Below are 72,089 nucleotides of genomic sequence, written 5' to 3'. Positions count from 1 at the left end.
AGGTTCGGCGGCACCTTCGGCGGCCGAACCCTCTCTCTAGAGACGAAACTCGGGCACTTTCGGCGGCACCTTCGGCGGCCGAAAGTCCCACTCCAGAGACGAAAGTCAGACACTTTCGGCGGCCGAATCCTTCCTTCGGCGGCCGAAAGTCTGCTTTCAAGCCAAAACTCAGCTTTCGGGGGCAAGGTTAGGCGGCCAAACCATGCATCCAAAGGCAGGTTCGGCGGCCGAAACCACCTTCGACGGCCGAACCTGAGTTCTTCCCAGAAGGGCAGAACTCAGCTTCTCATGCATTCAAGCCTCCCAAACCTTCCAAACACCCCAAAACAAGCACCCAACTTATCTAAAACATGCATAAGCCCTTAACCATGCCCAAAGGAGCTTAATAGCTTGATTAAACTCCAAAAACAACATCAAAACATACCTAGATAGTTTATGACCCACATAGGCCAAAACCATCAAAACAACCAAATCCTCACACACTCTTTCCCAATCATGCATACTCACTCCCACAAACATAAAGGAGCATAAACTAACATAAACTCCTCAACACAAACATCACATAACATACATTGGGCATAAAACCCACATAAATCCTAACATGCATACCTACCCATACTCTACCATTAAAACCTTCATAAAACTTCAAAAGACACTAGGAAAGCAAAGATCTACACTTACCTCTTGAAGATCGAGGGTTGCGTGATCTCTAACTCGGAGGTGTGGAGAATCCAAGCTCCAAAAGCTCCAAGTTCCCAAAACTTCGATCTAAGCTTTAAAACTCTTCAAAATAACCATGGAACTCATGAAAACATGAAGAAGATGAAGAAAAACATGAAAACGGCCAAGGGAGGACAAAACTCACCTGAGCTCGAGAATGGGGTGAAAACTCACCCATTTCCGATCTGAGGGCTCTTTATAGGTGGCCTGGTCAGAGACCTTCGGCAGCCTAACGTGCCCCCTAAACTCATGCATGTTCGGCGGCTGAACTTGACTTTCGGCGGCCGAACCTTGGCTCGTTCAAACAAGACTTTCGGAGGCCAAAGGCGCTCCCGAAGCCTTTCCATGTTCGGCGGCCGAACTTCACTTTCGGCGGCCGAACCTGCCAAATGCCTCCTTGGTCATTTCCTTTTCAAAACTCAATTCATTTCATTTAAAACCATGAAATCAGTAAAAACCTTTTAGAAAACACATTTTACCCCTCTAGAAACCTCTGGCATCTTCAAAAACTCCAGATTCCAACGAAGATTCCGCCGGAAGGTAGAGATTCCGATGCCGGAATCTAGCCGGGTATTACATCCAATCAAGCATCCAACTCTCTCAAATCATGCATAGACACTTGCATCAACACATAGGGGTCTCAAACTATCCTAAACCCCAACTCAAACACATCAAACATGCATATCCAACACACATTGTCCATATAATCACATAAAACCTAACAAAGTTCAACTAACCTAACCATGCATTTCTACCCCATAGATCAACTTAAAACTTGTTTAAAACATACAATGAGCTCAAGATCGGCTCTTACCTCTTGAAGATCGAGAGAGAGACGACCTAAACTTGGAAACCAAAGGAAAAGAGCTCCTGAGTCTTCCAAGCCTCAAAACTTGCTCTTTGCTCAAAAATCTTCAAAACAAAGTAAAAACTCATGAAAATCATGAAAAATTTGAAGAAAATGACTCAAAATCGGCGAGGGACGGCGGAGAACTCACCTTGGCCGAAAATGGGGAGAAAAGCTCGCCCATTTAGACAAGGGGACCCTTTTATAGGTGGCTGGCCAGGCCACTTTCGGGGGCCTAACGTGCCTCCGCATGCATGCCATGTTCGGCGGCCGAACATAAGGTTCGGCGGCCGAACCTGGACTTCCCTCACTTATGCCTTCGGGGGCCTAAAGCACTTCTGAAGTGCATGCATGTTCGGCGGGCCGAACCTGAGTCTTCCTCTCAAGACTATTTTCATTCAAAACTTAATTTCTTTCTTGTTTAAACCTATGAAATACATTAAAACATTTTATAAAAATATGATTTTACCCTTTTAGAGGTTTTCGACATCCGAGATTCCACCGAACGGTAGGAATTTCGATACCGGAGTCTAGCCGAGTATTACAGCCTTGATCCGAGGTCACGCATCGAGCTTCACCTGGAAGCCTTTGGACATGCCTGGAATCGACCCTAAGGTGATGACGCACAAGCTGAATGTTCTCCCCGAGGCCAGATCGGTAAAGCAGAAGAAGAGGGTAGTTGGAAGAGAGAAGCAACAGGCCACCAGGGAGGAGGTCCAAAAGCTAGAAGAGGCCAGATTTATTAGGGAAGTGATATACCCACAGTGGCTAGCAAATCCTGTATTAGTCAAAAAAGCCAATGGCAAATATAGGATGTGTATAGACTTCACTGATCTCAATCAAGCATGCCCTAAAGATTGTTATCCCCTCCCTGATATTAATAAAATGGTCGACTCTACGGCCGGTTTTGATTATATGTCATCTTTGGATGCTATGTCTGGTTATCACCAAATCCCAATGGATAGGTCGGATGAAGAAAAGACCTCGTTCGTAACAGAAGATGGGACCTACTGCTATAAGGCCATGCCCTTCAGGCTGAAGAATGCCAGGGCAACATACCAGAGACTGATGAACAAAATCTTCAAAAATCAGATCGGCAGGAACGTAGAAGTCTATGTGGATGATATGGTGGTCAAAAGTCCAACTTTCCAGCAGCACATGGTAGATCTGAGAGAGGTATTCGAGGTGCTAGAACAGTACAGAATGAGGCTGAACCCAGCAAAATGTGCCTTCTTTATCAGGGGAGGAAAATTTCTGGGGTATATGGTGAGTGGGAAAGGCATTGAGCCCAATCCTGAGAAAGTGGAAGCTATCTTAAGCATGCCTGAACTGACATGTGTAAGGGATGTCCAGAGATTAACTGGAAGAGTGGTGGCGCTCAATCGTTTCATGTCGAGGTCAGCAGAGAGATGTTTACCGTTTTTTAAGAAATTGAGGAAAGTGTCGAACTTCGAATGGACCGAGGATTGCCGAGAAGCTTTCAAAGAGCTCAAAAGCTATCTCAGCTCGCCTCATGTGGTTAGCAGCCCATTAGAGGGAGAAGAGCTCCTGATTTATTTATCAGCCTCAGAACAGGCCGTCAGTGTTGTGTTGGTAAGGGTAGAAGGAGGAGAGCAGAAGCATGTTTTCTATGTCAGCAAGGTGCTTAAAGACGCCGAGATCAGATATTTGAACATTGAGAAGATGGCATACGCTCTACTGCTAGCAGTCCGGAAGTTCAGAGTCTATTTGAAAAGCCACCAGGGAGTGGTGATGACAGACTAGCCCCTGAAGAAGATTCTGCACAGGCCGGAAACCTCAGGTCGGATGCTGGCTTGGTCTATTGAAATTAGCCCTTATTGTCTGGAGTACCGACCTCGGACAGCTATAAAATCTCAGGCCCTGGCTGACTTCATAGTAGAATGCTCATTTAATGAAGAAGGAGAGGAATAGGGCAAACTAGCTTCTGAAGCGCAGGGGAATGAGACGGAGGGGGAGTTCTCTCAAGAATTCAGCTGGAAGTTGTATGTGGACGGGGCATCAGGCGCCGAAGGCAGTGGTGCGGGAATAATGCTGAAGGGACCTGGAGAATTTAAGGTTTGCTATGCCTTGCGCCTAGAATTCAAGGCCTCCAATAATGTGGCCGAGTATGAAGCCCTAATAAATGGGATGCTGGTAGCAATGGAGGTGGGGGCAACTGACCTCGAAGTGAATAGTGACTCCCAACTGGTGATTAATCAGATAACTGGGGCATATCAGGCCAGAGACCCAACCATGCAGAATTACCTAGCAAAGGTAAAAGCCATAGAAGCCGAGCTCAAGGGTTGGGGAGTCGCAGTCAAATACCAGAAAATACCTCGGGAAGAGAATGAAGAGGCAGACCTACTCAGTCGATTGACTAAAGAGGAGCTGGAACAACTCCCTGATGAAGTGTACATACAACATGTTAACACGCCTGCTTTTAATAAGACAGCCACCGTGTTACAGATAGAACAAAGCCAGACGTGGATGACCCCGTACCTAGAATATCTGGAAAAATGAAAGCTCCCTGAAGACAAGGATGAAGCAAGAAAGATAGCAGCTCGTGCTGCTAATTACCAAGCAGTAAGGGGGACCTTGTACAGAAGGGGGAAATCCAGCCCGTGGCTCTGCTGTGTGAGCCCGGAGGAGGCAATAAAGGTGATAGAAGAGATATATAGGGGAATGTGCGGAGCTCACGAAGGAGCAGGAATGCTCGCGAACAAGATATTCAGGCAGGAATACTACTGGCCCACTGTTAAAAAAGAGGCAGAAGAGTTCGTCCGGAGATGCGATGTATGCCAGAGGTTTACCAACTCCATCAATGTCCCAACCACTCCTCAGTCCAGCATATCCAGCCCGTGGCCGTTCTCTCAATGGGGAATAGACATCCTGGGACCCTTACCCAAAACCATGGGGCAGAAAAAGTTTGTAGTGGTGGCTGTGGAGTACTTCTCAAAATGGCCAGAGGCAAAGGCAATCCCCACAATCATAGCCCGTAAGATGATAGACTTTGTATGGGGGAACATCATCAGCAAGTTTGGCATACCGAGGGTGCTCATCTCAGACAACGGCAGGCAATTTGACTGCAGCACCTTCAGAGCATTTACGGCAAACATGGGCATATGGCATAAATTCTCCTCAGTGGCCCATCCTCAGACCAATGGTCAAACAGAGGTCACTAACAGAGCTATCCTCCAAGGATTGAAAACACGGCTGGATGGGACAAAGGCGAACTGGGCGGAAGAACTCAATAGCATCCTGTGGGCACTCCGAACTACCCTCAGGACATCCACTAAAGAAACGCCTTTTGCACTCGCATTCGGCACTGAAGCAGTAGTCCCAGTCGAGCTACAAGTCCCCACACACCGAGTCCAGTTTAATAGCGAAAGCACCAACGAAGACAAATTAAGAAGCAATCTGGACGCCCTGGAGGAAGTCAGGGAGGAAGCTCAAGTCCGTACTGCCGCTTATCAACAAAGAGCAGCGCGTTATTATAATCAAAGGGTCAGGGAAAGAAGCCTGAAGGTAGGAGACCTGGCCCTGAGAAACCTGGAAGCTACAGGAAAAAGAGCGGTAGTAGGCAAGTTGGCACCGACTTGGGAGGGCCCATTAAGAATAGCCAAAGTGGTCAAGCCGGGGGTATACTGAATTGAAGATATGCAGGGAAACCCTAAGCCCCATGCCTGGAATATTCAGCACCTAAAGAGGTACTTTCCCTGAAAAATTTGTAAAGAAAATTCTTGTACTCTGAAAACATGAATGAATGAAATAACACCATTTTTTGCAAAGCAACGTTATCTTTATTACTGTGAGTATTAATTCTCTTTGAAAAAGAAAGAACAGATCTCAGAAGACCTCACTGAGACATAGAGACCTCAGGGAGGTAGAAGACCGGGATCCCCAAGATCTCCCGGAGCTACAAGTCCAGGATCCCCAAGATCTCCTGGCACAAAATGGCTGCGATCCCTAAGATCTCCCGGAGCTACAAGTCTAGGATCCCCAAGATCTCCTGGCACCATGAAGTCCAGGATCCCCAAGATCTCCTGGCACCATGAAGACCAGGATCCCCAAGATCTCCTGGAACAAGAAGACCAGGATCCCCAAGATCTCCTGGCATCAGAAGACCTCACTGAGACATAGAGACCTCAGGGAGGTAGAAGACCGGGATCCCCAAGATCTCCCGGAGCTACAAGTCCATGATCCCCAAGATCTCCTGGCACCATGAAGTCCAGGATCCCCAAGATCTCCTAGCACCATGAAGACCAGGATCCCCAAGATCTCTTGGAACAAGAAGACCGGGATCCCCAAGATCTCCCGGAGCTACAAGTCCAGGATCCCCAAGATCTCCTGACACCAAACGGTCGAGATCCCCAAGATCTCCCAGTGTTATGCGTAAAAAGAACTCGCAGAAACACAGCTCCGATCTCACATGAAAGATGGGATCCTGAATCACCCATGAAAAACTAAAATCTGACTTCCCCAAGGAGCTCAGGCCCTAAGGGGAAGAGACTCTGATCTCACACGATAGTCAGAGGAGGTAAAACACTGTGCCGACCTCAAGAAGATGCTAAAACAAAAACAGAAAGTCCAAATCCTAGCTCGGATTACAGGCTGGTAAGACTCCGACCTCAAAAATTGACGGCTGGCGCTAAACCAGTTCGACTAGCCTTGATGAAGGTCCAAGCAGCAAAGGACCCGGCCGGGACATACCCGAAAACTAAAATCAAGAAGACAAAGACAACAATGCCGACCTAAGACACGTAAATACAAGCTCGAAAAACCAAGCAAAGAGAGAATCGAGCTCAGAAAGCCCAAACACAAACTGAAGACAACAAACTTCCTATGAATTGAGAGGAAGTCCCGTGGCGTGAGCAGATAAGGCCCCTGCCTCAAGTCCTGTCAGAACAGAGCCAAAAATAAGAAGGCCAGCCATGCTCATCGCTTTAAAGAGGTACATAATCCTTTTTACTCTGATTAAGTAGAGATTATACACCTAAGCTCATATTAGTGAAGTAACGAGCATAAAATTGAGGATGTTTAGTCAGCTGTTTAAAACCGAGCTTAGAACGAGGACTGGACGTGGTTGAACTTTGTGAGAGATTAAGTGAATACATAGCTTAAAGACTTTTATCCCTAAGGCAGATCCAGATTAGAGAAGGCCAGCAGATAATAATGTCTTTGTAAAATGGGAAAGATTTATAGGTCAAAACAGCATGGTTAACTTTGAGAGAAGACTATAGGGAATAGCTTAAGTATTTTGTTCTTAAATTCTTTAACAGATTAAACCAGTTAGGTTTTTAAGAGGCTAAATAGCCCGATGAAGCATAAAACAGAAAATAGCTCAAGTATAAGCATGAAGCAGTGAATAGAAGTTAAGTTTCATTAAAGAAAAATAAAGATTACAGCCTATTCTAGTTGTCTACACGGGTTGGGGGAAAAACAGTCCTTAAGGGACTTATACTCCTAGGTACATCATCACCTACACTATCTACATTTGCACTATTTACATTGTCATCTAGGAGAGATCTGGCACCCTCCTGCACAGACCCCTCAGCCCCAGTAAAGAGCACAATCTCCTGCCCCGAAGGCCCAGCGTCTTCATCCCCTGACTCGGAGCCCGCCTCAGAAGGTCCAGTGGCAATACGAGGAGCCCCTTTGGGCAAAGGCCTGTCGTCCTCCCCGTAAAGCACCTCCTCACCATCAGAGTCTTCCTCTGCAGCTCGAAGTTCAGCCAACGGCGTAGAGGGGGCATATCTGGCTGTTCTTAGGCCCCGGTTGTATCCAGAGACAAACATGCGAAAGCTCTTGTTCCATATGGCTGTCTTCATCTCATTAGAAGCTTTAAACTCCGCTTGTCGCTTCTCGCAGGCCTCAGCAACCTCGGCTTTAAAATCAGAAGAACTCTTGAAATTCTGGAGTCTCTTTCTTAAACTCGGGAGAATCCTTATATTCCATCAAACGCCTCTCACACTCCAGTTGGACCCTGTCTTCAGTGAGTCTGGCATCCTCGAGCAGGGCTGAGCATCTATGCTCCAAAGTCCTGACCTCATGGCAGAGCTTTTGATTGTGAAGCTTAAACTCCTCTGCCGCTGAAGCCAGGTCTCTGATACGATCAGAACACTTACTCAGCTCCTGCTCGAGAACCTCCACCCGAGCTAGTGCCCCCTCTTTTTGAATCTTCACCTTATCAAGGTGAGCCTGAGCTCCTTCAAAATCAGCCTTCAGGGCCTCGTACTGACGCCGGACGTCATCCCTCTAGCTCACAGCCTCATCCCTTTCATGAAGGGTCTCCACCATAGAGGACAGCTGCTTCAAGACTTCTTCACAGCGGACCTCAGCTGCAGCTGCCCTCTCATCAGATTCCTTAAGAACCCTTCGGGTATGAGACAACTCCGCTTCCAGGGACTTGACATGCTCCTGTGCCTCAGCAGTCTTCCTGTCAGCCCTTTTTAAGGCCTCCAGTGCTGTGTTCAGCTCTATCTGGAGGGACCTAGAATGCTCTCGAGCTGCTGCAAGGTTGCTCCTGGCATCACTGGTGGCAGACAAGTTCTCCTCCAGACGCGCCTCCTCAATCCGACGATCAATAGATTCTCGGAGAGAGAGGTCATGAGCATCCACCTTCATAGAGAGGCCCATCACCTAGTACAAGAAAGAAAACAACCGTAAGGATAAAGAAATCAAGGAAATCAAAATGAAAACAAAAGGGATAACTTACCATCAGGAGCATCTCCCTGATCCTATCTCCGAACTCCCCTCGAGGTAGAGACCGGAATGCTGCCTGCTCTCGTGTGAAGCCAGCCAAATGGCTGGTCAAAGCAAGCAGACGAGAGTCTGAAGCCTCCGTGATTCCCCCGAACATCTGGTCCTGCAAGATCTCCGCTACAATGCTCGCTGGAGTTTGATGAGTGATGTCCTCCATGTTCAAAATTTCGTTGTCAGGAGCAGACAACAGCGGTATCACAGGGACATCCTTCTTCTTTTCAAGAGGAGGGAGAGCTGGAGCTAATCCTTTGGAAGCTTCCTTTTTCTTTCCAATAGGAGGGAGAGCTGGAGTTGATCCCTTGGAAGCCCTAGATTTTTTCCGAGCAGGAGCTGGGGTGGGCATTTCAAGGGGGGCAGGACGCTTGTCTCCAGCCTTCTCTGTGACATCTCCATCATTAGCAGGGCCGGATCCAACCTCCTCAAGAGCAGGGGCATCTCCAGCAGGGGCCTCCTGGACCCCTTCGTCCACGAGGATGACCTCTATTCTTTTCCCGAGAGCTTCCTCTTCAGTAATGGGGGCCTCGAGCCTCACTTCGGGGACCTCCTCCTCAGCAATAGGGGCCCTGAGCCTCACTTCAGGTAATTCCTCAGAAGGAAAGGTAGGACCCGACCTCGCCAGCCCGGTGTCTTCGGCCAGCTTTGGGACCCCTTTCCATCCCCTCGTTAGAAGCACGTTGAGGCCGGAGGGCTTGCGAAGACCGAGGGGTCGAGCTCGGTCTGCTGCGGCTAAAAGGTCAGGATGAATAGCTGCGCTGAGAGCTCGATCTAAGGGCCTTAGAGGAGGTCGGATGAGGAGGAGGTCAGACAGTCGTTCTGGAGGAAATGACCTCAGCTACACTTTGAGTAGCTTCCCCCATGGATCGCCCAGCCAGGAGGGCATCTAGAGCAGCGTCCATGCTCTCCCGAGACAGCAAAAGATTCTTGGGAGGCTTGATCTTATCCATCTTCACCCCGGAGGTTGCAAAAACCCAAAAATCAAAACAAGTCAGAGCCCTTCCCAGCAAGCGTCACAAAGAGAAAATTAAAAGCAAATAGATAAAATAAGGTACCCGCGTCCTTAATATCCCGAAGGTTGGACGCATACAAGCACTTTTCGACATCATACTTTTTCTCCACAGAAGTCAGTCGAAGGAATCCGACCTGGTCGGAAAGGGTCAGCTGGGGCAGGTCGTTGCAACCCAAAGAGACACCCTCCCAAGGGAGAGTGAGCTCCCAGGCCAACCCCATATTCTTCTTCAGTTCTACCACCAGAAACCCCTCTACCCATCCCTTGATAGAGTCTTTATAATCCGTGAAAATGGACAACCCTCTACGAGAGGCAAAGTAGTAAAACTTTTGGACCGCCTTAACCAACCTGAAGAAGCTGACGAACAGATGAACTGTGGGTGTGAACCCCCAGCTCAGACACACAGATTCGAAGGAAGACATGAAAAGAATGGAATTGGGGGTTAGCATTCGAGGGGTAATCTCGAAATACCGGAAGGCCTCCTTAAAGAACGGAGAGAAGGGGAAAGACAAACCATACTCCCTCTACTTAAGGAAGAAAACCAGACTAATGTCTTATTGAAGGTCGATCAGGCCAGGGGGAGGAAGATTAGTAAGAACGATCCTCTCATTCCGGTAGGGAGCTCGGATGTAAAAAAGAGGGGTATCCAGGTATTTCCTGGAGATAAAACTCCTAATGTTGGATGGGGTGATGCTAGACTCTAGGTTGAAAATATCGGGAAGACTAGAGCTATCCATGGCAGAAAAGGAGGCGTACCTGGAAAACGGTTAGGGCGGAGGAGCAGAAGAAATCGAAGGAGAACAGAAAACAGGAGAGAGCAAGCGTTCCGAGAAGACAGAGAGAATTCAAAATGTGAAACAATAATGAGACGAAAAGTTATTCTGAACAGTTTTATCCTGGGGCGGCGCGGTCATTATTACTCTTGATATTTACCCCCTCATCAGTCGGGCAATAACTGACGAGAAGGTAAAGGGGCAATTGATGACCGCTAGATTTCTCCACCCTAGTCTGGGTCCAGGCCCACGGTATCAGCCCATTACTTGGAGGCCTGTAAGCCTCCCGCATGAGCCAGGTCCAGTCCACTCAGCTTTAGGACAGGTCTTCAGCTAGTTTCCTCCATCAGGCCGGCCCGGCTCTTTCGGTCCAACAGATAGGTCCTCTATGGGCTCAGCTTTTATCTTATCTTCCGGCTCAGCCCGGAACCAGTAAGGAAACCAACCCATCTGTCCGGTGGGCCCATCCGCATGCGCATTCAGGGAGAATCAGAGGCCGTTACGCATGGGGCAGGGATCTGATTTCCTCGTACGTTCATATCAACATAGCAGGGACAGGTAGTCCAATGGTAGATAGTCTGTTATACGTCACTAGTAGACAAAGGAAACAGATAAAAGGGGAAATACCCCCACTCTAGAGCTAAGTTTTTCTCCAAAATTACAGAACCCTTGTAAAACTCTATTTCTCTGGATCTTAGATCATCAATATGTAAAGAGAAAATGATAAAAAAGATATAGATAGAAAGAAAATGATAAAAGAAAATAATATTAGAAAAATAATATGAATGAAAATTATGGATAAAAAGGAAGAAAATGAGAGGAAATGAAGGAAAAGAAAATGCAGAAAATAAAAAGAAAATTATGAAGAATAAAAAAAAATAATAGAAGATGAGATAGAATGAAGAGAGAAAAAAAGATAAGGGATAGAAAGGAAAATAATAAAAAAAATTATGAGATATAAAAGTGAAAGGAAATAAAATAATAAAAAAATAAAAAAATAAAGGAAAAGAAAATGAAAAAAAATAATAAAATAAATGAATGATAAAAGCTGAAAAAATTTGGTGTTATATTTATAAACATAAATTATTAATAGATTTGCAATTCATTATTAAATTAAAAAAAAATGTTTTTTTTTTCCTTCAAGAATTATTAAAAAATTTAAAATTTGTTAATAATTAAAAAATATGAATTATAAAAAAAATACAAAAATTTTATAAGATATTTTATTTTAAATTTTACCAACAAATTTATTAGCGGATAGCATTTTTTAATAAATTCAATAATTTTTTTACTTATTAATTTGATGATAAAGTTTAATGACGAATTTTTAAATCCATTACTAATTTTTTAGATAAATTACCAACAAATTTAGAATTTTTTAGTAATTTCAAAACTTTATAAAATTTACTAATAAATTGAAATTTATTAGTCATTTTCTTTAGCAGATCTATTTTTCTCGTCCAAAAGAGAGTAAGCAGGTAAAGATGAAGGAAAGTCTTGCTCTTTAGAGATTCAATCCCGCTATAGGCCATAGGTTTTCAAAAAGACTCAGACTCGACGGAAACTGCTACTTATCATCATAGTCTAACTATGAGCTTGACAAACGAAAAATCTAGTTTCATACATACTTCCAATTGAAAGAATTTCATTTCCTTAAGGCGCCAAAAAAGTATCCCAACTCCTTGCTCAGCTAAACCTACTATAGTCTAAGTCTTGACTTGATCCAAAAAAGTGGTTATTGACTAATTTCTCAATCAGAAGGCAAAGATTGGAGATAGCATGATCAGATCTCTCTCTACTGCTGGTCTGGCAGACAATCAGGCTTCGCCTCCAGAAAAGAGTAAAAAAATGAATAGAAAAATCCCTTCCCGACCGACGGAACTCTACATCTAAGTCTTATTCCATCTCAAACTCGAATTAGGAAGAGTGTCTTTTTCTACATATCAATCATAATAAACAATACAAGAAAAGAAATGAATTATCCTGCGGGCGAGAAAGGAAAGAAAAAAAAGGGAGAGATAGGAAAGAAGAGATTAAGGATAGATAGTCGGTCCATTCCATAGATAGTGTACACATATTTTTGTTTTATTTTCAATTTCTTTCGGATAAAAAATGCGGACTGTTAGTGGGGCTGTGCTCATTCTCTCTCTTATTCAGCTTTGCAACCAGAACAAGGAATTACCAATAGATTTATTAATGGACTTTAAGTCTGTTAAATAAATTTCAACACTAAATATCTTATAAATTTTTAATAAATTTTAAAATTCGTATGTATTATCAATCGATTTTAAATTTATTGATCAATTTTTATATATTTTTTTATATTAAAAGATATTGATGAATTTTTAAATTTATTAAAATTATTAATAAATTAAAATATGTTGATAAAATCTATTGGTCATCTAAAATTTTCATGTAATGTATAGTGAAAATAAATAAAAAGAATTTGAAGATGAAAATAGATAAAAAAGAATTTGAAATGGATATGAATTAGAGTCTTATTTGATTAGGATAATTTAATTAAATAATTTAAAATTTTTAAAAATATAAAAATTGCATCATTTAGTTGATAAATTTTAAAGAATTTTCTAAAATGTCAAAATTTTTTTAGTGAAAGGAAAAATAATTTACTTTCTCTAAAGTGATAAATAAATTTCCTACAAGTGAGCAATTTTGAACTAAATAAAGGACAGATGTAATAAATAAACATGTTCAAAAAGCTGTCATTGACTCAGCTTCTGCTCCTGCTCAACCAAAAAGCACATTGGCAATTCCAAAGCAAATGCATGCCTGTGCACGCCAAGTCCAAACAAAAAACTTTCTAAACCAACGTGTCCTAAGAAAAAAAAAATCATCCTGAGTTGGAGCAATCATAAGGCAACTCCACACTTTGGCTCCTAGCAGCGAAAGCATGTTTGCTTGTCTCCCCTATCATCTGCCTTCTCATTAGTCATCAGTCACGTCCTCTCATCATCACAGCCAAAACAAAAATCCCACTACAAGCCATAAAGTAAAAATTCAATAAATATAAATATGCTCCTTAGATGTCTTCCCTCTTCATTCTTCTCATTGTTACAGAAAAATACACTCAATGGATCAGATGGAAGAGAATGAGAGTCCAGATTCAAGAGTGCATGAAGATGATTATACTCAGAAATTTGTCTTCGCAGTGGTAGCAACTGTAGCAATGACATGCTTGAAAAGCATTTTGGTGATGCTTTTCGTCAAGCAATGGCGTGCCCTCTTAATCCTCAATATTGTTCTCTTAGCCATTTTCTTCACTTCCATTCGTTCAAGCTCAAGTGAAAACCAAGAAACTAGAGGTAATGCAGAGGTGAATATTCAAGAACAGAAGAGAAGAAAACACTGTGGCTGGTCTGCCAAAGCTAAAGCACACAAAGAATGTAATCAGGAGATGAGTAAGAGGAAAAGGGATGCAGAAGAGGTAAAGCAAACAAATAGAGTTGATAGTGAACATCAGAAATTGTCAAAGGAAGAGTTAAATGAGAGAGTGGAAGCTTTCATTGCAATGTTTAGACAGCATTTGGTTTCTGATGCAAGAAATTGTAGAAACCAGTTCCTCTCTAGGCCTGCCTAAAGAAAGCTAGCTAACCTTCCCTTTCACCCTTTCAAGGGAAGATTTGAAAGAGTAGAGGCAAGTGTGAGCATATAGTGCTATATTCAGCGGAATTTTGTGCAATTCTTTCGCATTTAATTTTTACGTGAAAAGTCCATTAATATTATAATATTTTTTGTGATTAATATTTAACATTTAATTATTATAAATATATAACACTTAAACCCTATACATAAATAAGAATTATACATGCTATCACCTTATGATATTTAATAGCTATTCTCTATAAAATTCAGCACTTTATGAAGTTTAAATTCAATACTTATAGTTTTATAAAAATCAGGTATTGAATATTTTACCAATTTACTATTTATAACTCAAATTCTTAATATACTAGAAATTCATTTGGTATTTATTTTACTTTGTCCTCTTTCTTTCCATTTTTCTAAATGAATTTACGAAAATTATCCATGAAAATGGATAAAATTTTAATTTTTTAGAAAATTTTAATTTAAATATAAAAAATAATAATATTAATTGTCATTTCAGCACACATATATATATAATTAATAAAATTAAATATATAGACAAATGTTACATGTATTATTGGATGATAACAAACGGAGGGAGAAGAAGAGAGAAGGTATCATTGATATGGTGGGAAGAAATAGAGAGAGATGAGTGGAAAAATGGAATGAGGCATAAGAGAAGGTGAGTGGAAAGAGAAGGAAATAGGAAGTGTTTCTCAATCCATCTCTCTCTCCTAGAGCACTATTCGGTTTAAATCGAAATAACCGACCGAACCGAACCGAATTAAAAATTTGGTTCGGTTTTATTTTTAATTCGGTTCGGTTCGGGTTCAATTTTTTGAAAAATCGGTGATTTCGGTTCGGTTCGGTTTTAGATTCAAAAATTTCGATTAAATCGAACCGAACCGAAATTACCTAAATTACGTCGTTTTGAAGTGTACCCTTATATTTACCCTAAATCTAAAAGCTGAGAGTTCACGCTATGACGCTATCTCCATTCCACGCCGCCTCTCACCCCTATCACACCTGCCTGTGCTGTGCCTCTTCTCTGAGCATTGAGCTCCACCGGTCCACTGTCATCGATCGGTCCACTATCACACCGTCCACTGTCCACCGGTCCACTGTCGCTCTCTAGTCTCTCTCCACACAATCGTCGGCGTCGATCGTCGCTCTCCACGCAATCGTCGGCCATCGCTCTCCAACTGTCCACCGGTCCACTGTCGCTCTCTAGTCTCTCTCTCTCCACACAATCGTCGGCGTCGATCGTCGCTCTCCACGCAATCGTCGGCGTCGATCGTCGCTCTCCACGCAATCGTCGGCCATCGCTCTCCAGTATATCGGCTCTCCGCACCGTCAGCAACTTGGTTGCCCTCGGTCCTCTCCTCTGTCTTCCTCAGTTCTCAATCCTCAGTCCTCGTCCTCAGCCCTCGTCGGTTGCCCTCAGTCCTCTGATTTTTTATTGATTTATTGATTTATTATTTTATTGATTTTTTATTTGTAAAATTTTATATTTTATTGATTTTTTTTTGTAAAAGTTAAAATTAAAATATTTTAACTGTATTTTAGAATGAATGTGAAAAAAAAAAAAGATAAGTTTAAAAATCGGTTCGAACCGATCAAACCGACTGAACCGAACCGAACCAAATCGGTTCGGTTCGATTCGGTTATTCCTCTTATTCGGTTCGGTTCGGTTTGTATAAAATTATGCAATTCGATTTTCGGTTATTTCGGTTCGGTTCGGTTTTGAACCGAACCGACTGTTTGCTCACCCCTACTCTCTCCCCCTCTCCCTCTCCCTCTCCCTCACCATCCCTTTCTCTTGTCTACTTCCTTCATCCACTGTAATAAATAAAATAATTGTTATTATATTATTACTATTTTTATATGAATTTCTAATTTAAAAAGTTGAAATTTTATTATTTTTACGAGTAATTTTTATACATACATTTTAAAAAGATATGTATAGAAAAAAGATGAGAAATTTTAATATTCTTATACTAAATAAAATAAATATTATATTGAAAATAAAATATTTTTGTTGACTATAATAAGTTAAAAGTAATTATTTATCTATAATAAAAAAAAATCGTTTAAATTGGGGAAAAACTAAAAATTTAAAAAGTTTGGATATTTAGATTATTATATTTTTGCCATGGTAAAGGTCCTAATTATTAATTTTCACCACATCATATAATGATTACAAATTTTAATATTAAAATAAAATTAACAATAAAAAAATTGGCGAAAATTGAAAAAGAAAGGTAAGGTTTTTTTTTTTTTGCTTTTTTAACTATTTGGCCATGTATGTGTCTGTGTTAATGGCACCATCAGTATTAAAATTGTTCTATTTCACCCATAAAATTGCATAATTTAAAACATTTAAGAAATTTTAGAATATTGAGTACATAAATATTGATTTTTTAGTTTATTTTCAGGAAAATTACATGATAAATCTAAGCAAGATCATAATTTACTAATATATATACTTAAACTATAGTAGCTATATATTAATAAAAACAATTAAAAAAAATTTGTTATATTTGTCTTTATATATGGTATAGGGAGGTAGTACACCTATTCTAATCGATAAAATTTGCTGCTAAAACTATAAATTTATAAAACGATAATCTATTTAATAAGATGTATATTTTGCTTATACAATGTATATTTTTCAACAAAAATTAGAGTTAATTATGCTGAATTATGGGTATTTTTTTTTTTTGTAATATTGACAGATTATGTACTCTTTGAGAAAAAATCTTTTAATTGAAAGATTTAAATAAAAATCAGAGGTGAAATCGCAGAACAAATTTAGTGCAAAGCCAACCTCTTATAGGGTAGACCTCTTGCAAGGTCGATCTCTCGCAAAGCAGGCCTTGTCAAATCTCTTACAAAGCAGGCCTCTTGCAAGATCTACCTCTCGTACAGCAGACCTCGTCAGACCTCTTGCAAAGCAGACCTCATCAGAGCTCACGCAAAACCGATCTCGAATAAGGCAGACCTCATATACAAGACCACTGGCATGATTTATGAAATATCACAGGATTTTCGAGCATGATTGAAGAAGATCAATTTGGAAAGGAACGATTCTAGAAAGACCGGAATTTTAGAAATTGTCTCTTCCTCTTTTAAAGGGATATTTTATTTTCTTCACTTTTAATTTAGGTTTACCCCTTTAAAAAGGGGAGGCTTCTTTGTATTAGGCATTCAGAGTTTATTCAGAGTTTCAGAGTTTTATCATGAGTTTCAGTAGCTAAACTCCTTTATCTATCTAGGGAATTTTCAAGGTGTAATTCACACAGATTGTGAGACCAAATCGAGCTTAATCACTCCTTCTCATTTCAGATTTCTATACTATTCCTTTTATCTTTGAGATTATTATTTATTTAATGGATGCAGTCTGATCAATTGTTTAGTTGAATAAATAGTATACAATCATTCATATTCATTAAATCTGTAATCACTTGTGAGTTTGATATTTGTGACAAATAATATTTTATTGTGGAATAACATATTCTGATTTCACAGTCACGCTCAAATCTTCTCCAAATCCCTCCCCCCTTTTATATTTACAGTTTAATTTGGTTTGTTTTGAAGGCAGGCATAAGGTAGGATAGCCGGACAATCAGACGCTCGATAGGTTGACAGGCGGATCTTTAACACATGTATTTAATAGGTCGGATGTTAGGTCTTCCAGTTGTTAACTTGCACGCTCAACAGGTCATTATGTCAAGGAAGACACCAAGAGGTCAGTAGGTCGACTATAAGAAAGACAGGTTGGTCAAGCAGGTCGACAGATCATTTAGTTACAAGACTGGTCATTAGGTTACAAGTCGGTTGTCGGACAGGTCGATAGATAAGTTGACATGTCATCAAATTGATAAGTTGGACATATTGGTTAAGTTGGACAGGTAAGTCATCAAGCAGGTTGTGAGAGTACTATTCACCTTCTTCTACATCTGCTCTCACAAAATAAAAATACAAGTAGTTATCCCGTTATCCATGGATTGACGCTACTCACTATATATACAGTTTGTAATTATTAGAAAGAGCAGGATTTATTCTTGGCGAAATTTGACACCCACCAAATTTTAGCGCCATTATCAACGATGGTATTTAACTCATTTTATTTTTGTAATGACCAGGTCTGATCAAGCAGAAAAGCTTTTGTTCGAGAATAAAGTATTGGTTTGACTCACATTGAGATCACTACATGGTTTATTATCATAAATGAATTTTAAGATAGTTATGTTTTAATCATTTGACTTGAAATTGTCATAGTTTCTAATATAAGGATTGTTATGTTTTGACATAACAAAATATTGTCTTTAATCAGATAATCATAAAGGTTATAATTGAACATAATAGAAATTATGTAAATAATATTGAACAATCAAGATACAATTTGTCCATCTCTTTGAGATATATATTTTCTGGACCTCTCGATAAGTGAGATTAAGAAATGCATGGACATGCTCAAATGAATTGATAATGTGATCAATATCATTTGGTTTTATCAGTCTACTTAGAGATCGAGAAATCATAAGTTTGAACATTATAAGTTTGACATTGACCATAATTTATATTCGAACTAGATATCGTATGACAAAAGAATTAATACATGTTCTGTTTATTAGACTTTATCAGACTATCAATCCTCATATTAATTAGATAGTCATAACTTCTTGCTAGAGACAGCTTATAATTTATAGGTCTTGTCAGACTGTACTTATTGCCAATTAATATGAATTTATTGGGTCACACACAAAAGAACATCATTGATGTGCTATGTCATATTAATGGACTAAGAACCTATTAGTATAATTAATAATAATAAAAATATTATTATTAATATTAATTATTTATTATTATAATATAATAATATTTAAAAGATCTGTCGTCTATTTGTAACTGTTACAGATAAAGAATTTTTCATTTTCTTTTGAAAAGGACTTATCACATAGATATATTATACTAAGTAGGAGTGTAAACGAAGTTGAACCAAACTTTAACGAGCTCAAGTTTCATTAAAATTTTTTTGAGTTTGAATCGAACTTGAGTTTTACTTATTTCAAACTCGAGCAGAGTATTAATAAATTCAAGTTTGTCTCGTTTAGTCTAAGAACTCGAGTTTTATTCATTTCGAACTCGAGCCGAATATTGATAAATTCAAGTTTGACTCATTTAGCAAACGAGTTTAAACAAGTTGAGTTTTTATTGAATTTAATATCGAATTGTTCACGAATAGTTCAATTTATTTATAAATGTAGAGTTTAGTTTATTTCTATTATAAGATTAATTTCAGCACATTTAACGAAATTATTCATAAATTTATTTGCGAGTCTGCTCATAAATTTAAAAATGAATTGAGTTCACGAGTCGAATATTATAGAATTTCAAGTTTAATTCGTTTACTAAATAAATTTAAAAATTAAGTTCAAACTTAACTCATTTAGAAATCGAATTGAGTTCAATTAAATTTTTATTAAGTTGAATCTCGAATAATTCATGGATAATTTGATTTATTTACACTTTTAATACCAATACCAATGAAAATAGTTTTTAAATATTTTGAAAATTTTAAAATCCAGTTGGTGGTCAGATTGGTCAGTTTCGTAGCAGATTTAAATCCTAAAAAGGCTACAAAAGAAGCAACATAATTATTATATTCTCCTTGATGGTGATGGTGAAATATCATGGGACATGTAGGGTGATATTATCGAGCAAGTTGTGTGCACTGGATCAAAAGAATTTCATTTCACTGCCTTCTTATTGTCCACAAAAAAATTTGTGCTTAGTGTGAAAAGCGAAATTTTTCCATTCAAATTTTGATTAAATTTGAGCTTGCTTCCAAGAGATAAAATGGTTAGAAAATGAGATATTGTGTGAGGTAAAAATATCATATTTTGTCAGTTATTTAGATGTTGTATGTTATTATTACTATTCAAATATAAAAAATAATTACACACTTATACAAAATGAAATAATTCATACATAAAAGACTGAATCAACATATATTTACATTATATATTAGAGAGATTGATAAGACATATATAAAAATTTTGTTAGAGTTCCATCTCTCCCTTTAAATAGTTATTTACACAAAAAAATTAACTAATTTAAACATTTAAATTAACATTATAATCTATTTAATATTTAAATTTATAAAAATTATATTAATCAATAGAAATTAATTATATTATCGATAATTTATGTAATACCCGGCTAGACTCCGGTAACGGAATTCCTACCGTCCGGTGGAATCTCGGATGTCGGAAGCCTCTAGTAGGGTAGAAACATGTTTTCATAAAATGTTTTAATGTGTTTTATGGTTTTAAACATGAAAGGAAATGAGTTTTTGCATGAAAACAACCTTGGAGGAAAACCAAGGTTTGGCCGCCGAACCTCAAGTTCGGCGGCCGAACATGCATGCATTTCGGGTGTGCCTTAGGCCCCCGAAGGCATAAGTGAGGGAAGTCCAGGTTCGGCCGCCGAACCTCAAGTTCGGCCGCTGAACATGGCATGCATGCGGAGGCACGTTCGGCCCCCGAACGTGGCCTGGCCAGCCACTATAAAAGGGTCCCTTAGCCGAAAACGGGCGAGCTTTTTCCCCATTTTCGGCCAAGGTGAGCTCTCCGCCGCCCCTCACCGATCTTGAGTTCTTTCCTTCAAATCTTTTACGATTTTCATGAGTTTTTACTTTGTTTTGAAGATTTTCAAGTTTTGAGCAAAGTTTTGGAGCTGTGAGGTTCAAGGAAACTCAACCCCTCCCATCTCCGAGTTTAGGTCGTCTCTCTCCCGATCTCCACGAGGTAAGAGCCGATCTTAAGCTCATTGCATGTTTTAAGTAAGTTTTAAGTCGATCTATGGGGTAGAATGCATGTTTAGCTCATGGTTAGGTTTATGGGTTTAATATGTGTTTATGAACAATGTGAGTTGTTTGATGTGTTGTAGTTAGGGTTTTTGATGGTTTGAAGCCCCTAGGAGCTTGTATGCTTGTTTGTGTATAATTGGGAATGTTGTAGAATAGGTTTGTGCATGATTGGAAAGTTTTGGAGGCAAATGTGCATAGAAGAGCTGAGTTTCTGCCACTACGGGAGAAACCAGGTTCGGCAGCCGAAGGAACTTTCGGCCGCCGAACATGCTTGTGGAGGCAGCCTTCGGCTGCCGAAGCTTGCCCCCGAAAGGAGACTGTCGTCTCTGTCTGGGAGTTTCGGCCGCCGAAAGTGCCGCCGAACATGCATGAGTTTCGCCTCTGTTTGGGAGTTTCGGCCGCCGAAGGTGCCGCCGAACCTGCCTGACTTTCGGCTCTGGAGGGACTTTCAGCTGCCGAACCTGCCGCCGAAAGTGCCCTGTCCAGCCCTCTCTCGCATGTTTTTCTATGATTGTTTCATGATGTTTTAGGGGGTTTTTGGGGAGTAGTTTAGAGTTATGTTCTAGTTGTTTGGTCCCTCATTTGAGTCCACCTGTGTAGGTTCAGACCCGAGGAACCGAGGACCCCAGCAGTGAGTCAGCTGCTCCGGTGTCTGGTCAGAGCTATCCAGAGGTGAGTAGAATAAACCTTTACGTTTTAAAGTAAATCAAATTGTAAAGTTTTGAGCATGTTCATGCATCATGAATGTCATGTGATGATTTAGGTTGTTTGCATTAGAATTCACGAATATGTTGCATTGCATATTTTAATGTTGATGTGGATGAATGTTGGATGATCCATAGCCCTCGATCTATGATGTGACGATGTGATATGTACGGTACGGAATGTAAGACCAGTGGGACCCATTCTACGTTCGCTGGCACTATGTAAGAGAAAGACCAGGACCCATTCTACGTTCTGGCACAGTTGGACTGTTATGTTATGCTATGTAAGGGAAAGACCAGGACCCATTCTACGTTCTGGCACAGTTGGACTATGTAGAGGGCTATTGGTGACAAGTTCATCCTTGATGTGATTAGCTGTGATGTGATGCATTCCATGTTACCATATGATTTAAATGTTTTTATTATTCTGCTCACTGGACTCTAGTAGCTCACCCCTCTCTCAAATTCCCCAGGATTGCAGGTACGGGATAGACCAGGAGGTCCGCAAGAGTAATGAAGTCATGTGTATGTAATAGATAGTGTGGACATGATAAATGTATTAATGTTATGTAAAAGTACAGTTTTAGTCATGTAATGATATTGAGGATTAGAGATTGTGCTTGACTTTATGTATGAGGTATCCCTTTTAATACATGATCTTAGATGTTTTATGATGTTTATGTAAACCAACTCAACGTTTGATGTATCGCCCATTGGGGCATTGATGAGATCCCACAGAGGGGTCAAGTTTATGATTATGTTCAGTGCATGCACAGGTTGAGTTTGGTGTATGATAGAAAGTATGAAAGAAAAGTTTTAATTTTTATGTATGTTGTTGATCATGTATGGGATTAAGCAGGTTTACAGGATGGATGTTAGGCTTGCAACGGGTCCCGGCAGCCTTAAGCCGACCTGGATTCTAGCGCCGATAGCGGTCCGATTTTTGGGTCGTTACAGAATGGTATTAGAGCCCTAGGTTCATAGGATCGGACCTAGAGTGTCGGGCTCATAGATGTTCTAGAAGGTCAAGCACAATAGGAAGATCATGTCCACTAGGATAGGATGTTGAGTCCTGTCTTGTATGATGATGTGAAATACCATGATTATATGCATGTGCATTGATGTATATGTGATGCGGGTTCATGTATTTCCACATGAACCATATGATGCTAATGTTTGTATGATGTGTACTGTTTTTCAGAAAACAGGATGAGAGGAACCTGTCGATCTGCAAGATTGACTGGAGTACCACCTGAGGATGAGGGCACGAGCGCCCGTCCTCCTGTATTGCCTAGGGCAATGTCATGTAGATCAAACAGAGAAAGAGTGTCAAGGGACCCTAGAAGGTCTTTTGATGCTAGCAGAAGGGGGACTGATAGCGGAGGAAGTTCTTCAGATGTGAGGGAGGTTATGGAAGAGGATCAGAGGAGGGATGGGAATCTGGATGTGAGCATGGAGGAAGAGGGGACAGGGGAGTCACAGGGAGGCGTTCAGGCCTCGGGGTATGGTTTTCCACCCCATTATCCACCCTTCCCACAGGGTTCAGGGTATCCGATGGGAGGCACATCGGATTTCTCCAGCTTTAACCCCTACCCTACCTACATGCCTTATCCACCTTTCTATCCACCTTACACACAGTACCCAGCTTATCCACCCTCACCTTTCTATCCTAACCCGGCAAACCCCACCTCGGGGAATGCTGCACCCCCACCTCCACCACCTACAGAACCAGCAGCCCCAGTTACTCAACCTTCTAGACCTAGCTCAGCCGGTGGGAGAAAAGCAAAGATGACAGATTACCTTAAGTTGGATGCTCCCAAATACAAGTCAGGGGATGATCCCTTTGAGTACCTGAGAGTAGTGAAGACGATAACTGATGAGCTAGGGGCAGATGACAGCAGGGCCATTCAGATGGCAGGGTTCACTTTAAAGTGCAAGAAGGCACGTGAATGGTTCAAGTGTTATGTGGACCCAAGACTAGACGGCATGACATGGGAAGAATTTGCGAATGAGTTCGCTGGATGGGCTTTTCCAGACAGTTCCAGAGAACTGAAGATGATTGAGTTTGAGCAGCTGAGGCAGACAGAGCACATGAGTGTAGAGGAGTTCACAGATAAATTCCTAGAGCTATTGCCTTTTTCAGGGCAAGCTCTAGATACAGATACGAAGAAAGCCAAGAGATATGTTATGAAGTTGCATTCTAGGTACTCCTCTTTGATTCAGTCAGTCGAAAGGGAAAGTTTCTACACTGTGGTGGATATGGCTCGAAGGATGGAGGCGAGTGCTATAGTTGAGGGGTCAGTGAAGCAGTCAGTCACCCAGTCTTCAGGGGTTAAGAACCCAGGCAGAGGAGGGCCAAGTCCTTCTTCTCAGAGCTCAGGTAGCAAGAGGTGGAATAACACCACCAAGAAGCTGAAGAAGAACAAGTTTTGGAGTAAGTTGAAATCTGGTCTGGGATTAGGCGGTGGCTCGAGCTCAGGCTCAGATGGTACAGAATGCCAAAGATGTGGAAGACCGCACAAGGGAGTGTGTCGAGCTGGGACTAATACATGTTTCAGATGTGGACAGGAGGGACACATGGCTCGGGAGTGTTCTAGAGCACCTTTTATGGGCCAGCCCCAGCAGACAGCTTCTGGTAGTGTGGCACAGCCAACAGCTCCAGCCACAACTCAGGGCAGTGGCAGAGGTAGAGGGAGAGGGGCAGCCTCTTCTTCTGGTTCCCGAGGTGAAGGTCCATCAGCTCCAGCCAGGATCTTCACCATGACTCAGCAGGAGGCTAACACATCCAACACCGTGGTATCAGGTAATCTCATCATCGGGTGTTCTGATGTGTATGCATTAATGGACCCGGGTGCATCTCATTCTTTTATTGCTCCGAGAGCCGTTGAGAGGTTGGGTCTGATAGTCTCTGGGTTAGAGTGTCCCCTATGGATCAGTGGACCCAAGTGTGACCCGTCAGTGGCAGAGTCAGTCTGCCAGTACAGTCCAGTTTTTGTTGAGGGAATATGCCTCTCCGCCGACCTTGTGGTTCTAGATTTGACAGACTTTAACGTCATTCTAGGGATGGATTGGCTATCTACCCATGGTGCTACCTTGGACTGCAGAGACAAGGTAGTCAGGTTCAGAGATCAGAACGGGTCAGAGGTCGTCTTCAGAGGAGACAAGAGGGGTACACCTAGAGGTTTGATATCAGCTCTTCAGGCTCGTAGGTTGCTTAGGAAGGGATGTCAGGGGTATTTGGCTCATGTGAGAGAACTAGATAGTCAGGTCAGGGAGCCAGCCTCGGTGCCAGTTGTCAGAGAATTTCAGGATGTTTTTCCAGACGAGCTTCCAGGTTTACCACCTGCTAGGGAGATAGAGTTCGAGATAGAGTTGATGCCTAGAACTAGACCGATCTCTATCCCTCCCTACAGGATGGCCCCAGCCGAGTTGAAGGAATTGAAAGAACAGTTGCAAGAACTGGTAGAAAAGGGCTTCATAACTGGTAGAAAAGGGCTTCATCCGACAGAGTACCTCACCTTGGGGTGCTCCGGTCTTGTTTGTGAGAAAGAAGGATGGATCCCTTAGACTTTGTATCGACTACAGGCAGTTGAACAAAGTCACTACCAAGAATAGGTACCCTCTGCCAAGGATCGACGATCTATTCGACCAGCTAGCAGGAGCGGGTTGTTTCTCCAAAATAGATCTGAGATCTGGGTACCATCAGCTAAGGATAAGGGAGGAAGACGTGCCGAAGACAGCTTTCAGGACTAGATATGGGCATTTTGAGTTCCTTGTAATGCCGTTCGGGTTAACCAACGCCCCTGCAGCATTCATGGATCTCATGAACAGAGTGTTTATCCAATACCTGGATCACTTTGTTATTGTCTTCATAGATGATATCTTAGTGTATTCTAGGAATGCAGAGGAGCATGCCCATCATCTGAGGTTAGTTCTGCAGACCTTGAGGGAACATGGCTTGTATGCCAAGTTCTCTAAGTGTGAGTTCTAGCTGAGGAGTATTTCATTCTTGGGGCATGTAGTGTCAAGAAATGGGATAGAGGTGGACCCCAAGAAGATAGAAGCTGTGGCTAACTGGCCTAGATCTACTTCAGTGACAGAGATTAGAAGTTTCTTGGGTTTGGCAGGTTACTACAGGAGGTTCGTTCAGGACTTCTCAAAGATTGCAGCTCCTCTGACCAGATTAACCAGGAAGAACCAGAGGTTTGTGTGGACTGACCAGTGCGAAGAGAGTTTTGAAGAGCTTAAGAAGAGGTTAACGTCAGCACCAGTGTTAGCTTTGCCAGGTAGCAATGAGGATTTCACAATTTTCTGTGATGCGTCCCGTGTGGGACTAGGTTGTGTGTTAATGCAAAATGAAAGGGTGATTGCTTATGCTTCTAGACAGCTGAAGAAGCATGAGCTGAATTACCCCACACATGACTTGGAGATGGCAGCAGTAATCTTTGCACTCAAGATGTGGAGGCACTACCTCTATGGGGTTAAATGTGAGATCTTCACGGATCATAAGAGCCTACAGTACATCCTGAGTCAAAGAGATTTGAACTTGAGACAGAGAAGATGGGTGGAGCTGCTGAGTGACTATGATTGCAAGATTCAGTACCATCTGGGTAAGGCGAATGTTGTGGCAGACGCCTTAAGCCGGAAATCACTCGGCAGTTTATCCCACATATCGACAGAGAGGAGGCCAATAGTGAAAGAGTTTTACAAGCTCGTTGAGGAAGGTCTACAGTTGGAGTTGTCTGGTACAGGTGCTTTGGTAGCCCAGATGAGAGTGGCACCCGTGTTTCTGGAGTAGGTGGCTCAGAAACAGCATGAGGACCCAGAGTTAGTGAAGATTGCCAGGACTGTTCAGTCAGGCAAAGATAGTGAGTTCAAATTCAACAGCAAAGGGATCCTCTGCTATGGGAGCAGACTATGTGTACCAGATGACATAGGGCTAAAAGGAGACATTATGAGAGAGGCTCATAATGCAAGATACAGCGTTCACCCTGGAGCCACCAAGATGTATCAAGATCTGAAGAAGGTTTATTGGTGGCCAACTATGAAGAAAGAAGTGGCAAAGTTTGTGTCAGCCTGCGAAGTGTGTCAGAGGGTGAAGCTGGAACATCAGAAGCCGGCTGGAATGCTTAACCCGCTACCTATTCCAGAGTGGAAATGGGAAAATATAGCTATGGACTTCGTAGTGGGGTTACCGGTAGCGTCCAACAGATTGGACTCCATATGGGTGATTGTGGACAGACTCACCAAATCTGCTCACTTCATCCCTGTCAGGAGTGGCTATTCTGTGGACAAGTTGGTGCAGGTGTATGTCGATGAGATCGTCAGACTGCATGGGGTTCCTGTTTTGATAGTGTCAGATAGAGGGCCCCAGTTCACCTCCAGATTTTGGCGGAGTCTGCAGAACGCCATGGGTACCAGGTTGGATTTTAGCACTGCTTTCCATCCACAGACGGACGGACAATCAGAAAGGACCATCCAGACCATATAGGATATGCTTAGAATGTGTGTGCTGGACTTTGGCGGTTCTTGGAGGCAGCATCTACCCTTGGTGGAGTTTGCCTACAATAACAGCCATCATGCTAGCATCGGGATGGCTCCATATGAAGCTTTGTATGGGAGGAAGTGCAGATCACCTGTTTGCTGGGAAGAAGTTGGAGAAAAGGCCTTGGCAGGGCCTGAGCTAGTAGAGATTACCAGCAGGGTAGTACCCATAATCAGAGAAAGGATTAAGACTACTGCAAGCAGGCAGAAGAGTTATGCAGACATCCGCAGAAGACAGGTAGAGTTTCAGGAGGGGGATCTGGTATTGCTCAAGGTGTCTCCTATGAAAGGAGTGGTTCGCTTTGGGAAGAAAGGTAAACTAGCCCCACGATACATCGGACCCTTTGAAATTTTGCAAAAGATTGAGAATGTGTCGTACAAGCTGGATTTACCTGCTTCAATGGAAAGAATCCATCCGGTTTTCCATGTTTCAATGTTGAGGAAGTTTGTGTCAGATCCGAGCAAGGTTCTCAGTGAGCCTGATGTGGAGGTCCAAGAGAATCTCACCTATGTTGAACAGCCAGTACGGATCATAGACACCCAGATCAGAAAGCTAAGAAACAAGGAAATTCCGATGGTGAAGGTCCTGTGGAACCACCACAATTTGGAAGAATGCACTTGGGAGACACGGGAGTCCATGCTCCAGCAGTACCCTTATCTTTTCTAAGGTTAGTTTCTTATATGTTTTATGTGTTTCATGTGTATGATATGTTATATGCCTTGCATGTGTTAGTTGAGGAACATTCGGGGACGAATGTTCTTAAGGGGGGGAGAATGTAATACCCGGCTAGACTCCGATAACGGAATTCCTACCGTCCGGTGGAATCTCGGATTTCGGAAGCCTCTAGTAGGGTAGAAACATGTTTTCATAAAATGTTTTAATGTGTTTTATGGTTTTAAACATGAAAGGAAATGAGTTTTTGCATGAAAACAACCTTGGAGGAAAACCCAGGTTCGGCCGCCGAACCTCAAGTTCGGCGGCCGAACATGCATGCATTTCGGGTGTGCCTTAGGCCCTCGAAGGCATAAGTGAGGGAAGTCCAGGTTCGGCCGCCGAACCTCAAGTTCGGCCGCCGAACATGGCATGCATGCGGAGGCACGTTCGGCCCCCGAACGTGGCCTGGCCAGCCACTATAAAAGGGTCCCTTAGTCGAAAACGGGCGAGCTTTTTCCCCATTTTCGGCCAAGGTGAGCTCTCCGCAGCCCCTCACCGATCTTGAGTTCTTTCCTTCAAATCTTTCACGATTTTCATGAGTTTTTTACTTTGTTTTGAAGATTTTCAAGTTTTGAGCAAAGTTTTGGAGCTGTGAGGTTCAAGGAAACTCAACCCCTCCCATCTCCGAGTTTAGGTCGTCTCTCTCTCGATCTCCACGAGGTAAGAGCCGATCTTAAGCTCATTGCATGTTTTAAGTAAGTTTTAAGTCGATCTATGGGGTAGAATGCATGTTTAGCTCATGGTTAGGTTTATGGGTTTAATATGTGTTTATGAACAATGTGAGTTGTTTGATGTGTTGTAGTTGGGGTTTTTGATGGTTTGAAGCCCCTAGGAGCTTGTATGCTTGTTTGTGTATGATTGGGAATGTTGTAGAATAGGTTTGTGCATGATTGGAAAGTTTTGGAGGCAAATGTGCATAGAAGAGCTGAGTTTCTGCCACTACGGGAGAAACCAGGTTCGGCAGCCGAAGGAACTTTCGGCCGCCGAACATGCTTGTGGAGGCAGCCTTCGGCTGCCGAAGCTTGCCCCCGAAAGGAGACTTTCGTCTCTGTCTGGGAGTTTCGGCCGCCGAAAGTGCCGCCGAACATGCATGAGTTTCGCCTCTGTCTGGGAGTTTCGGCCGCCGAAGGTGCCGCTGAACCTGCCTGACTTTCGGCTCTGGAGGGACTTTCGGCCGCCGAACCTGCCGCTGAAAGTGCCCTGTCCAGCCCTCTCTCGCATGTTTTTCTATGATTGTTTCATGATGTTTTAGGAGGTTTTTGGGGAGTAGTTTAGAGTTATGTTCTAGTTGTTTGGTCCCTCATTTGAGTCCACCTGTGTAGGTTCGGACCCGAGGAACCGAGGACCCCAGCAGTGAGTCAGCTGCTCCGGTGTCTGGTCAGAGCTATCCAGAGGTGAGTAGAATAAATCTTTACGTTTTAAAGTAAATCAAATTGTAAAGTTTTGAGCATGTTCATGCATCATGAATGTCATGTGATGATTTAGGTTGTTTGCATTAGAATTCACGAATATGTTGCATTGCATATTTTAATGTTGATGTGGATGAATGTTGGATGATCCATAGCCCTCGATTTATGATGTGACGATGTGATATGTACGGTACGGAATGTAAGACCAGTGGGACCCATTCTACGTTCGCTAGCACTATGTAAGAGAAACACCAGGACCCATTCTACGTTCTGGCACAGTTGGACTATGTAGAGGGCTATTGGTGACAAGTTCATCCTTGATGTGATTAGCTGTGATGTGATGCATTCCATGTTACCACATGATTTAAATGTTTTTATTATTCTGCTCACTGGACTCTAGTAGCTCACCCCTCTCCTAAATTCCCCAGGATTGCAGGTACGGGGTAGACCAGGAGGTCCACAAGAGTAATGAAGTCATGTGTATGTAATAGATAGTGTGGACATGATAAATGTATTAATGTTATGTAAAAGTACAGTTTTAGTCATGTAATGATATTGAGGATTAGAGATTGTGCTTGACTTTATGTATGAGGTATCCCTTTTAATACATGATCTTAGATGTTTTATGATGTTTATGTAAACCAACTCAACGTTTGATGTATCGCCTATTGGGGCATTGATGAGATCCCACAGAGGGGTCAAGTTTATGATTATATTCAGTGCATGCACAGATTGAGTTTGGTGTATGATAGAAAGTATGAAAGAAAAGTTTTAATTTTTATGTATGTTGTTGATCATGTATGGGATTAAGCAGGTTTACAGGATGGATGTTAGGCTTGCTACGGGTCCCGGCGGTCTTAAGCCGACCTGGATTCTAGCGCCGATAGCGGTCCAATTTTGGATCGTTACAATTTATTAAAAAAAATAAAAATTGATCACGTATGTATTGATTATATTTTAAATTTTGCTAACTGTCTTTGAACTTTTATATATTAATAAAATTAGATGAGTATAATTTTAAAATTTTATGAAAATTTAAAGTTTAATTCACCAAAATTTGAATACAATTAGTAATAAATTGAATTATTTCTGATTTCTTTTTATAAAATAATCAAAGATATGGTTAATTTACATTTAATCCTTATGATTTTTATAATTTTATAATTTTAAGTGTTTAATAAATTATAATTTTAGTTCAAATATTCTATAATTTAATATAAAATAATATAAGTGTATAAATATATGTTGAGAGTATGTAAAAATTTAACATAATATGATGAATATTCCGTAATAACCAGTAAATAAAGTATAGGATTTAGCATATTTGATTAAGAACAAAACATGTAGACACTTTTATTTCATTCAAGTTAATAATAATAAGGAAAAATTACTTTTTTATTATTGAAATATAATTAATAAATTTATCATTATAATTTTAAATTTTATTATTGATCTTTAATTTTATTTAAATTTAAAATCCTTCCATTCAAAAATTTTATTACGATAATAATTTAAACCTAGTTCAAAAAACATATATTAAAATTCTTCTTTTCTCATTCTTTTATTATTTATGTCTAATCCATCGTCTAAAGTCATAAAATTTGTATTCGAAAAATTCATTTTACAATAATTGATGGAGGTGACAGAGGACCTGTTGGCAACATAAACAACAAGTGTCATTGGTGGAGACGCAACGAATAATAGGCTAGGACCACTGATGCGAGCGGGAGCAACAACGCCAGCGGGAGGCCAGTAAACGGCAGGCGACGACAAGCAGCAGCATCAAGATCAACAAAAGGGTGTTGATTTTTTGTTTTTCATTTTTGATAATTTAGAATTTATTTATTTTAATTTTTATTAAATATGTTGAGTTTAAATTTTAAAATTTGTCATAATTTTTATTTAATTTTGGAGATTGAGTTTATAATTTCTATTATTATTTTTATTTATAAATAAATGTTTGTTGTTTTAATTCTTTACTAATGAGAAATTTTTAATTTTAATAAAATTAAATTTTAAAAATTAAATGTTAAATTTTAAAGAATTTAGTTAAGACATTTTTTCTTTCATCAATGATTTTTTACAGAAATATTTTTCATTTTGACGTCATTAAATTTTAGATATTCAAGTATTAAATTTTAAAAATATAACTATATGCATTAATTTATAAAAAATTAAAATAAAAATGGAGAAAAAAAATCACCTAATAAAAATTAGGCGATCAAATTACCAATATGATTTGTTTGCTCCAATATGCATGAAATGACCTCAAGTTTACCATTTATTATTAGATTTACCTTGCTGCAATAATGAGGAAAAAATTCACCCAATTGAAAACGTTGTGAAAAACAGCTGCCTTAATTTTTTTTTTTTTTTTTTTTTAATTTTTGGTTTAGAATAGACAAACACCCTTTTTGTCTTGACCAGTCTCCAGTGGAAACATGTCATTGCTTCTGCTTCTGTTCCAGCAAAAAAGCAGTAGTAATTCCAAAGCACTGACATTTCTGTGCACGCCGCCAAGCCCAAACAAAATATTAGAAACCAACATAGCTTCAAAAAAAAATCCTGAGTTGAAGCAATCATAAGGTAACTCCACTCTTTGGCTCCTTGCAGCTAAAGCATGTTTGCTTGTCCCCCCTTTCAGCTGCCTTCTCATTAGTCATCAGTCACGTCCTCTCATCATCACAGCCAAAAGAAAGATTCCACCACAAGCCATAAAGAAAAAAATTCAAATATAAATCTTCTACTTATGTGACTTCCGTCTTCATTCTTCTCAATGGATCATGTGGAAGAGAACGAGAGTCCATCAAATGGAAGAGCGCATGAAGATGATTCTACGTGTCTTTGCAGTTGGAGCAACTCTAGCACTGGCATGCTTAAAAAGCATTTTGGTGATGTTCTTTGTCAAGCAATGGCCTGCCAGGGTCTTCTTAATCCTCAATATTGTTCTCTTAGCCATTTTCTTCACTTCCATTCGTTCAAGCTCAAGTGAAAACCAGGAAACTAGATGTAATGCAGAGTTGAATATTCACGAAAGGAAGAGAAGAAAACAATGTGGCTGGTCTGCAACAGCCAAAGCTGTAGTATAGAGGGACCTCTCTATTGCTTTACTTTTCTGCTATTATTCACCTAGTAATAAGCTGCAGATGGACCTCTCTTTAGCTTTACTTTTCTGCTATTATTCACCGAGTAATAAGCTGTAGAGGGACCTCTCTATAGCTTTACTTTTCTGCTATTATTCACCTAGTAATAAGCTGCAGATGGACCTCTCTATAGCTTTACTTTTCTGCTATTATTCACCTAGTAATAAGCTGCAGATGGACCTCTCTATAGCTTTACTTTTCTGCTATTATTCACCTAGTAATAAGCTGGCCACCTGCTACCAAACAATTATTACTATTTGAAATCAGACCCGCTTAATTATATAATTATAATTAATGCTCCATAATTTTTTTAATTTTAAAATATAAATTATATCCATCTCAAAAATAATAATAAATTATATTTTAATTTTTAAATTTTAAAATAATTAATAAATCAATCATCATATTTTTAAAACAAAATACTTAAATAATTTTTAAAAATCCTTTAATTCATAAAATTTATTAGTCAAATATTTGAACATGCTCAAAAAAAAAATAAAAAATTTTAATATCAATAATACCCCTCACTCTTCATCTCATGCAATCTAATATTTAATTGGAAAAGCCCCATTATCTTCAATAACTCCCACACTTATCCAACAACAGCTATAAGAGAGATCTTCCCTTATTTCTTTCAATAATACCCCTTTCTTTCCTCTTCTCGTGCATATAAATCCCTTCTTGACGAGCATTTTTTTCATATTATATATAATTAAAAAAGTAATTATCATTTCATAAAGAATTCAAAAATATTTTTAAATTATTTTAGCGTATTTTAGCAGGTCGCCGAACTGCTAAATTGGTGATGGAATTGACATATTCGGCACTCAAAGTGCCGAATATGTCCGCATGACCAAATGAGCACATCCATATCTCATGTAGTCATGCATTTCTCTTTTGCATACAGGTTCACGTACCTGCATGCAAGTACGTGAACTGCATGCAAAATAAAAAAAATTATTAATAATTTTAAATTTATTAAAAAATTTTATATGATAAATTAAATAATTTTAGATTTTAAATTAATTATATTTTTTTAAAAATAAATATTTATTTATTTTTAAGATATAATTTTATATAAAAATAAATTTAAATTTTTTTTACAAATTTAAAAATTAATTAATAAATTTTTAAAAATTATAAAAATTACATACATCATTATTTAAAAAAAAATCATCTCAAATACTTTTAACTTTTATTTATTAATATTTACTATTCACATAATTTAATTTTAAATTATAAAATATTATTCTTTTTATAATAAAAGTGCTCATGACTCGTGAACCTGTCCACATGACTACATGCATATGGTCATGCATGAGTCATTAACACTTTTATTATAAAAAGAATAATATGAGTCATGAGCACTTTTATTATAAAAAGAATAATATTTTATAATTTAAAATTAAATTATGTGAATACTAAATATTAATAATTAAAAGTTAAAAGTATTTGAGATGAATGTTTTTTAAATAATGATATATGTAATTTTTATAATTTTTAAAAATTTATTAATTAATTTTTAAATTTGTAAAAAAAATTTAAATTTATTTTTATATAAAATTATATCTTAAAAATAAATAAATATTTATTTTTAAAAAAATATAATTAATTTAAAATCTAAAATTATTTAATTTATCATATAAAATTTTTTAATAAATTTAAAATTATTAATAATTTTTTTTATTTTGTATGCACTTCATGTACTTGCATGCAGGTACGTGACCACTCATGTGGTCATGTGCCGAATATGTCCATCACACAATCAGCAGTTCGAGCGAATACCGAGCTAGCGTGATTTTCGGCCACCCTACGATTAACACACAAGATTTAAAAATATTTTCAAATTTGATCTCAAATGATAATTATTTTTTTAATTGTGCATGATAAAAAAATGCTCGTTTTTAACTCCACTCTCTTCACGACTCCTCCTCGCAAGTCTCAGGAAAAGCTCTGAAGAGGACATGATAGGCTACATGGGCAAAATGTTTATTGTTGTTTCACTAGGGATATCCACTTTGAGGTTGCTAAACTTCTCCACAATCTGGAGCTTTGAGTTCAAAAACTAAGGTATTGCTAATCTCCTCCACAATCGATGGGCATGCAATTCGGAGAATTTTGAATTAAAACTAATGTCAAAATGTGGCAAAATGTCAAATTTAGTGCTCATACATTCTGTTATAATTTCCATCATTAGTTTTGGTGACACAAGTTTCCATTGATGATATATCGAAATATTATTACTAATTTTCGTGAGTTCGTTGTGAATTAGAATATTTTGTCGGAATTCTATTGCAAATAAACAAAATTTTATAATATTCTTTCTACTTTTATTATAGTCTCCTATTAATTCTATAAAATCATAATACAATATATAATAACAACATTCACATTTAAAATAATTAAATTCATATAATAAAATTTAATTATAATACTACTTTCAAAATATGCTATCCATAATTCAAGATGCTAAGTATAATTCACAAAATATATTGTAAGTGCTATTTTCTAATTACTTAATCACTCTCACTAAAAGTGAATCAATTTAACTAAATATATAGAATCGAGTCAATTATTAAAAATTTAAATTTAATTTATTAAAATTTTTTAAAATTAGAGATTTAGACAAACAACTTAATTTTCAAATTTAACTCACCTACAAACAAGTTTGATAAAAAACTATTTAGATTCAATCATAAATTTTAATTAATATCACTTGGTTAAGATGAAATAAGAGAAAAAATAGATTAAAAACTGAAAATTCTTATTGAAATTTTTTGAAGATTGAAGTGAGTTTCTTATAATTAAGAAAACTATTTATAATAGAAAAAAAATTCTATGGTGTAAAATTATAAAAATATCTAAAAAAATAATTAAAATATAAAAAATCTATATATATATATAAATTAAAATTAAATTTATGTTCAGTATTTATATAATCTTTTTAATATATATATATATATATATATATATATATATCTAAATTAAAATTAAATTTATAATATCTGATTTTTTAATTTTTATGTTTTGTTTTTTATTATAATTAATTTAAATATATATTTTAATTTTTATCCGTTTTTTATTAATTAAAATAATTTACATGTTGTATTTTACACTTTTTTTTTTAAATATCTGATTAAATTACAAATAATTACTAAACACAATTTCAATTAATAAGATTTGAAGAAAATATTAATATTTCTCAATTTAACATAACATAATACACATTTTAAAATAAAAAAGATAAAATATTAGAAATTGAAAATAATAACAACTAATTACATACATTATAAATTAATTATTCTGTTTTTACATTTTTCGAATGTGTGCCTTTCTCTTCATCCCTTAGCGAATTTAAATATTCTTCCCCTTTTTTATTCCAAATAATCAAACATATTCGCTTTATAACTTATACGTTCACCTCCTCCTAATATCAATATGTCAGTCAGTATACTTTTAAAATTATACAATAAACAATTCAATATTAAATTAAAATATCTCTTAATTTTTTTTCTCTCTTACAGTACTCTTTTTGCAAAATAGAAAGACTTTTTTGCAGGTGCATCCAAGATATATAATTTTTTCATAAATACGAAAATAAAAATTTACTAAATCATAATAATTTTATATTTCGGGTTTTGCCCAATTAGTGCCTAAAATTTTAAAATAATACAAGTTTCAATCAACGTATCAACCATTCCTATGTCCCGCATGTTATAGTCAGAACAAATTATTTCTTGCAAACAATAGTTGAGCCATACAACATGTTGAAAAAAAATTACTACGACAATCTATTTTTAATTTATAGATTCCTTCTCACATTTTCTTCGCTCTATCTTTAGCTAACTTATCTCGTAAAACTTTTGAAACAATATAAAAATGTGCCATGAGCATAAAAAATTTTGAGTAAGATTTTTTTCTCCATGGCCGAAACGGGCGAGCTTTCTCCCCATTTTCGGCCACGGTGAGTTCATGCTCTCCTTTGGTTCGTTTTGATGTTTTTCCTCCGATCTTCCATGTTTTAACAAGCTCTATGTTGATTTGAAGAGATTTGAGCAAAAAGAGCAAGTTTTGGAAACTTGGAGACCAAAGAGCGGATCTCTCCCATCTCCGAGTCGGATCGTCTCTCCTCTCGTTCTACAAGAGGTAAGAGCATATCCATAGTTCCTTTCATGTTTTAAGTAAGTTTTAAGAAGTTTCTTGGGGTAGAAATGCATGTGTAGGTTTATGTTGAGTTTTTGGTTAAATGTGTGTTTATGAGCAATGTACGTTGGATAAGCATGTTTGATGTGTTGTAGATGGGGTTTAGGATAGTTGAAGCCCCTAGGAGCTTGTATGCTTGAGTATGCATGTTGTAGAATAGGAAAATGCATGATTGAATGAGTTAGGAGGCGTTTATGCATGTTGAGCTGAGTTTCTGCCCTTTTGGGAGAAACCAGGTTTGGCAGCCGAAGGTTCTTTCGGCCGCCGAACCTGCCTGTGGTAGCATGGATCGGCTGCCGAACCCTGCCCCCGAAAGATGACTTTCGGCTCTGGAAGGGACTTTCGGCCGCCGAAGGTGCCGCCGAACATGCATGAGTTTCGTCTCTGGAGGGAACCTTCGGCCGCCGAAAGTGCCGCCGAAGGTGCATGACTTTCGGCTCTGGAGGGCCTTTCGGCCGCCGAACCTGCCGCCGAAAGTGCCCTGTTCAGCCTTCCTTTGCATGTTTTCTATGGATGTTTTAAGGTGTTTTAGGGGGGTTTTTGAGGAGTATTTTTAGAGCCATGTTCCTAGATGTTTGGTCCCTCATTTGAGTCCACATGTGTAGGTTCGGACCCGAGGAACTGAGGACCCCAGCAGTGAGTCAGCTGCTCCAGTGCCTGGTCTGAGCTAACCAGAGGTGAGTGGAATAACTCTTTACGTTTTAAAGTAAATAATAAATGATTTAGCATGATTCATGCATCACGGATGCCATGTGATATAATAGGTTGTTGCATTAGAATCCACGAATATGTTGCACTGCATTCTTTATTGTGGATGTGGGTGAATGCTGTATGATCCAATTAGTCCCTGAGGAAAGACTAGGACCCCATTCTACGGCCTGGCACGGTATGAAAGATCAGGACCCCATTCTACGGCCTGGCACGGTATGGAACGCGAAGACCAGGTGCCCAGATGAGGCCTTGGGGCAATGGTAAGTAATGTTATGATATGACAGGAAGACCAGGACCCCATTCTACGGCCTGGCACGAATATGATGCTGGGACTATTTGGTGACAGGTTTACCCTTGATGTGAATTGTCTGTGATGTGACGCATTTCATGAAAGCATGAATGTTAATATATGTTTTTACTATTCTGCTCACTGGGCTTTATAGCTCACCCCTCTCCCTTAACCCCCAGGTTTGCAGGTACAGGGTAGACCAGGAGGTCAGCAAGAGTAGAGTCTTGATGCATGTAATAGATAGTTGTGGACATGAAGTTGATGTAATGTAAAAGTATAGTATAGAAATGTTATGTAACGACGTTATGGATGTTAGAGTTGTGCTTGACCATAGTATGATGTAAATCCCTTTTGGTACATGATTCTAGATGTGTAATGATGTTTATATGAACCAAACTCAATACATGTTATGTCACCCCATTAGAGCATTGATGAGACTCCAAGGAGGGGTTAATGTTTATGATTATGTCTATGTATAGTGCATGCACAGGTTGAGTTTGGTGAATGAATGAATGAATGAATGAATGACCAATAAGAAAAAATAAATAAATTTTTATGTATGTTGTTGATCATGTATGGGATTAAACAGGTTTACAGAATGAATGTTAGGCTTGCTACGGGTCCCGGCAGACTTGTGCCGACCTGGATCCTAGCGCCGGTAGCGGTCCGATTTTCGGGTCGTTACATAGCGCCTATTAAAAAGGCGCTAAGAGTGAAGCCTGATGCCTCTTTAAGAAGAATTAGGCCTCAACCGGAGCTAGCACTAAGAGGCGCCATGCCTCAACATTAAGACACGCCATGTCTCATTTCTGGCGCCCCTTAGGCATGGCGCCAGGACTGAAGCCTTGCGCTTCTTATGCTTGGTGCCCCTTAAAGAGGCGCCAGAATTGAGGTTTGGTGCCTGTTTGACAGACGCCATGTAGCCTTTTTGGCTGTCATCTGGCATCCCAACCCTAAATTCACAATTCTCTTTCTTGCAATCCCTAATTCACAAATAAAAAACCTCCTACTCCTAAATTGGCAAAAAGCCCCAAAGAGGTTAGTGCAGTTGGAAGTGCCTTTTTTTTTTTCTGCTTTTGCTTTGGGTTCTCCTTCTGGAATTTTTGCATTTTTTTTTTAAAAAATAAAATTAAAATAATATTTTTGTTATCCTCATTTATCATAATTTTGAGATATTTAAAGTAATTTTATATTTAAATAAATTACACTTTAGTCTTTACATTTTAATATAATTAATAGATCAGTTTCTCTATATTTTTAGAATCAAACACTTAAACACTTATATTTTTATTCTCTCCAAACCGAAGGTTCATCCGTCTTAAAATCTATTAAATAAAAAGATAGAAATAATTCTAAAAACACTCCTAATATGAATCAAAAGACTTATTTTCTTTTCTTTTAACATTCAACAATTTTTAAATACTTTCATCCAGCAATTATAATTTATTTAATAAAGTCATTGATCTCCATATTTCTTGCTCACACCACCTCCCCTCAAAATATTATTACTACCTCTATTCGAAATATTACAATATGGCCTATAAAAAACTTGCTAGTTAACTCTTCCATTTCTTAATTACCAATTTCTTTAGCCTCCTTCTGACTAGCAAATAAATTAGAGCCATCCATATCTTTGAGATTATTAAAATCTACCCTGTTTAGAGAATCAGAAAAATCTACATAAACAGATATATTACCTCCACAAACTTCTAGCTTCCTATCAGGCACAACACCACTAAACTCTAAGTGTTCATCCTCCTTCAAATCCTCATCTTTCATGGTTTTTCATCTTCAACTTCCTCGCACAAGGTACTACTTTAAGCCATTAAATTTTCATTTAATTTTGCTACTGTGGAATCCTTTCCTTTCTCAATTGCCCTATCAATATATTATCAAGGAAAGAAGTCTTCTGAATTCCACCATTATTCATATCAACATCAACCACTGTATTTATAGTATCACTAGCATCCAAATTCTGAGCTTCAATGTCATCACATTTGCGCCCTAATTCCACATTATCTTTCTCATTTTCATTATCTCTATTTTGCTCTCACTTTAACCCTCATATCAATCTCCTTGTCATCACATAATGAAATTATAATTTCTAAATTCACAGGTATTTTCCGGTATAAAACATAGCAGCTAAGATGAAAATTCTTATTACGCTTGTGATTTTCTCAGCACACTCTTTCTTTCTGCCACCAAGCCATAAGCTAAGTAAGAGGAATAGAAACGCTACAACATTAATAATCACTTATTGAATTGAAAGTTTCTATCAGATACTCAGAAAAAGAACGGGAGATTTTTAGGAGCATTCAATTTCTATCAGATGCTCAGAAAAAGAACGGGAGATTTTTAGGAGCATGAATGCAATCTCGATGAGGGTGTTTTTCAAATTTAAGATATTTCCCACTTCTTTTTAACAAATTTTATGATGGGAATAAAACATATAGGGATTTAAGTATTCAGTTCTAAAATTAAAGGGATTAATGTATTAATTATACTAAAATTTATAGACTAAAATATAATTTACTTTTTATATTTTAAGAAAATTACCTCTCTGCTTGTATTATATACACTGTAATACAATATATTACAATTAAAGTTTTATTAAATTTAAATAAAAATTTTAATTATATTATATTATATATAATTTTAAGATTTACTCGAATTAATTAAAACATTATTATATTTATAATCTATTAAAAGTGAAAGGAGAGGAAAATAGCAGCTTTGCTAAAAAAAACCCCTATCTGAATATGATATTTATAAATTTATTTTTATTTAAAACATTTTAAGATTTTTAAATAATTATATTGGTGTTATATTTAAACCCTAATTGTTAAACATTTATATCAGTATTTAGCTAAAATTATTGAGAGTTTATTTTAGCATTTGATTCTATTTAATTATAATTTTATTTCTTATCTTTATTTTTATTTAAAATCTTTTAAATTAACTAAATAATTATATTGTTATTTTATTTAAACTAAAATTGTTAAAATATTTATATTAGTATTTAACTAAAATTATTGAAAGTTTATACTAATATTTATTTTTATTAAATTATATTTTTATTATAACCTAAAAATAAAATTAAAAAATTAACTAAAAAATCATTTTTAAAAAATTGAAAACTTTATTTGTTTTAGTGACACGTTGAAACTGTTGCTGAGAATAAATGTAGCGATAATGCTAAAATTTCTTCAGTACTATTATACCGTATAAAACTTCTTAGTATATATTATATTTTAAAATTTCTAATGAAATTTTTTACTCTCGAATAAAATTATTTTCGCATTCACAAAATTAGTCTAATGATAAATATATTTAAAAAAATTTGAGAGATTTTAAATTCTACTCAATTTAAAATAAATAAAATAATTTTTTTTATCATTATTACGCGTCACTATAAATTTTAAAACTTTTTAGAATGAAATTTTTATCTTTAATAATCTTTAATAACTAACATACTAATGGATAAATTAAATTTATATAATATATATTTTAAAACAATTTTAGTTTATTAATTTTTATTTCTAGTAATTAACATTTTAATGCAATTAAAAAAATAAATAAGTATTAATGTTTTTATAAAAATAAAATTTACAAATAATTATTGATAATAAAAATTAATCATATCTTTTAAATTATAAATAATTAAAATTAAATATTTAATGTAAAATAAAAATAAAAATTTTATTTTTAAATTTAATTATATTAAAATAAAGTTAATAGGAAATTAAAATTTTATAGAATTAAAATTCTATATAAATTTAGTTTATTGAATTAATAATTTTAATTAGTTTAAACTAATTTTATTTATTATTATGTCTCAGAAAACACATATATAATTTTTTTAATTTTTAGTATTATTATAAAATAATCATTTGTATTTTTATTTTTATAAATTAATTTATTTTTTCAAAAAAAAATAATTTTTTTTTAATTCAATAATATTAGATATCTATAATATTTATATTTTTTATATCTATAATATCCATAATATTTAATAGACGAAGGAAATAAAGCAATTACTTAACCTAAGTTTTTAAATTATTTGAATAATATTTTTATTATTAAATTAATTTTAGAATTCATATAAATTTAAATTTTGAGTTCCAACTATGTAACGAATGGTTATAAAAAAATTAATGTATATTAAATAAAATAAATATATAATAAAATTAAAAGAAAGTAAAATAAAAGGTAAAAGTTAATTTCATAATGTAATTCCATTATAATTTGGAAAGTAATAATATTAATATATTTTAAAATATTAAATTTAAAATAAAATCTAGGACAATCAATATACTTTTTTATATATAAATTATAAAATTATTTTTCAATTAAAAATTAAAAAATATTATATGAATAAAAAAATAACATTTTATTTTTTATTGAAATGGTAGCAAATTAAGATTAAAATAATATATACAGATATATTTTTAAAAGAAAAAAAAATAAAAAATGAATTTCTAAATTTCATTCAAATACTATAAAATTCTAATTTGAGAAGAAAATGTTATACCCAACTGTTAATAAGTGAGTAACGGCCATTGGTAACCGTGGAGTACAACTAATTTAATGACCACAGTTTGAAATATACTTATCAATAATAAAAAGATTAGATATAATTATTAAAATTAGTAAAATTTATAATTTTTTGACCATTTATTTATTATATTTTATTTTTCTCTAATAGTTTTGTAGGTAGTAAATATAAAATAAATGAATTATGTTACTGTCAAATTAATAAAAAAATCATAAATGTTTTTCTAATTAAACTCCTTTTTAACCTCAAAAAATTCGATTCCGAATCTTCCATAAATTCAACGAATGCAGCCTTTTTATTTTCCTGATCTTTTCTTTTTCTTAAATAAAAATAATATATATATATAGTTTTTATATATATGAAGTTAATTTTTTCATTAGATTTTAAGTTAGTGTTGATCGCCTAGCAGGCTGCTTGATGTTGAATCCATTTAAATGTTGCACCACATCACAAATACAGTACTATTATCATTTGCATTTGGAGGCAATCACTAAACAACTCATCCTTCCTTTCTAAATTTTAATACCAGTTCAACGTCAGTCTTTCTGTTAAATAATTAAAAAATTAATTATATAAAATGACATATAAATTTATTAAAATCTATATCTTCTACAATATGTTAGTAAAAAAACATAATATAGAATAACAGTATGCAGTTGCATTTACAGTTTTAATTTGATAATAAATGCATTTAAATAAATATTAGAGATCGATTCAACTCTTTAATTTCTATTTTCCATTTAAAAATAAAAATAACAGTGAGCAGTTGATAACTATTTTAAAGTTTAACTTACATGTGGGATTGCAGGCTCTAGCATTGTCAATTTGAGTATCATCCTATATGGCTGTTTAGTTAATCATTTAATGGATTGTAAAAAAATATGGAGTTTAATTGTTAAATAAAAAAAAAAAAAAACAAAATACAATTGTAAAAATTTGAAAATGAGAGAGTTATAGTAACATCAATTCAACTTTGCTTGAATAGACGAGGAAGAACTCGGATCCACATTTTCCACCAGTTCTTTGGTACCTTCAACATATATAGCCCGAGCGTGGAAGCAGAGTAAGACTGATTGTACCCAAAATAAAGCAATGGGATTAAAAAAAAATAATAAGAAAAAGAAAAAGAATGCTGTGCAAGTGTCATAGAGAAATTAGATTTGTTTTGTGATTAGCATACAGCATGTAGCATATAATATACACCCACACGTGTGGTATTTTTTTGGCCAAATACAAGGTGATAGCGCATCAAAGAAATGAATACAATACAACGCAGTACACTGGACATCACATATTTGCTGTTGTTTCCCTGATTTCTTCCAGGGAGATTTTCTGCACAGAACATGAACAACCACATTTGCATTACTGGAAAACATTAATTATAAATTAACATACTTAAAAAATACAATGGAAAGGCGCTGCAAGAACTAGGATAAAAAAAAATGTAGACACTCACTGCTTGTCAGTCAAAATTGTCATTATTGTTGTTGTTATTCTTAGTGTACATGTAAGAAGTCTGTTGTAGAAGTGCACATTCACTTAGCATTCGTCAATTCTGAGCTTTTTTTTTTTTTTTTGGCCAACCCCGACAAATGCATAACCAAAGTAACCTAATTTCACAAGTTCCAGCATACATAGTCGAGATTTGGTATGATCCAATTGAATTTCAGACAATACAGTAACAGCCCAATGTATGCATGATGTAATTATTTAAATTTGATAATACAAACATTACAGTTAGGGGGAAAAAACAAGAGATTTCAAATCACCTGATCCTTGCCAGCAAAATCATTTTCTGGAGTAAGAAAGAGCATGCAGTGGCACTCCTTCCTGCCAAACCAATCTTACAGTTAAAATACCAGGTGCTTGATTTGAAAACCGGAGACAAGTAAATAGTAAAATCAGAGAACAATATACAAGTCACGGCCTTCCACTTGCTAAATTCAAGCCCTCAAACTTTTCTGTTGAAGCATCTATTGTACATAAATAGCTAAATTGACCTCAGCAATGGACAATAGAAAAATTACATCTTTCTGCAAAAAATTATAGAAGTCGTGAAAGAGCCATTGTTTAGCAGTTTAGTCCTTTATTAGTTAATATGTTCCTCAGAGGTTTTCTTCAATAAATCTTTTGTCAATGAGAAATCGCAAGTAAAATGGCTACTTCATCTATAAAAAAATCTCTACTATCTCATGTGACCCTCAAACATTGGGAGGATTTATAGTTGTAGCCATTCAAAGGAAATAATTATTCATCAAATCTCATGCACTGCATCGGATATCACCCTTTTACTCAATTGGAGATTGCAAAGAGTGATGCTTCTAACATCAAATGGATGCCATAAATTTGATTCCCTTGACTGAAGAGGTTTTGTTCCTCCCTTTCAGGTGGCTAATACAGGCAGCAAGTTGCAAAGGCAAACAACAGTGATAAATACTGCATTGTTTCATATATCACCGCTTGACGATATGGCACAACAATCATCTAAAGTAGGCCATAAACTAACACACGAAAACAGGGCCACAAGATAAGGGTACAATCAGATCATATTCGGTCACACGGGCGGAAAAAAAGATATGGACACCGTAGGTCTAAAATTTTCGTCAAGACTCGCCCTTTCAACTACAACTAGAGGTGAGACTCCATGGGAGGTTAACATTAGATAATACAATCCAGCAGATCCCTATTACACTTATAATCGTAGTATCCCCTATTCACTGGCCGATATCAATCAGATTTTCAGAAGATGCTATAACTAACTCCATCTTCTTATAGTATACAAACTGATGAACATAGATATCAAGGTACGCAATTCTTACACAACTACTCTTGAGTTCAAAATATTACATTATATTCGCAATTCTCCTCAGTAGACTTGAGCGTTGGAGTAGCTGCCATAGATGCCAACCACCTCACATTCTCTTTCTTACAAATTGAACAATCGCAGCACAGTTTCATTTCAGCCACATAATTTGGTTTTGTTGCCGGGAAATTCATTAGATTATCTTTGTTCAATTGGATTAGAAACCGTTCTTTCATTTTCTCTCAAAAAGCAACCTTTTCCCTCTTCTATACTCTAAAATGGCTGACAATTCACGAGCTGCTGCTAAGACTGCTGTCAATAAGAGAGTAATCATTTCCTCCACTCTTGGTAGTGGACAAAACACCCCATCGATGATCAATGAGGCTAATCTGAGCAATCTGAATAATGAGCAGATGCTACGGTACATAAAAAGACTACAGACCACTCTAGAGCAGTATAAAGCTCGGGAGGAGACTTCCTTTATGGCTCCTAGGATAAGGGAGGAGGCTTCCATCGACACCCAAAGGACTCGGACAGAGGCAATCCAAACGGAGTCCAAGCAAAAGGCAAAACTGGAGAAAGAGGAGTCGACGGACGAGACTCCAAAGGATGTTGATTGGAAGCTGACACGGACCGTGCAAAGATACCAGAAGGAGCAGGAGAATGATTATGGGTTACACGATGTCTCACCCCTATCAAAAGAGATCTTAACAGAAACATTTCCCACAAAGTTCAAACTTCAAGTTTGGACAAATACGACAGAATAGTAGATCCCAAAAATCACCTGGCGATCTTTAGGACAATAATGCAACTCTAAGATGTCAACGATTTTGTGTTATACCGAGTGTTTCCGTCAACACTCATAGGTTTGGCTCAAAAATAATACCAACATCTGAGTCCAGGTTCAATTCAGAACTTTACATAATTCGCTATGTTATTTAAATCCAGATTTATTACTTGTGTACCTTAGACAAAACTCTCCTCTGACTTGCAGAAGATCCACCAAGAAGAGGGCAAGTCTTTAAAGGGGTTTTATCCCACAGTTTAATACAAAAGCAATACAGGTGGAGAAATTAAATCATGAGATAACATATTGTTGACCCACATAGAAGGTTCCTAATATTCAAATCTTTGAGATCCTAATTAGGCTTGATTTAAGGGATTTTAGTTTTATTGTAAATATTCCTAATTTAGGTTATTCTTTGTGTGTAAATACTCAAACATTGTAAAGATTAATTCAATTGGAATAGAATAAACAATTCCTCCTAAAATTCTTCATAGTATTAGAGTTTTTTTTTTCTTTTTTTCTTTTTTTTTTCTTCTGATTTTAGGGTTTAAATTTAATTTTTTCTCTTAGAGTTTATAAAATCCTAAATCTATCTTTTTGGTACTACCCTATCTAGGAACCTTTTTTCATCTTATCGCCACCACCAGCAGGGTCACCGGACCGTCGCCGGCCAGCTCTGACGCTGGAAAGCCCCGCACGTGAGTGAGGCTCACGCGCCCTCGCAAGATTCTGCATCTTTTCCACTCGCCGGCACGTGTGACGCTTTCTGGTGGTCTTTTTCGACGGCGATCCTTTCTAGCAGACTCGCCTTCGAGTTGCGTCTCTGATTTGTGTGGATCCATGACTTGGTTCACCTTTATCTGGCATAGGAGACGTTTTCCGGTGGTTTTTTCGGCAGTGATCCTTTCCGACAAACTCGCCTTCAAGTTGTGCTTCTGATCTGTTGGACCCATGCCTTTTTTGCAGGTGAACAGGAATTCTTTCTTCAGGAACAATAATTTTCCACTGTTTTTGATAGAAAAAGTGTGATTTTTTTTTGAAATGGTAATGACTTGTGTGGGTAATGTAAGGACTTCTAATAATACTTTTGTTTCGTCTCTTGATTCTGCTCCATGGATTATTGATTCTAGTGCAAACAGACATATGACGGGCTCCTCTGAAAGCTTCCTTAATTACCTTCCAAGTCTACAAAAAGACACTGTCAAATCGCAAATGGTTCTTCCGCTTCTATATCTAAAATCGATTCTATTGTTTGTACTCCAAAAATCAAGCTATCATTTGTTATTCATATTTCTTATTTCCTTATTAATCTTTTATCTATTAGTACTCTCATCAAAGCACTTAATTTTTTTCCTGACCATCGTGTTATTCAGGACCTTCAAACTGGGAAAAGGATTGGTAATGGTAGACTGCACGATGGCTTATATATGTTGGAAGGGAATCTGAGTTTGAATTCAACCAAGAAATCATTCTATGGCATCTACGGTTAGAACACCCATCCTTCTTTGTTTTAGAGAAGTTTTATCCTGATTTATTTTCCAAGGCTCAATGTGGTTCTTTAGTTTGTGATGCTTATGAGTATGCTAAGCATACAAGAACCTCTTATCCCTCTAGTAACAATAGGAGTACGATCTCTTTTGTGACCATCCATTTTGATGTTTGGAAACCTATTCGAACAGTCTCACTATCTGGTAACCGTTGGTTATTACTTTTACTAATTGTTGCACTTGCATGACTTGGATTTATTTGATAGAAGCAAAGAGTGATGAGGTTTCTTGCTTTCAATCTTTTCACAAGATGATTTATACTCAATTTGATGCTAAGATAAAAATTTCGAGAACTGATAATGGTACAGAGTACATGGATGGCCGTTTTTATGCTTATCTGGAGTTTAATGGGATATTGTATCAAACTAGTTATCCTTACGCTAGTGCCCAAAATGGTGTTACTGAAAGAAAAATAGACACCTATTGGAAGTAGTCCGATCTCCCCTTTTTACCATGAACCTTCCAAAAACCTATTGGAGAGATGCAGTCTTAGCCGCAGCTTATCTTATTAATAGAATGCCTCTCAAAGCTCTTGCCTTTAAAAGCCCTTTAGAGGTGCTACAAGGGAAAAATACTTACATTGTTCCAATAAAGGTGTTTGGATGCATGTGTTTTGTTCATACTAGGACAGGCGGGAAGCTCGATCCGAGAGCTATTGAATGTGTGTTTATTGGGTACTCTCCCACACAGAAGGGTTACAAGTGTTACCAACCTCTATCTAGAAAATATTTTGTCAGTATGGATGTTACATTTAGAGAGATTGAATCTTACTTTAGTACTATCCCATCACCTCTTCAGGGGAGGACAATGAGAGAGAAAAGATGATTCCTAGTCCTATAACTCTAGAACGTTTTACTCCAGAGGAGACTATTCTACAGGGGGAGACTATTATGATCCATAAACTATTCTATGGGGGGAGACTATAGGTGATCAAATTTGGCATTTGGATAAACCAGATTTAAGGAGATACTAAAAAAGAGACAAAAGAGAAGCAGAAAAAAGCCATTGTGCAGTCTACTCAGTATCATGAATCTTCCTCTTCTCCATATGGTGAGTCATCCATAAATCTTGAGCCCTTTGACAATCTAAATAAACCAATTGCTCAAAGAAAAAGAATTAGATCTTGCACTCTATTTCTAACTTTCTCCCTTATGATTTTTTGTCTCCATTCTATAGAGTCTTTGACTTGTTTATTTTCTCTGTGTCTATTACACGAGATTAGAATGAAGCTTTTACAGATCTTAAAAGGAAGGGAGCAATAATTGAAGAGATGAAAGTACTGGCAAAAAATGAGAATTGAGAGCTTGTCACTCTCTCACCGGGAAAGAAACTTATTGGCTGCAAATGGGTGTTCACTATGAAACACGAAGCAGATGGATCAATTGAAAGATTCAAGGCTAGACTAGTAGCCAATGATATACTCAAACCTATAGAGTGGATTATCAGGAGACATTTGCCCCTGTTGCCAAAATGAACTCAATCAAAGTATTGCTATCTTGCGCTATCAACCTTGACTGGGATCTACAACAATTTGATGTGAAAATGCATTCTTCCAAAGAGACTTAGAGGAGAAAGTGTATATGGAAATTCCTCATGAATTTGCTAATGAAAAAACACAAGGAAAGCTGTGCAGACTAAAAAAGGCTTTATATGGGTTGAAGCAGTCACCCAGAGTTTGGTTTAATCGATTCAGTAGAGCTATGATTTCCTTTAACTATAAACAAATTTATACTGACCATACCCTATTTATCAGACATCATAAGGGTAAAATTACTCTTCTTATAGTCTATGTTGATGATATAGATTAAATGACAGGGAATGACATTGAAGAGATGGCTCGGCTGAAAAAACTTTTGGCTCAGGAGTTCGAAATTAAAGATCTAGGAAAACTGCAATATTACCTAGAATCGAGGTTGTCAAGTCAAAGAAGGGAAGCTTTATATCTCAGAGAAAATATATTTTGGATCTTTTAGAAGAAACTAGTATGTTAGGTTGCAAATCAGTAGAAACTCCCATTGAGAGCAATCACAAGCTACAAGTAGGGATTGGTGAATCAGTGGATATGGGAAGCTATCAAAAGTTGGTAGGCAGACTGATTTATCTTTCGCATACTCGACTAGACATAGCATATGCAGTCAGCTTAGTCAGTCAGTTTATGCATAATCTTCGTCAGTTTATGCATAATCTTCGTCAGTCTCACATGCAAGCTATTGTTCGCATTTTGCGATACTTGAAGTCTGCTACTGGAAAAGGTCTAATATTCTCTAAATACAGTCATCTTCACATACATACATTCACAGATACAGATGGGTTAGATCCCTTGATGATAGAAGGTTGATTAGTGGTTACTGTACACGTGTGGGAGGAAACCTTGTCACTTAGAGAAGCAAAAAACAAAATGTTGTTGCTCGATCAAGTGCTGAGGTAGAATATAGAGTGATGGCACAAGGTGTTTGTGAACTCCTATGATTGCAGAGATTGTTGGAGGAATTGAAACTATAGGAGAGAGACAAACTCCTCTTAAACTGTGACAATAAAGCTGTCATCAGTATAGCTCACAATCCGGTTCAACATGACCGAACGAAGCACATAGTGATTGATCAATACTTCGTTAAAGAAAAGTTAATAAATGATGTTTTGAGATTAGATCATGTGACTTTCGATGTACAGCTAGCTGATGTGCTTATCAAAGGGCTCAACAACGAGACCTATTATACCTTGGTTTGCAAGTTGAACATGTGTGATATCTATGCACCAACTGATACGGATCCAATAGGACAAATTTCTAACAATGGTGAGGAGCAAACTTATATCATTCAAATGGATCTAAAAGGAGTTTAAAATCATCTTCATATGGTCCATATATATTTGGGGCGTGCTTCAACTCATATGGGGTAAATTTGGTGCAACACTTGCAATCATAGGCTTATAGAGCCTAATCAAACCTATGGGTTAAAACTACACAAAGGAAAGCCTAAAGTGAAGATCAAAAAAGGCTTTTGTGATGATTCAGTTTTGTTATGATGGGCTTACTTTGTTTTATTATTTAAACACTTGTTTTATTTTAGCTTTGTTTGGGCTTGTATTCTGGGCATATTTTATCTTTTAAGTTTTAGAGTATTTGGCCATGTTTTGGGCTTATGTTTTAATACTTATGTATTTGATGTGTTATTTTAGCGTGTGATTGGGCTTTGGTCTTGTGTTTAGTTTGGCCAGACCTAAAAGGAGTGTTTTAGGATTTTATTTTCTCTCCTTACTATATAAGGATAAGAAACACTTGTAAGAGGCAGCTTTGAATCTAAATTTTCAGAATTCTTTTCACGCCTTGGCGTGTATTGCTTTGAGTGAGAGTGAAGATTTGCTTTCATCAATTGCACCAAGAATCTTGGCTAACTTATCAACTATTCGTTGTGGCGTTTGTCGGATTCTCATCTAAATCCTTCGATCATTGGTGTTTCAGCTTCTCTAAGTGTGGGGTGCCATAGGAGGTGGGTTTATCAAATCTTTGGATTCCATATCTACTTGTGCGTGTGGGTTTGAAGCTTGTGCCATCGGGTTCCGCGTCACCAACTTGAGGGAGGAGTGTTGACCAACATAGAAGGTTTCTAATTAGAAGGATTCAAATATTTAGAATCTTAATTAGGCTTGATTTAAAGAATTTTATTTTTATTATAAATATTCTTAATTTTGGTTGATTCTTTGTGTGTAAATACTCAAACCTTGTAAATATTAATTCAATTGGAATAGAATCAAAAATTTCTTCCAAAATTCTTCATATATGAAGTGTTGAAGAAAAGAACACACAACATTAAGTTAATGGATAAGAATTTAGTCACTACTTACCAACAGCTAATTGATAAAACCCAGAAATACATGAGGCTGAATGGTGAAGTCCAAGTGTTGAGAGAGGATAAAAGGACGAGTCAAAAGCAAAACCAAAAATTAGAGAAGCAAGGATATGTGGAGACAAGAAAAAGGCCATAAGGCAGGTATCCACCAGGCTCATAATCTGGGTATTAGTCCTGCTATTTAAGACATTTTATGCTAAGGTGGGTATCCACCAAACCCATAATCCAGGTGTTAGTCCCGCTAAATAAAGCATTTTATGCCAAGTCTACAAGGCGAGTATACGCCAGGCCTATAATCCGGATGTTAGTCCCGCTAAACAAAACATTTTATGCCAAGACCACAAGACTGGTATCCGTTAGGCCCATAATTCGGATATTAGTCCCACTAAATAAGGCATTTTATACCAAAACCACAAGATGAGTATCCGCCAGACCCATAATCCGGGTATTAGTCCCACTAAACAAGATATTTTATGTCAAGGCCACATGGCGGATATCCGCCAAGCCCATAATCCGGGTCCATAATTCGGGTGTTAATCCTGCTAAACAAGGTATTTTATGTCAAGGCCACAAAAAGGGCATCCGCCACGCCTATAATCAAGGTGTTAATCCTGCTAATAAAATATTTTATACCAAGCCACAAGGCGTGTATCCGCCAAGCCACATAACCGGGTGTTAGTCCCGCTAACTAAAACATTTTATGCCACGGTCACAAGGCGTGTATCTGCCAGGCCACGCAACCGGGTGTTAGTCCGATTTTACAAAAAGTTTCTAAGGCATTTTATGCCCAGGCCACAAGGCGGGTATCTTTCGGGCCATGCCATGCAACCGGGTATTAGTCCCGCTTCACAAAATGTCTCTAAAGCATGTATGCCAAGGCCACAAGGCGGGTATCCGCCAAGCCCATAATCCAGGTGTCAGTCCCGCTAAATAAGACATTTTATGCCAGGCCATAAGACGGGTATTCGCCAAGCTCAATGACTGGGTGTTAGTCCCGCTAGCTAAAACAGTCTTTGGGTGTTAGTCCCAAAAGGCTAAGAAAAGTTTCTACCGAAAATCTCCACAAGGCGGGTAACCGTCGGATGAGTCTTCGGGTGTTAGTCCTAAAAGACAAAAGTAAGTTTTTGCCGAGAATCGCCATAAGGTGAGTAACCGTCAGGCGAGTTTTCAAGTGTTAGTCTCGCAATTTAAGGCATTTTATGCTAAGGCGGGTATCCACTAGACCCATAATCCAGGTTTTAGTCCCGCTAAATAAAGCATTTTATGCCAAGACCACAAGGCGGGTATACGCCAAGCCCATAGTCCGGATGTTAGTCTCGCTAAACAAAATATTTTATGCCAAGACCACAAGACCGGTATCCGTCAAGCTCATAATTCGGGTATTAGTCCTACTAAATAAGACATTTTATGCCAAGGCCACAAGGCGGATATCCGCCAGGCCCATAATCCGAGTGTTAGTCCTACTAAACAAGATATTTTATGTCAAGATCATATGTCGAGTATCCGCCAGACCTATAATCCGGGTGTTAATCCTGCTAAATAAGGTATTTTATGTCAAGACTACAAAACGGGTATCCGCAAGGCCAATAATCAGGGTGTTAGTTCTGCTAATAAGAGATTTTATACCAGGCCACAAGACGTGTACCTGCCAAGCCACATAACCGGGTATTAGTCCCGCTAGCTAAGGCATTTTATGTCACAGTCACAAGGCGTGTATCCGCCAGGCCACGCAACCGGGTATTAGTCCGATTTTATAAAAAGTTTCTAAGGCATTTTATGTTCAGGCCATAAGGCGGGTATCCGCCAAGCCATGCCATGCAACCGGGTATTAGTCCTGCTTCACAAAAAGTTTCTAAGGCATTTTATGCCAAGGCCACAAGGCGGGTATCCGTCAATCCCATAATCCGGGTGTTAGTCCCGCTAAATAAGGCATTTTATGCCAGACCACAAGACGGATATTCGCTAAGCTCAATGACCGAGTGTTAGTCCCACTAGCTAAAACATTTTATACCAAGAACATAAAGCGGGTAACTGTTGGAGAGTCTTTGGGTGTTAGTCCCAAAAGGCTAAGGCAAGTTTTTGCTGAAAATCTCCATAAGGCGGATAACCGTCCGACGAGTATTCGGGTGTTAATCCCTGAAGAATTTTGAGAAAATTTAAAGAATTCTTGTATTTCATTCTTAATCTTTACAATTGGCTTATATGACTATTTATACACAGAATTATATCTAAACAGGAAGCAAATAATCAAATAATAATTACAGAGATAATTAAGGATCCTAATCAAATCAAATCATGTCCTCAGAATTAGTTAGAATCAGCAAATAAGTTAATACTCCCCCTCAAGTTGGTGCAAAGCTGCTGCACATGCCCAACTTGCAAACATATTATGGTAGATTTTGTTATTGAGCTCTTTAGTAAACACATACGCAAGTTGCCCAATAGAAGTCATATGAACTAGGCTCAAGACACCGTCTATTAATTTTTCTTTAATGAAGTGCCGATCAATTTCAATGTGTTTCGTCCGGTCATGTTGGACTGGATTTTGTGCTATACTTATAACAGCTTTATTGTCACAATACAGAGTTATCTTGTCTCTATCGAGCAACCTCAACTCCTCCAATAACTTCTGTAACCATAAGAGTTCACACACACCTTGGGTCATTGCTCTGTATTCTGCTCCAGCACTTGACCGAGCAACAACACTTTAGTTTTTGCTCCTCCAGGTGACAAGATTCCCTCCCACAACTGTGCAGTAGCCAAAAATGGATCTCCTGTCATCGAGAGATCCTACCCAATCTGCATCTGTAAAAACTTCAACTCGGAAGTGACCATGTTTGGAGTAAAGAAGCCCTTTCCCTGGCGCAGTCTTTAGGTATCTTAAGATGCGAAGTACAGCCTGCATATGAGTCTCGCGAGGGTCATGCATGAATTGGCTAACTAAGCTAACAACATAGGCTATCTTTGGTCGAGTGTGTGAGAGATAAATCAACCTTCCTACCAATCTCTGGTATCTTCCAATATCCACGGGCTCACCAGTTCCTGCTTCCAGCTTGTGATTAATTTTAATAGGAGATTCTGTTGGTTTACACCCCATCATACCAGTTTATTCTAAAAGATTCAGAATGTACTTTCTTTGGGAGATGAAAATTCCTTTTTCTGATCTAACCACCTCGATACCTAGAAAATATTGCAGTTTTCCTAGATCTTTGATTTCAAATTCCTGAGCCACAACCTCTTTAGTTGAACCATTTCCTCTTTGTCATTGCCTGTTTAGTTGAACCACAATAAGAAGGGTGATCTTACCCTTGTGATGTTTGATAAACAGAGTGTGATCAGCATTGCTTCGTTGGTAACCAAACGACATCATGGCTCTGCTAAACCTATCAAACCAAGCTCTGGGAGATTGTTTTAACCCATACAAAGCCTTTTTTAACCTGCACATCTTTCCTTATGTCTTCTCATCAGCGAACCCAGAAGGATTTTCCATGAACACTTCTTTCTCTAAATCTCCATGGAGGAAACATCAAACTGTTGCAAGTTCCAGTCCAAGTTGGCTGCGCAGGATAATAGAACTCTAATCGAGTTCATTTTTGCAACTGGAACAAATGTCTCTTGGTAATCCACTCTATAGGTTTGGGTGAATCCTTTAGCAACCAATCTGGCTTTAAATCATTCAATTGTGCCATCAGCTTTGTGTTTCACTGTGAACACCCATTTATAGCCAACGAGTTTCTTTCCAGGTGAGAGAGTGACAAGCTCCCAGATCTCATTTTTAGTCAATGTCATTGCTTTCTTCCATTTAGGATCTGCAAGAGCTTTCTTCCAATCCTGTGGAATGGACACAGAGGAAATAGACAAGGCAAAAGCTCTATAGAAAGGAGATAAGGATTCATAAGAAATAAAGTTAGAAATAGGATGTTTAGTACAAGATCTGACCCCCTTTTTTTGTGCAATAGGTTTATCTAAGTCATTGAAGCATTCAAGAGTTATGGGTAACTCACCCGAAGAAAGAGTTGTGGATAACTCACCAGGAGAAGATTCTTGACTCTGAGTAGTCTGCATAATGGCTTCTTCTGCCTAGTCTCTCCTCGAATACCTTCTCAAATCTGGCTTGTCCAAACCACCAATTCTCTCTCCCTGATTGGATATCTCCCCCCTGTCTACTAAAACTCAAATTTTCTAGTTGAACCATATCATTAAGAATTACAGAATTCGGGATCACCTCTTTTTGCTCATTATTCTCCCTCTGAAGAGGTGAGTGGTTGATACTGAAGTAGGGTTCAGTTTCTTGGAAGGTACTAGCCATACTGACTAAGTATTTCCTAGAGGGAGGATGTATCCCTTTTGTGTTGGAGAATACCCAACAAACACACATTTAAAGACCTTGGGGTCCAATTTCCCTGCCCTCCTAGTATGGACAAAGCAAACACATCTAAATACTTTTGGTGGAACAACGTATGATTTTTTCCCTTGTAGAACTGCCAAAAGACTCATAAAGTCAAGAGTCTTGAGAGGCATTCTATTGATAAGATAAGCAGATGCAAGGATTGCATCTCCCCAATATGCTTTGGGTAGATTCATGGTGAACATAAGAGATCGAGCTACCTCCAATAGATGCCTATTTTTCCTCTCAGCAATGCCATTTTGAGCACTAGTATAAGGACAACTAATTTGGTATACTATCCCATTACTCTCCAAATAAGTAGAAAAGCTACTATCCATGTATTCTATCCATGTATTCTCTTCTATTGTCAGTTCTCAAAATTTTCACCTTAGTATTAAATTAAGTACAAACCATCTTATGAAAGGATTGAAAACAAGAAAAGACATCACTTTTAGCTTTAATCAAATATACCCAAGTCATTCGAATGCAACAATCAATAAAGATGACAAACCATCAGTTACCAGACAAGGAGACAGTTTGAGTAGACCTCCAAACATCATAATGAATAGTAGCAAAAGGAATTTGACTTTTATTATGACTCAAAGGATAGGATGTTCTAGTGTGTTTAGCATACTCACAAGCATCACAAAATAGAGAATCAAACTGAGTTCTAGCAAACAAATTAGGATAAAGTTTTTCTGAGGCAAAAAATGATGGATGCCCTAACCGTCTGTGCCACTGTATTATTTCCTGATTGACATCTTTATTTTCTCTAAAACAGGCTTGGGATATCGAACAACCTGGATCACCCTCCAACATATATAAGCCATTATGCAGCCTACCATTGCCAATCCTCTTTCCTGTGCGAAGATCCTGAATAACACAATGATCAAGAAAGAATTTAATTTTGCAATTAAAGGCATGGGTGATAGCACTGACAGATAAAAAATTGACAGGAAAGTGGGAAACATGAAGGATAAATGATAATTTAATGTTGAATGTGCAAATAACAGAACCTATTCCGGATATGAGAGTAAAAGAGCCATCAGCAATTCTGACACTATCTTTGGTTAGAGAAGGAAAATAATTGAGAAAGCCTTTAGAAGAGCCTGTCATGTGTCTATTCGTACCAGAATCGATAATCCATGGAACATTATTAATAGAGGAAGCATTACCTGACTTTACAAAGTTAGATGTGGTACCAGAGGACGAGTAATCAGAGTTAGGAATCGAGACCCTTTTACCTTCTGTCATGGTAAAGATTTATGAACCGTGAAAGAATAGGAGGTACCTAAGGTTGTACACAAAAGAGAGCCCAATAGATTCACCAAAAGACCGGATAGCGGCACGGGAAGGCCGGAAAGATGGTCAGAATCGTCGCCGGAGTGATCGGAGCGACAAAGCAGAGTCAGGCGATTGGTCACGTACCGGGAAGGGGAGGAGCATGAGCCTCACGTGCGGGCTTTTCCAGCGTCAGAGCTGGGCGATCGGCCGACGACAGTCCTGGTGCCGACGGTGAGAGGAGGAAAGACTCCTAGATGGGTTAGTACCAAAAAAGGTAGATCTAGGGTTTTGAAACTTTAAAGAGGAAAAAATTGAATTTGAACCCTAAAATCAAGAAAAGGCTCTGATACCATGAAGAATTTTGGAAAAATTTAAAGAATTTTTGTATTTCACTCTTAATCTTTACAATTGGTTTATATGACTATTTATACACAGAATTATATCTAAATAAGAAGCAAATAATCAAATAATAATTACAGAGATAATTAAGGATCTTAATCAAATCAAATCATATCCCTAGAATCAGTTAGGATCAACAAATAAGTCAACAGTCCCAAAAGGCAAAAGTAAGTTTTTGCCGAGAATAGCCATAAGGCGAGTAACCGTCAGGCGAGTATTCGGGTGTCAGTCCCAAAAAACAAAGACAAGTTTCTGTCGAGAATCACCATAGGCGGGTAACTGATAGGCGAGTCTGGTGATAGTCCTAAAAGACAAAGACAAGTTTCTCCCGAGAATCGCCACGAGACGGATAACCGTTGCTCGAATCTTTGAATGTTAGTCTAAAAGAAAGGTAAGTTTTTGTCGAAAAGCGCCACGAGGCGATTAATCGCTAGGCACATGACCGAGTGTTAGTCCCAAAGCCGTGGAAAAATAGTTGTAAACTTCGAATTTGAAGAATCAAAGACCGATGCGGGATTTCTGATATAGAACAACAATTGTCCAAAGTAGACCATGAGCTGGCACTCGAAGAAAAAACCAAGTGGCAAGGGTCTGATCAGAGGATATTTGGTCCTACGGACAACGTAAGTCTAAGCTCTTCGTCAAGACTCGCCCTCTCAACAATAGAGCGAGACTCCATGGAAAGTTAGCGTTAGAGAATACAATCCAGCAAATCTCCATTACATCTACAATCGCGAGATCCCCTATCCACTAGCCAATACCAGTTGAATTTTGTTGAATTTTCAGAAGATACGATAACTAACTCCATTTTCTTACAGTATAGAAGCTTATGAACACAAAGATCAAGGTATGCAATTCTTATACAACTACTCTTGAGTTCAAAACATTACATTACACGCGTCATTCTCCTTAGTTTACTGACTTGAGTGTCGGAGTGACTGTCATAGGCACCAACCCCCTCATATTCTCTTTCTTGTAGGTTGACTAGTCGCATCACAGTTTCGTTTCAACCACATCTCTTGGTAACGAGGTTAATAAGATAGCTAGGCTCTTTAAAAAATAACATGCCTGGCTTAAATTAAGATCCCAACAAATATTGTTTTCATAACTTTATCCTGTTTACTCCTTGATCTATCAGACAATATAAAGCTTATGGATAGTTGTTGCTCAGTATGTTGATTTGCCCAATGATGACTTCAGCGACATCTATATTTACAGCCATAGTAATGATAAGTCAGTGCTATCTTTAACTGTATACCAATACATCTGCTACTTGTTCATTTGGCCAGACCAACCAGCATACCATTCTTTATGAGAAGCAATGACTAGTCTAGAATCCATTTCATAAACAAATTTTCCATTAATTCATTGAGTGCGATAGGGGAGAAACATCTCTTCTTAATGCATTAATAATCTAGCAGTTTGATAAAATCAGTCACAATAAATATTGCAAGTAGTAGTTCAAGCATATCTCCATCATGGATACCAATCAGTGCTACCTTTAACTGTATATCAATACATCTGCTACTTGTTCATCTGGCCAGACCAACCAGCCTAGCATTCTCTATGAGGAGCAGTGACTAGTCTAATAACCATTTCATAAACAAAATTTCCATTAATTCATCAAGTGTCATAGTGGAGACACATCTCTTCATTATGCACTAATATTCTAATAGCTTGATAAAATCAGTCACAAAGCCTAGATCTTTCAGATCATAAAAAGGAAAGAAAAAACACAGACAAAACCATTTTAGGGGAAGAGTTAGAGAGAAATGCAAGGTTGGATTAGAATTAAAGACCAAGATAAGCTATCAAAGTGATGCAATAATTTCTTACTCTTCTGTTCAACTCCCTCATAACACATAAAGGAACCAAGTCACTAGAATGTTAACACCTTTATTACTTATTAATATCATTATTCAGTCTCCCAAAGCGTACTGCAGGTACATTTAATAATCATATTTAGAGCTGGAAGGACCTCCCTAAGTACCTACTATTGCCTGAAGTCTCTCCTCTGAAATATAAAAAAAAGGATAAATAAATAGAACTATTTAATTTATTCTCCAGATAACCTGATGCCAGTTAATATCATGTGATAGTGTCATATATCAGAAACTCCACTTGTTATCCCAACACATCCTGCTCAATATTTCTATTAACCTTAACCAACAAAGGTATCCCTCACCAATGGCATAAAACAATAACCTGTGACATGCTTCCTCCTAGTGAATAAATCCAACGGAAGTCACTCCCTCACCCCTCCCTGTTTCTCAATCTTCCCTCACTTGCCTAACATTAAGGTGACTTCCAATATCATCTCTCCAACATAAAGATATCTCAGAGCGGTTTTTTACCTTTAGCCGCTGCAGTAAAATTATGACTAATTACTTCACATAGAATGATATTGAAAATATACCAATAATGTATTCATTATGAGGAGATGGCAAGAAAAGAACAATTTCTATAATCATGACAGTTAACACTTTTTTAAAAAAAAAAAGGAAATAATAATTGCTGAACTTTATAAGCAGCACATGTATGTTTTCCATGCATAAAATTAATGCAACTAAAGCAAAAAATATTTGAGCAGGGGAATGTAGCATAACTGGTAGATCACTCTAAAACATAGATACCATTTTAAGAAATTCATTTAAAAAACTGCATTGCATCATCCAAACTAACTGTTTGCTCACCACATCTCACATGGTACTTTGTAAATGAAATGATGTATCTACCTTTCTCTCATGGGGACGCATGGACAATTCCAAAAGCCCTGCCCTGCCTCAGCTGCTTTATCATCATAATGCCTGTACATCAAAGACTCAAAAGTTGTAGCCATGGTAATGTATTAATTTAAGTTATTTAAACGGATTCCAACAAATTTCGGTTAAATTGCATCATCATTATTTACCTACAAGGGCAAAGAGGTGCACCCAGAGAATCTTTATGTTCTGCCAATCCCTGTTTAAATTCCAAAATGGCATACATAAAATAAAATAGAGGTCGCTGAATTTTCGTAGAAAGTGAACACAGACGCTTCAATGTTTATTATATTACAGAAGCTAATTCAGAGAACTCAATTACAAGAAAAATGGAATCACAAGTGAAATTGTGATTTCAATGAGAAAATAGTTCCATTAAATCAATCGAAGGCTAATAAAAAGAAAGGAAGAAACTGAAGACTACCTTAATGACAACAGAGGTGACTCCCTTATCGACGCAGAAATAAGTTCCAGACTTACGAGCATATTGCTCCGAGAACTTCCTCATTATCTCCACCGACTTCTCAGATGGTTCAACTGAAACAGAACAACGTTTAGCAAGGAGCTCAAAACAAGACAAAAACCTAGAATTTCAAATGCGAGAGAAATCGAGCAGCTACATCAATCATTTCAACTAAGAAACTAACAATTGAAAAATTAGGGACAATTAGGAACAATAAGAAAACCTGTAATTACCTTTGGCTCGAATTACGGTGGCCGGAGAGCGGCGGAGACGAGAGGCATTGGGAGGACATGTGAAGGAGGAGACGCCACCGAAGCTAGAAGAACTGGATTGGAGAGTCATGCTGGCTGCACCAAAAACAATCTGTCAAACTCAAAAACCAAAAACCGTTTTATGAATTTATTTTATTTTCCTTTTTTCTTTTCTTCAAACGATATTTATTTTTTCGACAAAAAAAAACGATATTTTATTTAAAAAAGGCTTTTTTTAAAAAAGAAAAAAATTAAAGTACCAGGAATTTCTTAATTAATTTTCCTTTTTATCTCTTCCATAAGGTTTGCGTTGTGATTATGATTTATAGGAGCGTGGCAGCCACTCGTTGCAAATATCGGCCAACAACTAACACAAACCACAACCGTGCCCCATTACCATTACTTTCAAAGGGCTTCCTTTTGCTTTATTTCTTGAGCTGGTTCTTTTAATTTTGTATTTTAAAATTTAAATTGAAACAAGTTAGTTTTATTTAAATATTATATTATTTAAATATTATTTGATGTGTTCAAATTCAAATTTATCTACTCTAATTTAATCAAATGGTTGAAAATTCATAGATATGTTTTGTAAATTCAGGTGAAATAATTACACCCTTTGGATTTCATAGTGAACGTTGTGGCTTAAAATTTATTATATTCATTACAATTCATATAGTTCATGTTTGATATAATTCACTTTACAACAAAAAAAAAAATAATTTTTTATAAAATTATAATTTTTATTTCATTTAACATTAAAATTTTTTTAAGTTTAGAAAATTTTAACTTTTTATTTTAAATAAAAAAATTTTAACTTTTTATTTTAAATAAAAAATTATTAAAAAAATTAATAATGAAATAAAAACCACTCAATCATATTACAGCCTATGGTGGTTATGTTATTGCTATAATGCCACATTTAGTATGATGCAATCAATATAATCGTGATTATAATACATATTAAATTATTTTATTGTGTACCATAAAAATAATATTGATATAATGAATCAAAATTATATAATATAATCAATTACTCCATAAGTAACATATTATAACAAACAATATTATTTATAGTTATTATCATTGTTGTTACTCTCACTTTTATCATTGCCACCGTCATTATCACTCTATTACCGCCACTATTACCACCACTCAGTCACTATTGATACTAGCTATTATAACTTCTACCTATTAAGTCCTTATAACAGTACCAACAGTTCAATCATGATAAAAAGAAGAAACATCAAGCATTAATGGATGTTGTAATGCTTTAGTGGATTCCTTAACTATTGCTGTTATGTTTTAGTGGATTCAGCTTATGTGTTAATGGGTTCAGTTTATGCTTTATGTTCAATTTTTTAAATATTTCTATTCCTAAGTTGTAGGAGGATTATCCTCCATAATTTTTCTATTTCCTCATTTGTAGGAAATAGTTACATCTCCATTTGTATTTAAAGACCATAAGTTAATAAAAAAGATATCAAAAAAGTTTTCAAAAATCTTTGAGTACTCAACTCAAGAGGTTCAGGTTTTTTCTAATGAATCTTATTAAATTTCACAATAGGTTGCAAGAAGAAAATACCTTTTCACTCTTCCTTCCCACCCGATTCCTCACCTCACATACCCATAACTAGATATATTTTGCAAGACCTTAACATTTTAGTATCAGAGCCTGGTATTATGGCTGAATCAATCCAACAACAGCTTGATGGACTCCTTACCTTTTTCCTTGAAGAGCAGGTTGCCAACAAGGCTCATCAAGATGACTTGAACACCAAGTTTGAAGCTCTTAGTGGTGATTCTACCAATTCTACCCAGGAGGGCAACAATCATTCTCATACTCCCAAGGCCAAAGGAGTAATGGGTCAAGTTCGGACACTGTTGGTAATAGCACCACTATACCAAAATTTACCAAGCTTGATTTTCCAAGGTTTAATGGCCAAGATGACCCATTAGGATGGTTAAGCTGCTATACACATTTTTTTCGCCATCAGCAAACATGCAATGAGGAAAAGGTCAGTTTGGCATCTTTTCATCTTGAGGGGATCACACAGCTTAATTTGATTTTTACAATTGACGAATGACATTCCTTCTCTTGCCTAGGCAAAATTTAAAAACCAATCCAACCTTTGATTTGGACCATTCATTCGTAGTAACAAACTGGGTGAGCTCGCAAAATTAAAACAAACAGGTACTGTGGCTACCTATCAATCTCGGGCAGATTCCTTAACCTAGGATAAAAAAAGCCAACTCTACCTCAGTAGATTGCATGATTATACTGCAGTGGAGGTTGAGTTACATCAACCAACTGATTAGCAACTGTTATGAGTATGTTCAGACTTTATGAGTGGAAGAGTGGGGCTCAACGATCCTTTGGTAATTCGACAGCTCAATCTCCTTCACAAGCAAACTCCTGAATGATCAAACGTTTGACTCGTGAGGAGATGGAGGACCAGCATAGAAAAGGCCTCTGTTTTAATTGTGAAGAGCCATTCAATCGTGGACATCAATGCAAGAAATTATTCTGGATTGAATTAACAGACGATGATGGTCAAGGGAATGATTCTACTGAGGATCAATTCCTTGAAATTTCACTCGAAGCCATCACCAGTATTTGCAATGCTCAAACCATGCAATTGGAAGAGGACTGGAATGGTAAACAAGTCCTTGTTTCAATTGATTCGGGAAGTACTCATAGTTTTGTTGCTTCACACATTGTTGCACAGGTTCAAGCATCTATGGACAGAAAAGATGGGTTAAGTATTAAAGTTGCCAATAGGGAGCAAGTACGCAACCGAGGAATTTTTTGGGGAGTCTCATTAAAATTGGAACCCAACCTTATCACAACTGATCTGTTTGTGCTTCCATTAGGTGGAATTGATGTGGTATTGGGTGTTAATTGGCTTTGCACTTTAGGCCCAACTCTTTGGGATTTTGTTCGTACGCAATATGTCTTTCACTCAACATGGGCAGGAAATCAAATTACATGGGTTTCAAAACCCTACCCTTTCTCCACTAGCCGAATTCAACCATATTAACACATCTCCAGATTGTGACACACAACTGCAACACCTATTGCTCGACTTTTCAAGCTTATTTTATGAACCTACCGAATTACCACCTCAACGGTTGTGTGATGATCGCATTTTCCTTGAATCTGAAACAAAACCAGTTGTGGTTCAGTCCTATCGATATCCTCACTCCTAGAAGGATGAGATAGAATGGCAGTGTGCATTAATGTTGCAATAGGGAATTATTTGACCCAGCCACTCTCCTTTCTCTTCACCAGTAATATTGATGCCCAAGTTTGATGGCTCTTAACAATTATGTGTAGATTACAGGAAATTGAATGCCAAGACCACCAAAAGTAAATTTTCCATTCCGGTCAATGATGAATTGTTGGAGGAATTGGGCAATGCTAGGCATTTCACTAAGTTGGATTTGCGCTCCGGCTATCATCATCCCTTTTGATATCTAGAAAATAATTTTTCACACTCACCATGGATAGTTTGATTTCTAGTAATGCCTTTCGGTTTCACCAATACTTCATTAACTTTTCAGTCATTAATAAATGAGGTATTTTGAGACAAATTACGAAAATTTATTTTAATGTTTTGTAACGATATTCTTGTTTATAGAAGAACTTGGGTGGAGCATTTGCATCATATGCTATTGGTCTTTCAAATCCTTGCTGCTCCAAATTCCAAATTGCTTGGACACATAATCACACAAGACGGAGTGTAGACGGATGAGTAAAAAATTTGAGTTGTTCTTTATTGGCCTTGTCCAGCCAGAATTTGTGGGCTGCGGGGGTTCTTGGGTCTTACTAGTTATTACTGCAAGTTTGTTTAAAACTATGGTATTATTGCATCACCTCTCACTGCCATGTTACATAAGAGCTCCTTCCAATGGACATATTCCTGCAATTCAGGCTTTTAACTATCTCAAGCATGTGATAACTACTACACCAGTATTGGCTCTTCTAAACAAGTATTTATTGTGGAATGTGATGGTTATTCTGGCATTGGAGCTGTCCTTTTACAAGTTAATTAGCATGTGGCTTATTTTAGCCGAATGATAGCAACAAGACATCACAACCTTCCAACCTATGAGAAAGAATTAGTTGTGTTGGTAAAGTTGATTAAACATTGGTGATCTTACCCATGGGGTCACAATTTCATTATTCACACATACCATTACAGCCTCAAATTTTTTTTAGAAAAAGGAGTACTTTCTCTCTCTCAACAGCATTGATCTAGTAAACTCTTAGGATATTCTTTTTCTATAGAATACAAGGTCGGTCGACTCAACACTGTGGCTAATGCCCTTTGAAGGAGAGATGTCGATAACTCCATCTTAATGGCCATCTACATGCCTCACTTAAGTATTTTAATGAAATTCGCTATGAGCAGCAACATTCTCCTACCGTGCAACATCTCATCTCACAAGTTTTTGGTGGCACAGCTGCTCCAACTTGGGATTATAAGTAAGGCTTACTCTTCTACAAGACTAGAGTTTTTTTTTTGTCAAAAGATTCTCCTTCAATTCAAACAACCATGACAACACTCCATAATTAAGGTCATGAAGGGTATCAAAAAACTTTATTTCATATTTCCATATGTTACAAATTCATACCAATTTACTGAATTTTCTAGATTTTGTTTTGGCCAGGCATGAGGGCTCGCGTCTGCAATTTTGTTAGAGCATGTGGTGTATGCCAAAGGCACAAAATCGAAACATTGCAACCTGCAGTTCTTTTTCAGCCCTTTCCTCTTCCGACTCAAATATGGGCTAACATCTCCTTGGATTTTATTGAAGGACTACCTACTTCCAGGAGGGAAAAATGTTATATTAGTTGTGATGGACTGTTTCTCTAAATTTGCTCACTTTCTGCCCTTATTACACCCATATACCATTGTAAGTGTCGTCCGTTTGTTCTTTGATCACATATTCAAATTACATGGGTTGCCTGAAACACTTGTCATTAACTCGAGATGTTACTTTCACTAATTCTTTTTGGACTAAACTTTTCCATTGCACAAAATTATCTTTTAGTTCTACTTACCACCCTTAATCTGATGATTAAATTAAAGTGGTCAACTGGATTATAGAGATGTATTTCCATTGTGTCACTAATGAGCATCCCACTAAATGGTTGGATTGGTTATCATGGGCTGAATACTGCTACAATGCCTTACATGCTACACCTTTCGAAATGTTTTATGGCCACTTGCCACCTTGTTTACTTTCTTACACTCCTGGTAGTTCTGTAATTGATACTGTTGACCATGCCTTTCGAACTCGGGATGCCATTCTCAGTCTCATTAGGGCCAATCCATTGAAGGCACAACAGAAAATAAAAGCTTCCTGTGATAAGCATCATCGCAACCTTGCATTCCAAGTTGGTAACAAGGTTTTACTTCATCTTCAACCGTATCACCAAGCCTCCCTTACCAATAGACGCCACCAAAAATTGTTGGCCAGATTTTATAAACATTTTACGGTCTTAAGGCGCATTGGCAAGTTGGCATATGAACTAGTTTTGCCTGCCACTTCCAAACTACATCCCATTTTTTGTTTCCCTTCTTAAGCTATATCATGAGGGACATGATTCTGCTGGTCCTTATTTACCACCTGCTCCATTAGATATATTGGTTCACTGTCCATTGGCTATTCTTCGTCCTTATTTAACACCTTGCTGATTGAAAACTCTCATCCACCATCAATCTTCTCTATCCACCATCAATCTTCTCTTGCCACCAACCCTTCTAAAAAATACTGAGCGAGTCGATGAAGAAGATGAATCTATTATTTCTATTGCAAATCACCCTTTGTGTAATTGTATTTAAAACTTTCAATGGGAAGTTTGGGTCAATATTAGTGACTAATCAGCCATAAAAGCAAATTAAATAACAAATATTTTTTTTGATTTTACTATTAATTTGCAACGAAATAACGACCAAATGCTCTTTTTTGAGGCGATCAAATAATAACGAAATAGCGATCAAATTAGCGATCAAAACAGCGATCATTTCGCGATCAAAATTTAGCGATCAAAAAATGGTCGCTGATTGGTCACTATTTAGTAATACTTAATTTGTCATGACACCAAATTAGCGACCAAAAAATGGTCGCTGATTGGTCGTTATTTTGTAATAATTAATTTGCCATGACACCAAATTAGCGACCAAAAAATGGTCGATGATTGGTCGCTATTTTGTAATATTTAATTTGTCATGACGCCAAATTAGCGACAAAAAAATGGTCGCTGATTGGTCGCTATTTTGTAATATTTAATTTGTCATGACACCAAATTAGCGACCAAAAAATGGTCGCTGATTGGTCGCTATTTTGTAATATTTAATTTGTCATGACACCAAATTAGCGACCAAAAAATGGTCGCTGATTGGTCGCTATTTTAGCGACCAATTTTTAGATTGTCGCCAAAAATTTAGCGACTGGCCAAACACCGACCATTTCATTTTGGTCGCTAAATGGTCGCTATTTCATAATAGCGACCAAATTCTGCCTTTTAGCGACCAAAATTTTGGTCGCTAAATCACTGTTTTTTTGTAGTGTTTTATCTTTAATCTTTTTAACCCCAATTTAAACTCATTAAAGATTTAAATCGTGACAACAAAGGTTAGTTATATGCAAAATGAACGTTCACTATTTGAATATCACATGACATGTTATTGGATTATTTTTTTACATTTTAATAAGTTTTGGGTTGATTTATCACTTTTAAATAATTTTAAGAGTCGCATTGAGCCTTTTGCCTATTAATTATTTATCTTTTTATTTTACAACTAAAAATAATATAATAATAATTACATTATATTATTCAATTGCATGACATTATATATATATATTTAAGAACAATTCATTCAAAATTAAGTTTTAGGATAAGGAGCCCAAAATCGGCTAATAAAAATAAGTTCCTAAGCTCACCGTGTCTAAGAAAAGAAAAAAGCTAGAATCCTACACATTAACACTAGTTCTATCGAGTTGATTGATTGGGAAAGAAATGCATTCTTCAAAGTATCCTCCAAGAAAATTAATTGAGAAAAATCATCGCTAATGATGTTGTTTGTTATTGTCTAACGCCCAAAGAAGCAAGCATACCTCTTAGTAACGGCTCAAACAATAAACAAGAAACAACAGTATGCACATGAGTCTCAACCAGTTGAAAATCGGAAAAATCCAAAACTAGAATAAAGGGCCAAATAGTGGTGAGAGACAAACATATCTGCGGATGGTAAGGTAGAGCTCATTTATAGTCCTTTGAGGGACCGGATGCATCACAAACTCAGTTGCATTGCAAATGTCCCCGGAGATACCAAAACCAATAGAAACCTAAAGATCTCAAAAGAGGAAGCCGTAAAAATAATTTCATTGTAGCCTAAGCTCTTCTATAAAAGGCTTTGAGTCCTCCCATCAACATATACAGAAGAAGAAAACTCTCTTTTGAAGCTCATCTACAACAAAAAAAGAAACGCACAACAAACCCAAACATGCAGATAAAAAAGACCAAGTACTCTCTTATTTTGCTTAGATATGCGAAAAAGATAAAAAAGAAAAAGAAAAAGTAATATACAACTCACCCGGATCATAAAGAACAAAACTCACATCCTGACACAGGAAAGACAAAGAGTATTAGGTAGGGAAAGACTGCAGTTGGCGATAAAAAACTTAGCCTGTACTCTGAGAGAATAGAAAATGGAAGAGTCGAGAGAAAAAAAGATTTTATTACATATTTGACTGTATTTTAATGCATTATGTTATATCAAATTTAGCCTATGCATTTTTTTTAACGGAGAGGGGTAAGGATGTAATGGTAACAAAATAATCAATCTTGGTTGTTGAGTTTCATAGTTTATCAAATATACAAAATGCAGCAGAAGGTAAATTTTAAATTTCTCAAAACCAAAAAATATCACCTTAAAAAAACTTATGGAATGGAAAGATAACCTAAGTGATATAAACTTATCATATTGATATATGATGATCTGAGATCCAGAAAATAGAGTTTTACAATGGGTTCTGTAGAACTGAAAAAGTTTAGACCTAGAGGAGAGTATTTCTCCTTTTATATGTTTCCTTTTGGCTGTTAGTGACGTGTAACAGAACGTGTATCATTGGACCACCTGTCCCTGCTATGTTGATACGGACGTACGAGGGAATCAGATCTCTGTCCCATGCATAACGGCCCCTGATTCTCCCCAGGTACGCATGCGGATGGTCCCACAAAGCAAATGGGCTGAACTCCTTCTGGGTTCCGAGCTGGGCCAGAAGATAAGAATAAGGCTAGGCCCAGAGGGGATCTGTTCATTGGGCCGAATGAGCTAGGCCGGCCTGATTGGAGAATCTGACTGGAGTCCGGTCTTTGAGCTGAGAGGGCTGGACCTAGCTCTTAAAAGAGATTTAGAATCCTTCGGATTATGGGCTGTCCTAATGGGCCTGGCCTCAGTCCGGGGTGAAGAAACCCAGCGGTCATCAATTGCCCCTTTACATTCTCGTCAGTTATTGCTTCGACTGATGAGGGGGTAAATCCCAAGAATCATTATGACCGCGTCTGTTTATGTACTACTTCCTTCGTAATGCCTTTTCATCTTTTTGTCCTTTTGACTTTCGAGTCCCCTCTGTCTTTTTCCATTTCTGGCTTTTCTCTGTTCTTTGTGCGTACTATCGTCTTCACTTTCTTGCTTTTATTTTCCAGATACGCCTTCCTTCCTTTTCTATGAATATCCTTTAAGGATCCTGACGCCGCTAGCCTAGAGTCTAGCATCACATCGTTCAGCATAAGAACCTCCTTCTCGGGGTATCTCTCGATATCGCCCCCTTCTTCCCTTTCAGGACCTTCGCCAGGATGGAGGGGTCTTTCCTTCTGATCCATATACCTCTGGTATAATCGATCTTCATGCAGGTGTGAACTCCTTTCTCTTATTTCTTTTCTTCCATGGGATTTTTATAGCATTTCGAGATTGCTTCTCAAGTGTCAGCCACTAATTTTATTCTCTTCATATTTTCTTTTGAACCTATCTGTCCGAGCGGGGGTTTCACATTCATGAGGCATCCGTTTGGTACCTTATTCGGGCTGGTCAAGGTGAGCCGAAAATTTTATTACCTTGTCCCTTATAGATGTCCGTTTTGATCTTGCTTTTGTGATTCTTGTTGAGAGCCGTTCTGACTTGCCCTGGTTTTGGATTTTTTGCAGTTTCTTATGTGAAGATGAATCAGATTGAACCCCCTAAAATTCTTACGCTGTCCAGGGGGAATCTAAATGTAGCCCCGGAAGCCCTCCTGGTTGGACGATCGGCGGGGGGGTTTACCCAGCTAGTGGTCGAAGTTATATCGTTCGGGTTGTCCAGCCGGCCTCCTCCTCTTGTTCCTGCCCAAGCTCCGGAGCCGAGCTTTCGCGGTGCCGAATCTTCAAGGCAGCCAAGTATTGACAAGTCTGTCTCAGCCACACTAGTTGTTCAAGCTCTCAGGTTCCCTCGGGCTTCAAGGCCAAGCGAGGACTCCGGTTTGACGACAGCGAAGCCTGCCCCGTCTTTTGTCGATGCTTCTGGAGAGAGGCCTGAGGCCTTCATAGCTGAGATGGGGACCCTTGCTAGCAGGGCTGAGATCGCCTTTGTGAGGAATGTCTATAGGGTCCCTTCCGAGGTCGGTCCGACTGCCGAGGATAGGAAACTCAGCTTTGTGGATGATGGGGGTGTAGCGGAGAAGGTCGGAGGCAAGTGTCTCATTCTCATCAAAATTCTTGTCTTGGTTCGCGCTCCAAAGAAGTCTTGGGCTTCCAGAAGATCGGCTCCTGTCTTTCTTTCTCCCGGGGAGGAGGAGAAGGTTCTCGTGGTGCCCCTGATGTCTGCTTCTGACTCAAACTCATGGAATAACATGGTTTCTGAGGCTTACTGTGAGATACAAGATGTTGTTCACACATGTAACATAAGCAAGGGTAATCTGCTAAAATTAGTCCAACATAGTATGTGTGTAGGTTTGCAACATTCACTTGTTCTATTGCTTTTCAGAATGCCTCGTTAATTTTCCTCGGCTTGCTCGAGTGTATCGTGCATCACACTTGGGCGACAGAAAGCCTGCTTATGACGGAACAGTGAGAGATGCTTATGGGGATCAACTTGTTCAGCTCTCCTATAATAACGAGATAGAGTTCGGCTGGAGAGTGGGGGACCTCTAAGGGAGTATAAGAAGTCCGCCGAGCTAAAAAGGGAACATGCTAGATAATAGCACCTCTGGTCGTGTAAGTCCTTTAAGGACAATTTTTCCTTCAGTGGAGTAGGCACTTGTAACATGCTATAAATGTACTTTTCTTTTAATGAAACTTTATTTTTACTTGTTTTGCTTGTTTTCTTCTTTTTGCTTTCAAACTCATCAGAACTGAAATTCTACTAATTGACTGAACTTTTGGCTCATAGACTCATTTATTTTGCTAAGGCATTCTTATCTGCAAGCTCTTTCTGGGCTGGACTATCCTTATCCATGAGCTCTGTTTTTAACATGGGACTGGACTTTCGACCTGCAAGTTCTTATGATTCTTGCAAGGACAGCCTCATTTTTCTCTTATTACTTCGTCATTATAAGCTCGGTCATAGAGCCCTTGTTTAATAGTAATAAGTCAGATCGTGTATCTTTGAAGGTGATAAGCAGGGCTGGACTTGTTGCCCTTAGTTCCGATTTGATAAGGGCTGAAACTGGGGTTTCATCTGCTCATGCTTTTGGATTTCTCCTCGAGTTGCCCCTTTTACCGTCTCAGCATTTATGACGTGAGTGGTGAGAGGGTAAATCCCTAAACTTCATTTGGAATGGCGCTGCTTTATTTTAGACGGTTTTACCTTTCTGTCTGGTAATGAGTTCGGGTATCCGATCTCCTTTGAGGTTATCCTTTGTCAGTTGGTGCGGTGTGGGCTGTATGCCCCACTGGGAGGAGGAGTTCAGCTGTGTTGTCGTTTTCCTCTCCCAGGGTCATTTTTGCTAAGCGTTCGTTTATTGTGAGTTGATCCGAGCTGTGGGTGGGATCATTTGCTTTTGTCGTGAGTTCGTCCGTTCAGCTGATCAAGGAGCTCGGATTTTTGTTATTTACTTGGCTTTTTGTGCTACAGCTTTTGCGTTGTTTGTGCGACGGGCTCATGAGCTCGGAAATTCTCCTTCTTTTTTATGAAGTCAGCGCTTAATTTCTTACTTTCTTGACGAGCCTCATACGGGCTGTGTTTCAGGGCTCCAGGTCATTTTTGTTCCGAGGAAATCTTGTTGATCCCGTCAGCCATTTTTGCTCCAGGAGATCTTACGGGATCCTGGTCGTTTTTGCTCCGGGGAGATCTTGTTGATCCCGCCGGCCGTTTTTGCTCCAGGATATCTTACGGGATCCTGGCCGTTTTTTCTCCGGGGAGATCTTGTTGATCCCGCCGACCGTTTTTGCTCCAAGAGATCTTACGGGATCCTGGTCGTTTTTGCTTTGGGAGATCTTTTTGAGATCCTTGCCTGCCATTTTTGCTCCGGGAGGTCTTTTTGAGATCCTCACTGGCTGTTTTTGCTCCGGGAGATCTTTGAGATCCGCTGGCCTTGTACCTTCTTTGAGGTCTTCTGTAAGATTTGGGCTCTGTGGCCTTACTGTCGCTTCGTCATCTCAGCTGGTTTTGTGCCGAACTGAGGTCTTGAGCAAGATTCAGGCTCATTGGC

The 72,089-nt window shown here is 37.7% G+C and overlaps 2 protein-coding genes across 3 annotated transcripts; one reads left to right on the top strand and one right to left on the bottom strand.

The window, feature by feature from the left end:
• Positions 1-13,199: 13,199 nt before the first annotated feature.
• Positions 13,200-13,706, top strand: LOC122722261. The gene has a single exon (XM_043952465.1). It carries the CDS (start codon positions 13,200-13,202, stop codon positions 13,704-13,706), a length of 507 nt encoding a protein of 168 aa, XP_043808400.1.
• A 29,301-nt stretch (positions 13,707-43,007) lies between these two features.
• On the bottom strand, positions 43,008-60,552 carry LOC110605218 (ferredoxin-thioredoxin reductase catalytic chain, chloroplastic). Of its 2 annotated transcripts, XR_006349192.1 has the most exons (7): positions 60,375-60,552; positions 60,103-60,215; positions 59,828-59,877; positions 59,652-59,723; positions 55,961-56,106; positions 43,631-43,691; positions 43,008-43,193 (listed from the first exon to the last, which is right to left on the bottom strand). XR_006349192.1 is itself a non-coding variant. In XM_021743630.2 (6 exons), the coding sequence occupies exons 1-6, from the start codon at positions 60,481-60,483 to the stop codon at positions 43,149-43,151; spliced, it is 450 nt and encodes a 149-aa protein (XP_021599322.1). In that variant the 5' UTR covers positions 60,484-60,541; the 3' UTR covers positions 43,008-43,148. The 2 variants fall into 2 exon arrangements, 1 of the variants encoding a protein (XP_021599322.1); XM_021743630.2 differs by lacking the exon at positions 55,961-56,106 and having other exon boundaries at positions 60,375-60,541.
• Positions 60,553-72,089: the final 11,537 nt, after the last annotated feature.

This window comes from Manihot esculenta, chromosome 17, assembly GCF_001659605.2.
Source record: "Manihot esculenta cultivar AM560-2 chromosome 17, M.esculenta_v8, whole genome shotgun sequence".
NCBI classification, from domain to species: domain Eukaryota; kingdom Viridiplantae; phylum Streptophyta; class Magnoliopsida; order Malpighiales; family Euphorbiaceae; genus Manihot; species Manihot esculenta.
This window is presented reverse-complemented; position numbering and strand designations above follow the sequence as displayed.

Excerpts from the sequence above, each read along its gene's own strand:
- LOC122722261 (XM_043952465.1), top strand. The coding sequence starts at position 13,200 with ATGGATCAGATGGAAGAGAATGAGAGTCCAGATTCAAGAGTGCATGAA.
- LOC110605218 (XM_021743630.2), bottom strand. The coding sequence starts at position 60,483 with ATGACTCTCCAATCCAGTTCTTCTAGCTTCGGTGGCGTCTCCTCCTTC. Across the intron at positions 59,878-60,102 it reads TCACCTCTGTTGTCATTAAG|GGATTGGCAGAACATAAAGA; the intron begins GTAGTCTTCAGT and ends GAATTTAAACAG. Across the intron at positions 59,724-59,827 it reads GCACCTCTTTGCCCTTGTAG|GCATTATGATGATAAAGCAG; the intron begins GTAAATAATGAT and ends TTTGATGTACAG.